A 71,827-nucleotide genomic window follows, 5' to 3' on the forward strand; every position below is an offset into this window, starting at 1 on the left:
ACTTGTCCTTGTTGAACTTCGTAAGGTTCTTGTTAGCCCACTCTTCCACCCTATCCAGGTCTTCCTGCAGGGTGGCTCTTCCTTCCGAAGTGTCCACTTCCCCACTCAGTTTGGTATCATCAGCAAACTTATCAGGGTACACTTGATCCCATCATCTGGATCACTTATGAAGATATTAAACAGCTTTGGGCGCAATATCGATCCCTGAGGGACCCCACTTGTGACAGGTTGCCAGTTTGAACAGGAGCTATCTACCACCACCCTCAGGGTGCAGGCTGCCAGCCAGTTGCCCACCCACCACACAAACCACTTGTCTAGACCGTAACGCAGCAGTTTCTCTAGGAGGAGGCTGTGGGAAACGGCATCAAAAGCCTTGGAGAAATCCAGGTAGACAACGTCCACTGCTTACCCCACATCAACCGAGCAGGTTATTTTGTCATAGAAGGTGATCAGGTTTGTCAAGCACGATTTGTCCTCGGCGAATCCATCTTGGCTTTTCTCAGTCACGTGCTTCATTTGACTTGTGACAACGCCCAGGAGGATTTGTTCCATAACTTTCCCAGGGACTGAAGTAAGACTGATGGGCCTATAACCTCCTGGATCCTCCTTTAAGCCCTTCTTGTAGATTGTGGTGACATTAGCCTTCCTCCAGTCTTCTGGGATGTCCCCTGATTGCCACGACTTCTCAAAGGTTATGGAGAGCGGTGTCGCAACACCATCAGCCAGCTCTCTTAACACCCTCAGGTGGTTACTGTCAGGGCCCCTTGATTTGTAGGGGTCAAGCTCCTGTAATAGTTCACACACCAACTCTTCCTTCACTGATGGTGGGTCTGTGTTTGCTTCAACCTGGAGTTTTGTTCCCAAGGCCTGGGGCCCGGCAGCGCTGGTAAAGACAGAGGTGAAGAAAGGGTTGAGAACCTCTGCCTTTTCAGCGTTGTTGGTGATTAATTCACCTCTCCTATTTAACAGTAGGCCAATATTTTCCTTCTGTTTCTGCTTGTTGTTTACATACCTGAAGAACCCTTTCTTGCAGTTTTTAACATCTCCGGGCAATTTCAATTTGAGCTGAGCTTTTGCTTTTCTAACTGCATCTCTGCATGCCCTGGCAATGCCCTTGTAGTTCTCAATGGTTATTTGTCCGCTTTTCCACCTCTGGTATGCTTCTCCTTTGGTTTTGAGCAGACTCAGAAGCTCGCGGTTAAGCCAAGGGGGTCTCTTGCTCTGCCTGCTTCCCTTACCTTTAAAGGAGATTAACTGCTTCCAGGAGAGCATTCTTGGAAAACTCCCGGCACTCACTAGCTCCTTTATTCTCCATGGAAGCTTCCCGCAGAATCCCTCCCAACTGAGCTCTGAGCAAGCTGAAGTTTGCTCCTCTAAAATCTAAACCCTTTGTCTTAGTACTAACCTTCAGCGTGCTCAGCAGGATCCCAAACTCCACAATGTTGTGATGACTGCAGCCAAGGCTATCTCTAACTGAGACACTACAAATCAGGTTTTCTTGATTTGTGAGTAGCAAGTCCAGCAGTGCCTCATTCCTGGCTGGCACATCTACCATTTGTATGAAGAAGCAGTCCTCTCTGCTTTCCAGGGTCTTGATGGATGACATGTGAGTGGCTGTATTGTTCTTGACCAATGAATGAATGAAACATAGCATGAAAGAAACACTCAAGGTTCACACATTTTTCACCATGCTATGTGTTGCATACAATGCTGCAAAGAACTGTAAGAATATCGCAGAAAAAACCTGAAAAAATCTAAAATAATCCTGAAGCCCACAGGCTCCACCCAAGCTGCCTTCAAAATAAGCATGAGACATTTCCACGTGGCCTGTAATATTGAGAGAAATACCCACTTACACTTTGCTTTATTTTTTGGAAGCAAGCCTCCAAATTCTTTGATATGAGATTTGATTAGACTGGTAGTGCCAGAAAAATACTTCAGGTACCATGGGTGGACTTTGCTGGAGCACAAATGGAGAGATGGGATGGCTTTGCTAAAATGTTAATCAAAGAAGAGCCTGTGGAAGCTGCGAGCAACAGATGAGCCATTTGCACAAAACCATGTCGACAAGGGTAAAAGGACAGTAAATGACAAAATCTTGCAAAGTAAGTGGCAGGAGAAAATGGAACAAGGAAGATGTTTATTGCACGCTGGTGATCCAGCATCTGTGGTAGGAATGGAATATGGAAACGGAGTTCAGGACGTACATGCCATCTTATACAGCACTGTTTTGACTGAGGTATAAAAGCAGAATCAGAAAGCATGTAAGGCTTTGTATTGGTGAAACGACGCCTTTGAGATGTGCCAATACCCTTTCACAGGTACGCCTGCTTCGTCTGCCAGGTCACAAGTGCACGAAGGCTGTGCTTTACCGAGGCTCAAGTTGGCAAAGCCTTTGCCAGTGAAGCCAGCCCAAGGACATTTTCTAGGACACCAGTATCATCACCCTGGGGCCTCTGGACAGAAAAGCCACCACCCTGAGGGACCCACCACCACAAAAGGCAAAAGCCATCACTACCTAGTGAAAGTGTGGATCGTGTGGTTGCAAGGGGGGAACTCAGATGGCTGATCTTTCTATTGCAACCTGTCAAAGACCCGACACACAAATAATGCTGCAGATTTACAAGCAATAGTGAAGCACCGTGCTTCCCAGCACAGGGAATGCCCCTTGCCTTCTCTACTAGGCTGGTTCAGCTCTTACCTACTTCTCTGCAGCGCTCAGGTGCCTCTGAATCCCCCAAATGTTCAGTGCAAGATTATTCAGCCAGAAGAAACACCCGATACAAAATATGAGCACATCCCCACAAAGAGATTACAAAGTGCTGTGGCCAAAGCACAGCCGTGCCATCAAAACACACGTCCCACACTGTGTGGGCTGTTACTCCAACAAGCCAGGCTTCTGAAGGCTGCCTGCAGGATGAGTCAGTCTTCAAGAACTACCCAACAAAGGCTGAATTGTTTACTCTGGGGTAAAATGTAAGCACTTGCGCCACGATATGATCCATTAATAGATGATAAGCCATGGTACTACCTTCATGTTTCTTCCCCTCCCTCCCTAATTGACTTATCAGGAATTGGTCTGTTTTTTCATCTATGTTTCAGTATATTACTTACATAGTTTATGTACTGGGAAAATTGTACTAGTTCTCTTAAAAAAAAGTCTCCAAGTAACAGCACACAGCATGGATTAACTCACTATTCATCTATGGAGACTATGGAGTTGAACTGAATTTTCAGTTGTGATGGTTTTGGCTGGGATAGAGTTAATTTTCTCCACAGTAGTTCCTATGGGGCTGTGTTTTGGATTTGTGCTGGAAACAGTGTTGATAACACAGGGATGGTTTCCTTACCACTGAGCAGTGCTCACACAGAGCCAAGGGCTTTTCTGCTCTTCAGCCCACCCCACCAGCGAGGAGGCTGGGGGGCACAAGGAGTTGGGGGGGGACACAACTGGGACAGCTGACCCCAACTGACCCAAGGGATAGTCCAGACCATATGGCATCATGCTCAGCATAAAAAGCTGGGGGAAGAAGCAGGAAGGGGGGACATTCAGAGTGACAGCGTTTGTCTGCCTAAGTCCCCGTTAGGTGTGATGGAGCCCTGCTTTCCTGGAGATGGCTGAACACCTGCCTGCCCATGGGAAGTGGGGAATGAATTCCTTGGTTTGCTTTGCTTGTGTGCGTGGCTTTTGCTTTACCTATTAAACTGTCTTTATCTCAGCCCACGGGTTTTCTCACTCTTACTCTTCTGAGTCTCTCCCCCATCCCACCAGTGGGAGTGAGCGAGTGGCTGGGTGGGGTTGAGTTGCTGGCTGGGGTTAAACCATGACATCAGTTTAAGACAAAAATGAGGAAGCAAGAATAAGAACATAATAACATATTGCATAGTTTTAGTTATGTTATAGTCTGTAAAAAAACCCATGTTTTAGCAGATGTTTATAGCAAATGCTTAGACTATCACACCCCATACCCAAGTAAGAGCAAGTTTTGAAAGGGGAAGATGTAAAATAGCGAATGAAAAGTCCTGATGGAGGAAGCTTAAAACAAAAAAAAATAAACCTGACATTTAGGTTAGGTTTTCTTTTCGTTTTGTTTTGGTTTTTTTTTTAAATAATAAAGTTGAAAACAAACAAAACCCCAAAATCTCTCCCACCAAACCAAATCTAACAAAATTAATAAATGCAAAAAACCTCAAAACCAAGTGCTTGGTTTGGCACAGAATTGCCGAGTTTGGATGCTACAGTATCCATTGGCTTTGTCTGATGCTGTTCAAGGAAGCTGCTGCTCACACCATGCAAACTTTTTTGTTGCAGGTTTTCTTAAACATTATGACCAAAGTTTTCAGGAGGGAAAAAAAAAAAAAAAGTGTAATGGCTTTGGAGACCTAGTTAAGCAGCCTGTTTGCCAAGAGTGCTGATGACCCAGGAGCTCCTATTCACTTCAAAGCATAGGATTTGGGGATGTTTGTTGCTGTAAGATTTATGGTCTCCCTACATCCTAACTGAGAGCTTCAAGAAATTACAACTAGTAGCTCATCTCCATTAAAATTAGAAAGAAGTGCCAGACTGATATGTGGCATCTACTCCAGAGGCCAACACATTCATGTCTTCACAGACCCTGCCGGTGGAATAACTACTGCGAAGAAATGAGGCTACCCCAGGGACAGCTTTACTAACGGGCAACAGGGCACCTCATCGCAAAATCCACAAGCTGACAGAAGCAGCGGCACGTGAGAGAGAGCAGAGGACGAGAGCTGTTTCTGCCTGCAGGCTAGTACCAAACAAACAAAATATTATTCAGCTCTGACTATATTCCTGTCAACGAGCCAGCTTAACAAGATTTTGTAAAAACGGCATCACAAGCTGGGCAATAACAGTCCAAGACAGCATGTGGAAATTCATAGCTAAACAAAATAATACCATCAGGAGCAAAAATCTTGATGCATACGGAGGGGAGAATTCTTGCCATGTAAAACAAAGCTGTTGCACAGCCAAGCTGACTGACCAAACCTACAAAACCTATACAACCCCCCCTAACATTTAGATATTGATGTCCACTGAGATTTAGGGGACTGGCAAACCCCCCAAATAAATGTGTTATTTCACTCAAGGCAGGGTTGTTCCCCAGTGCTTCCTGAAAATATGGCATGCTTCACCCTTGAAAATTTTGAGGGTTTTCTCCTCTTCTGAGGAAAAAAACCTAGCAACTGCAAAGGAGTAAGAGTCCATAAAAGGATGCCAGCGTTAGCAACCTAAGTGACAGACAGGAAGGAGATTTCCACAATTGGCATTTGGTGAATTGCAAGCTATAAAAACTGTTTGGAGATTGCTGGGTTGTCTGCGGTTTCTAGGTCCAGCAGTTTAATTCTGTCTGTTCCTAAAAGATCTTAGTTTATTTAAAAGATTTATTTCAGAATTTCTTCATATGCAGAATTAAAGCGTGAAAAGGGAACAAATCACACTTCTTGCTCTTAGTAGGTTACATTTTCAGTGACTGCGTAACTAGAAAAGTGGTTTTAATATCTTGCATATCTTTGCATCTATCACTGGAAAAAATAGTTACTTACTATTGTAGTTACTGTTACAAACTGCCTGCCTTCCATTTTGCCTGATTTATTTTGCTTTTATTGTGCCTAGTGTTGTACAGAGTCATTTCTTCTGCTATTAAATCTGCTTAGTCTTTATTATTATGCATAAATTGCTGAAACACGTATGCATCTATGCTGAAGTCACACTTTAATAATCCAGACCCTTTGTGCCGATTTGTCCATTTTAGCTGAACTGGAGATAGAAAATCCTTTCCTGCACCACAAAAGCTTTCAGAGGAAAACATAAGTAAAGTCTTTCTGAAAACAAATTTCTTCTTGTACTTCAAAGAATTTCATACATCCATTGCAGTGGAGGTAAGGAAGACGTTTGCCCTTTCTCTTCATTCAGCACAAAGTCATATTGTAAAACAGATGGAAGCCTTGAGACATACAAATGAATTTTTAAGGCTTAACATGTAGGCATTAGAAGACAGGGTAAAAAAAAAAAAAATCTGCTTTCATTTTTGTTCTTCGGGAGCTATTAAGTGATACAGCTCCACCACCACCCTGCGAGGCAATCCTTCCGCAAGGTATGAGGACTGTCCTAAGTCCAAGCATCATGCTCCCTTCTGTCAAAGGAAGCACCCTGTTTGACCACACCAGCTCTGCCTAACTAATAATGACTCTACCAAGGCAGGTTTTTGACATCTGCTTTCAAACTGTCTCTCTTAATGGGATTTCTCAGTTGTCTTGGTTGTTTTGTTTCTTGTAACAAACTGGCTTTCCAACAGAGTTCCCTAACTGGAAAAAAATGTATTAATTTCCAGTAATAGAAAACATGTGGATCCTCCCATGAACACATCAGTCTTATTAAAAGTAATAAATATTGGCTACACCCTTCCTGCTCTGTTACGCCCTCTGCCCAACGTCCTCATGTCCCTCAACTTCACACCTTTTTGCTGTTCAAGCTTTTGCTTGACCCTAAACAAAAAGAAGACATTGGGATCTGAATTTGCTGCTTTTGAACTTCTCTACTCAGCAAGTCTCACTAGCATGCGTTTCTCTGCCTATAGAGATCCTTATAGATTTTAGGGGAGAGGGGGGAGAAAGTCTCTCATTAAGTAATTTATGCTTGGCAGATATTTTGTTAAATATGTGGCATTTTCATCTTTTATCAACACATATATATCCTGGATAGATGTAAGATAAAAGGAAAAGCTGAAGGAGCTTGAGTTGTTTAGCAAGTTGAAACCGTTTAAATTATAAAAGCCCTTTGCAAAGTCATTTCACATACTTGTTTTATTGTGTCTTTAAAAGGGAAGAGACAGACTGATCTTTGACATATACCCAAAAAATTTATCTGCATTATATTGTCAAAAGAAACTAGTTAATGCAACAAAGAAAATGAGGTATAACTTGCCTTTCCTCATAGTGTTATGGGGCTCCTAGGAGCAGATACCTGCTAACACTTCTATTTGATATCACTACTGGTTGGCTAAATTGGAAATTGAGAAATCCTGGGCACAGAGCAAGTGAATACAAGCAAAACCGTCTCATACAGAATACTTTACAAAGAGGCATATAGAAAAGTTTTAGAGCAGTGGAAACTGCTTGAAGGTGATATCCATAGTGGTGGGGTTTGTTCCTGGGGACGGGGAAAGGGAAAGGCACCAGCATATTTAGTCCATGAACTCATCTGCATCTCCAATTTCTGGAATCCTCTTCTCTCTAAACTTGACTAGAAAGAACCTGGGCAGGAGGCTTTTCTATTTTAGATGGTGATATACACTGCTAGCTTGTACACACTGTTATCTGCACACTTTCAAACTCCAGACTATAAATACCAGTAAGTAGTATTTTCCAGCTGCACACACCTGGCAAATCCTGCAATTCCCCACTAGATGGCAACATTGATCTGACTGTCATTTCGTAGCACCTGGTGCTCACCCACCCACCCACCCACGAAGAATTTACCCACAACAGAACTTCCCTCCTCTGAGCTTGATACCTGCACGCCTTGGAGCCCACTTGCACTCCATACATGTGTCTTTTGAGTAACGTTTATAGCTTGTTTCTATATGCTGCCCAGGTCTCTGTGAGTTTGGATTATTAACTGCCTTAATGTATGTGTTCCTGTTTGTCATGTATCCCCAAGGAAGATGTACAGAGAAATTATTTCACCTACCTAGTATGCTAAAGAGCAATGCATACAGTAAAAGAAGGGAAAGAAAAGCCATAGGACTTAGCTTTCTGAAAGAAAAGTCCTTTCAAAACTTTCAACAGAATAAAAGGTGTCTTTTTAACTGTGTACAATTACAATCTCTGGCACTACAAAAAGTACAGCTGTCATACTACTGCATGCCACTGTCGTGTAAATGACATGATGACACTTGCAATAAAGGCAAATCTCTCTCGGTTACCAGCAATGCTGGAGTTGCGACACAGGAGCTGACTTCCCCCTGCACTCTGTGGGAGGAAATGCTAGAGGTGAGCATTAACCGTAAGAAGATATTGAGAGTGTCCCACAGCACTGAGTACAAAAGGGTTTAAAAAAGTCTTCTGATATTACGACACGTTTGCATATGCCATTATGCAAATAAATACTGATGAATACTGACCCTCTAATGACTAAGTTAATCAAGGTCAGCTATCATTTGATGCGTAGGTGAATTCTCTGTACTGAAAACAGCCAAGTAACTCCCTACCAGTTGCCTTCTACAGACTCACATCTGCTAGCTGTTGAAAATGAGTGCTACAGTAACAGCAAGATACCACACCTAAAAATCTCACCTTATTTCCCGTAGTCTTACTCTGTAGGTACAACAGGAGATTTTTTGAAGACTGCCTTCAGCATTAGGCTATATAGTCCAATTTTTCTCTTGCCCACACAGAGATAAATAAAGAATAAATATAAACAAATTAAAGATACAGGTAGAATAACCACAACTGATATCAGAATCTGTTCTCTTACCACCTAAACGAAGGAATTACCTTGGTGCTCCACCAATACAGAAACTCTCTTGGCACCTAGGTACCAAACAGGGAGTTCCAGCCCCTGGGCAACTGAGCCATTGCACTGCTTCTTGATCAGAAATCCTTAAATCCAGTAGTGTCAGTTATCAGACAACCTGCTATAATGGTGTTACCTGGTCCATCAGGGCTTGTTTCATCCTACCTTCCTCATCTTCCTCACTAAATGTTGATTTGCTGTTTCTCCTCTTTGCCACCTTTGATAGTCTCCTTCTGCTTGTGGTTATTGCGTACAAAGACAAATCGGCATCAAAAAAAGAGGGGCTGTGCAATCGTGGTAACAGATACCTGCTGGGATGCTTGTCTTTGCCAATATGTAATTCAGACCCTGATAAAACACATGTAATTCATGCATCTATTTGAGTATGTAACTTTTAATTCATAAATACTTTTCATTTTGCTACTATCAAGCAATAACACAGGCTAATGAAGAGTTTCAAAGGATAAAGAACTAGTGCAAGCACAGTGTTTCTAAGGGTTTTAGTAACTGACTCAACATGCGTGTCTGGTTGCTGCCCCTAGATAGGAAGCTCAGGGATAACTTCAGTAGATAACCAGAATGAAACTGGAATATGGCTGGCCTTAACACACTTTTCCGAGCTACACACACTTCAAAAAACAAGAGCCTGCTTCTGGTTCTCAGACATCTCCAGTAAACTGGAGTTGAAGTTGTACGTACTTATTGACGAGTTAACATACTCGGCAGACGCACTTTGCTGCTGTCCAGAACAGAATTGGACAGCCCAGATCCCGCAGGCTGCACCAGCAAACCACAAAGCTGTCCTCCTCCACAACCGATAAATCCTGCTGAAATGCAAGGCTTCTTGTGCCATGTGTGATGCAATTAGCGTCTCATGTGTACCACCGTAGCAGGCAGGCAGGTGTGACGCAGGACCTGCAGGGCACAGGCGACAGCCGGAGGTCTGGCAGGAGAGCGGGTGGCCCCCAAGATGGCCGCCGCCCCATGGGAAAGCCCACGCTGGAGCAGTCTGTGCCTGAAGGACTGCAGCCCACAGAAGGGACCCACACCGGGGCAGTTTGTGAAGAACTGCAGCCCATGGAAAGGACCCACGTTGGAGAAGTTCATGGTGGACTGTCTCCCGTGGGAGGGACCCCACGCTGGAGCAGGGGACGGGTGAGGAGTCCTCCCCCTGAGGAGGAAGGAGCGGCAGAGACAAGGTGTGAGGAACCGACCCCAACCCCCATTCCCCATCCCCCTGCGCTGCTGGGGGGAGGAGGGGGAGAAATCGCGAGTGGAGTGGAGCCAGGAAGGAGGGAGGGGTGGGGGAAAGGTATCTGAGTTTTGGTTTTACTTCTCATTGTCCTTGTTTTGATTTGATTGGTAACAAGTTAAATTGATTTTGTTTCTTCCCCAAGTTGAGCCTGTCTTTTGCCCATGACCGTAAGTGGTGAGTGATCCCTCCCTGTCCTTGTCTCAGCCCACGAGCGTTTCTTTATATTTTCTCCTCCCCATCACACCGGGGGGGAGGAGTGAGCGAGCAGCCGCCTGGTCCTTTGTTGCTGGCTGGGCCTGAACCATGACAGAATGTTTCATCAATGTCTCACTAGAACTAGACTACCCTGGAAGATCTGCGCTACCTGACTGAGCAAGGTGTCTGCCAGACCTTCTCTACACTTTAGAAAATGGCACGCATTCCAGGTAAGCACAACACGCAGGTTCAGGATAAGCCCCTGATGTGCTCTCATTTTTGAGGTCTGGGTTGGAATGGGTTGTTCAGTGGCAGGAGCACAAAACAGGTCAGCTCTTTGTCCTCCACTAACCTGTGATCTCAGCTCTGGCTTGAGGAACTAAAGTAGTCACGTACCAGGTACAGGAAAATCTGATGTTATTTAGTGAATTCTATCTGTGACAGGTTGTTTTTTCTTGGTTTAGTCTAACCTGTCAACTGCTCATCATCCAACTCTGGCTAAGCCTGATACTTTCCAGGGCTCACCAAATTTCTAAGTGTCATTCCAAGAAACAGACCCTTCAGAAAGCATCCTCTTATCCCAAACCATACAAGCCATAGCTTTTGTGGCAATGCTGCTGAGGTGGTACAAGCTCCCACACCAGTGGTCAAGAGGCAACACAAACCACTTAAGAATATGTACATTCACTTGTCCCTAGCAAGTGCTATTTGAGATGAAGTCTAACCACTTTCTTGTTTGCAGGAGATGATCGACATCAGCAAAGACAGTTACCATCTCACAGAAATACCCGTCATTACTAAAAATATTCCTGCTCAGTTTTGCTTCTCTCCCTCAGCAGTACAATTTGCTGCTATGAAATCTCAAGAATGCCAGTGATGATTGATTTTAAAAGTCAGTGAATATCTAATGTGTATCTAATAAGCAGCAAATGAGGCAGATGTGACAACAATAAAAAGACAGTAAAATAAAAATGACTGACATAGAAAAAGAAACTTTTTTTTGTTAAAAAAACCACAAGCCAAAAGCACCACTACTTCCTCCTCCCGCTTATTTGCAAAATCCGTCTCACTGGCTAAACACCAAAGCACTGCTCAATAGGCACACTGCTCACAGTGGGAAGAATCCCACTTGCATTGTAAGTAATCCTTTGCTACCAAGGACACGAGCAAACATGCATAATCCTGGTGGTTCCCACCCTGCAGAAAGGCCTGCGGGCACCCACTGTGTTGGGAAGAGTGGAAGGCAGCCTTGGCACCCACCTTGCAGCCCTCACTCTCCAAGTATGAGGCAGCAACAGTGCCCGGAGAAAAGAAAACACACCAAGAATAGCTTTTGGCACTGACAGTATTTTGTAAGGCAGAGGAGAGGGCTAAAGAGAGAAACTTAAAATCAGTAGCGATAATTCCACCCATGCCTGTTCTCATCTCATTTTTAAATCCAACACTTGAAGGATCCTGAGCAGTGAAGCGAAGCAAACCTTTGCAGTGCTGTCAAAAGCAGCGAAGGGACTAAGCACCGATTACTCTATAGATTTAGATGAACGTACACCCACGCTGAGTTAATGCTGAATGACACGGGGATCTCTTGCCTCAAAGAGGACGAGGCTGACAGATGGTGCGGGTGCTCATGTTCTCCAGAGGCAAGATGATGCTACTGAGACCCATGTGGACATGACAGTATTTATGAAGGATAAATGGAACAGTGCCATGGACCGAGGTATTTTGTTGTTGTACCATGTCCCTAAGCTCCTGCCTACTCTTCTTCATGTCAACCCTGCTTTTCTGTTTATTTTCCCCAGCTCCATCTTGCAGCTCCCTGGTGACATCCCATTTGCCTCTTCGCACACAGAGGTTCCCAGCAGCACCGTTCTGAGACAATTCAGTGAGCTTCCTGGAGCTGAGTTCACATCTTTAGTGCACAGTGGACGCTAACATACAGAACAGACATACAGATTAGCTTAGACGAAAAGAGACTGTTGTGAGTCAGTGGCTATTCACCTACTCCCTACCAACACGATTCTGAAGTTTATTCCTGATCCAACATCAAATGGGCTTGAAGGTAGTGCAGCAAAAGTGCAGAAAGCTAAACGAAGAAGCAATCAAACCACCATGAGAAAACTTTCTGGAACAAGACAGCCTACAACTCCTTTTAAGCTCGTGCAACTCAACTCTCCACCTGCAATGGTTAAGATTTTATATGCACTGTATTTTTTACTGTAAGTTTCCATACCTCCTGCAGCACCAGCCAAGAGCAATTCAGCCTCGAGACGGGTGAGCAACAAATCGGTGGGTGGTTGTTGGAAGAAAAAGAAGTAACATAAGCAATACAATGCTGGCATCACACAAAGGTGAGTTGCATTGTGCAGCATCTTGGCACGTACACCAAGGAAAACAGAAAAAACATTCAGCAGATGAATAATGAAAAACATATGTTAGCGTACCTGTCCCTCCTTTACATGATCCAAATTTGGCCCCAAGTAAACACAACTGCTGAGAAGTCACCACAAATATACTGTTAAATCCAAGTACGAATCTGCCCGTGTATGTGCTAACGTTCTTATCTGGTTACTCATGTGTCAGATTATTTGCTGGCTGTACACAAGATACTGTGTTGAACCCACACAATCCAACACTGCCTTGTGTCAACATTGCTTCATTCTTCTGTTACGTGATGCACTGTCTACTTTTTCTAAAGAATTTAAACAAAGCCCCATAGAAAGTACACATTATAGTCCTAACCCCAGTACATCATTTTCCAACACATGAAAAGATTTTTGTTGTGCAAAACCACATAAATAAAGACAAGGGCTCGAATCCACAGGAGTCAAAAGAGGCATATACTTACCGTGAGGCAACACTTGGCATTGCCCCATCTAGTTTTTAGGCATTCAGCTCAGGGACTGGTATTCAAGTCCAAGTCAGGCACCAAAACCCCCATCTATAGCGCCTGACAGCACCTGGGGCTTAAGTGCTGAAGATTTGCCCTCTCACAGGTGCATTGACATTTTTCATTCCCTGGCTGCAGAGGGGGAAAAAAAAAATTAAAAAATCCTAAAGTAACAAAGAAGCACCCAAGAAGAAAGTTTCTCAAATCTACACTAGAATGTTTCACTAAAAGTTATTGTAGTTAATTGACTATTGATTTAGCCATCTATAGGAGCCTGGGTTCCCTCATAAGCAGAAGCATTTCACTGTCATCTCTCTGATGGTGAAAACTGTCCTATGGAATAGCAAACTTTGAGTAACGGGCTAGTAGTAGTCACTGCACTCACTTTCTCTGCACAAAGGAGTTCAAAGCTACATCCCACTATGTTCCAGGAGAGCAATGTAACAACCAGGCTGTTGACCACCTTCAGGATTTTTTACTTCTCTTCTGAGCCTACTAGATGAGGAAAAGAGGACGGCCGTGAGGCTGTACCTCTCCCCAGAGGGCACGAACCAGGTAGAGGGGAATCCTGCCCTTCATTTCCTTCTAAGACTATGTGCTTTCTGTTTTAATGACAGCAATCTTACAAGAAACAGTAATCCACAAATTTTCCCTCTTCCAAAGCCCAGTCTCCTACCTCCACATGAAGATGCAGTTTCCCCCACACATAAAGATGCCCATGAAAACCTAAGAGCTGTTTTTGAAACTGGAGCTCCACAAGTCAGAGCAGCCAGAGTTTCACAGAAAAAAAAAAGTATTTACTACTCACAGACAAGCAATAAAAATACCCTTCAGGCAACTGTTCAAACCGTGAAAAGATCTTTATTTGTTCCCTTCCCACACACAGACTCGCCAGCAGATGAAACACAAGAAAGTCCCCATTAGTATGCTCAGGAGGCAAAAGCTCGGGTTTGCCAGCCTTTTACCAGGCAGCACGGCCAACACCAACCAGAACATGTCAACGTGCTGCCCGAGAGGCTGCATAATTAGGCGGGTTCTGGCATTTTCCAGTTGCCGGTGCAGGGAGCTGTTGTAAAACCCATCACAGCTAGGTATAACGAACTCTGAAGAACGCAACAGGGCTGCATGAGAAAGAGCAAATCCTAAGCTGTCAGCGATGCCAAGATCCCTTAGAAAAAGCCTATATGAGCACATAAATAAGGGAGGATGTATGAATTACTTCATAATTAACTTTTGCGTGCGTGACCCCACAACCGTGGTGTGCATGTGTGTGTGACTTCTTCAGGCACTCTTTTCAAAGAGGAAAAAGTGAGTGCCGACCTTCCTCCTCCTTTCTCGACAAAATGGCACCATGTGCATTGCCTCGCCTGCCCCACCAGCGTGGGACTCTCCTCTGGGTGCCAGCACGGAGCTGAGCGAAGGAAGCATCTCCGTCTGTCACCCGCTACCCGAGTCAACCACGGGAAGAGCCGGGACAGACCGGTTACTTTGGGGTTTCACAGGGGTTTGCCGGCACTCTCAACTCCATCTCCGGCTATCACTCCTCCCAGCTGAGTCTTTCCATCCCTTCAGCCTGGCTCTGACCTGAATCTGTATCATTTTCCCAGGCATCTGCAGACAGATCGCTTTCCCCAGATCTGTCACCTCCAGCTCTTGTCCTTGTTGTGTTTTAACCCCAACCAGAGGCATGAGAGGCTGGCAGAAAGCACTTGGTGGTGTAGGAAAAGCTGTTCCTGCAGCCACTTCCCACCTCCCCGTCCCACGAGGCAGCTGTGGCTGCTAGCAAAGTTCTGCTCCGTGCTTCAAGCCCTCATTTTAAACACACTTCAGGCTGAAAAAGCCTTCAGGGGAAAAAAAACAACCAAACAAACCACAACAACTTTCAAATTGATAAGGTCTTTAAGTGTGCAGAGTAACAGATTTCCTTTTAAGCCATCATTTGATCAAATACAGAAAACTTTTTTTTTTTGAAAAGCCATTATTGGACACAAAAATGCCACAAGTTAAATGTCAAATTCTTTCTGCAAAGCACAGAGAATTTAAATCACACTAGTAAGTTATGCTAGTAACTGAAGCACTGAAATGGGTGCACTTTTTTAGACTTCTCAAATTTTACTCTTGAGAGTAACTGAACTATTTCTTTTCTCACTGAAATTTCAAAGATACTTATTTTTACCGTATGCACCCACCCGGAACAGAATTTCATCCCCTCTGGAGGTGGTTTAATGGTTAAAAAAATAGCACCAGGATCTAGGAGACATCATGCAGTCCCAAATACACCAAATATTTTACCCTCTTATACCTTAATCCGGATTAGAGCAGAGCCAGTCAAGGCTGCAGTACAATTATTTGGCAATAGCCACAGCCAACTGCCATGCCAGAAATGTATTAGGCAGAAGAAAAGAGCGAGCTGCTCATCTCATGTAAATTTAATGTCAGAATATATTATCTGTGACTGCACTTCACAACTCAGCATGGCTTTGTGTGGAAGATAAAACGCTCTGATTTACAACATTATAAATGTTTGCTAAATGCCTTAATTGCCCTCTCTCTTTCAAAGTGGCACTTTATTATCAGCTTACAGTGTGCTGTGTAATGCAGATCATTTTTTCCAAGTTCCTTACTGACACCTTAAAAAAATATATCTGTATTTTACTAATATTCCTTTGAATAAGAAGAGTGTCTGCTCTACCTCGGCATCCAGTGATGAACAGCCGCATTCAGCTCCTCGTTACTATGGCAATATTACGTAGGAGGTACAGAAACAGACTGATGCTTTTATCTTCTCCCTTTGTACTTAGAATATACTCTCTTCCCCCCCCTTTTATTTTTGAACAAAACAGCCACAAAGGGAGATGGTGACTCATTCAGAGAATCAAAACAAAGGTTATTATTGTTGTTATATTAACTCAGGATAAATTGCAGGGCTATGAATGAGATAAAAACACCAAAGACATTAAATATGATCTCACAAACGAAGCATTTTCTTTCTTTTCATTAAAAAAAAAAATAATGAAGTGTTAGTGACCCACTCTGCTTGCTTCCCAAGCAAAACTGAACCCCTTTGCTGTTTAGCAGGACCCAGGCAACGGTGAAAGCAAAGATCACTCACACAACTTGCCGTTTCCCCTGGGAACAACCAGAACCGTCAACGTAGGCACATTTGTGAGTGTCACGTGGGATGAAATCCCACTTTTTATGTGACCCCATCGAAGGGGCAATAGAAATAGGCTGCTGCATGACTACTAACACCACCTCCTCTGTATTCATTTGCTTCTAACTAGCAGTGGTTTAAGCACACACCCCTCCCCCCCAAAAAAAGTGGGACGCAGAGTAAACTCTTCAGCTGGTCAATGCAACACAAAGAAAGTGTTCAGTCCTGCTGGGTGCAGTCAAGATTTACAGCAAAACATCGCGTTTGCCTCTATTGACTCGGCCGCTTGCAGAAGCTCTCCCTGGTTGTATCACTCAAAGCAAACCAGATGAGCAAAGGTCTCCAGCCCAGGCCAGCCAAGCTCGCTGGATGCGACGGCGCAGGGAGCCAGCCCATTAAGCAGCTCAGCCAGCTGAGGCGAGGAGGGAGCTTTGCCACAGCTGGGGACGAGCCAGTGGTGGCACAGCTGTCTGCAGCCAGGTTTGCTGTGCTCCTCCTGTTCTGCTTACTGTCTGTATTCATCCACCAGAGGTTAGCGACACAGCTATTGCCTGCACACTTCTTTCAGATTCATCATTCTGAAGTTAGGAAAAAGGAGAGAATGGGATTTTTTTTCCTCCAAAAAATCAACTCTTCAAACTTAAGAAAGGTATGTTTTAGGATTTCTAACTTGATATACTACATTTCTTCATTTGCTCATTCAGACAAGAGCACCATTTGGCAGATGACTTCTTGTAGAATATGGTTTTATTTACACTTCAGTACTGCCCTAGACAATCCATTTTTCTTTCTTCTTTGCCCCAGGTAGCCTGTCGTTTTGACAGCTACACATTCTTAATGTATGCTCCTGTGGCTTTCAGCATTTTTTAAATAACTTGCCAGTGGAGGTAGAGATTCCCGATTACCAGATTTAAGCCTCTGGGCCATTGGTTTACTCTTTCAGAAATGTCATTAAACCCTGAGAAGTAACCTGCAGATTCCAAGTAATCCACAAATTGCAGGATTTTTAACTCTTGCTGGTATACAAACCAGAGTTTATTTTGCCATATTGCTGTAAATAAATGCAGAAAAAAAACCAAAACCAAAAAAACCCCCACCAAAACAGAAACTGATTAATCTTAACTTTGAAGCAAGGCATTTCTCACGGGCAGCAGAGAGCAGCACTATAGAGACACATATTTCATAAGAACTCCAGAAAAAGAAAATAAAAAAGATACTCCCCAACAGTAAACTGTCAGTATGACCCATAACAAGATTAGCAATAGGGATGTGAATGCCATACCTTGCACAATAAGCTTTCCCAAACATGCCAGGAACCAAAAACCAGTCCAAAAGTCATTGTAAGCATCAACATGAATTCAGTAGTTGCTATTTCACAGTAATTCCCCCCCGCGGTATTGCCAGTTTTAAATTCAAGATACCATGGCGATCACTAACAGTATCTGGGTCAGGCTGCTTCCCGTTATTGTAATCTCAGTGGGAAAAATTAAGAAACCATGAGATTGAAAGCGGTGGATTAATATTTTCCTTCTATTTGTAATTTAAAGGAATCACTTGCTAATGCCATCTTGTGCATTATCCTCCAGATACATCTGCCAAGCCAAATTATTTCTACCCTAAGATGGCCCGCACAAAATCTACACACAACATTTTCCTTAAAGTTAAAAGCAGCTCAGTTACTACCTATGACTTGAAAAAAATTCATTCTCCATAGAACAAATGGTTGAATACCATGGCCAATATACAAAATACCTTCATAACAAGTACTTAATACCAGGGGATCACAGTATTCCTTTTTAATGATGTTTGTGCAGAGTGTGCCCGTCCCGAGCAGAGATTTCAGTCATCGCAAACTGATGTGGAGGTGTGTTAATGTGCAAGACAGCCCGCCTGGTTAGGGTTGTGAAATTCACCCTCAAGATGCCTTCAGCACTTCTCACGGTGGTAAAAAAAGAAATCCTAATGACACATAGCCCTGCACAACAGCCTCCCAGAAACATTTATTTGACTGTTTGCTCTTTTTCTCTTTGCTTTGAAACTTTGTACTGCAGGGGTGCCCGGTGCTGGGCACCCCACTCTCTGCGGTAACAACTCTTTTCCTGTTAATTGCCATCAGGTGCCTTTTCTTGAGAATTTTGCCTTTATTTGTTCCTACTTCTGTTCTAGTCTTAAAAAGTTTCTGTTAGTTTTTAATTTAAAGCATTGAGAGTTTTGTCGCTTAGTGTTCTTTCCACCCGGGTTTCGCTCTTCAGAAAATGCCCTGGCAAAGAAAACGCTGCAAATCCTTTCCCATCCCACACTATGTGACTTACCTGACAGGCTCTTGGCGCTACACCGATGGGTGGAACTCAGGCAGCCAAGTGAATGTTAAGAAAATGTTGGAATACCACAAATTACTACAATTTGATTTCTTTTGTGCTAATCGCTGAGAAGCTAATAGCTTCCATGCTAATTTATTTTTATGCTTAATTAGGAACTTCTTTTCCTCTTCATTCAAAGCTCAGCTTCTACCTGCACTCAGAAGTGTGATGATGACAGGAAAGATGATGAAACTATTACGTTCCTTCAGCAAGAGTGCTGAAAGCTGAACGTCAGTTGACCCTCACTCAACAGTTCATTTAATCATAATGTAAAACTGATTTGGGGAGCGGAAATCATTCTTAAGGATTTTATTACACCTAACACTTCCATCCAAGATACGAGCCCTCACGGTAAGAATGACCTAAGGTCGTTATCTCAAGACACCTTAGTGCGAAACACAGACCGGATGGTTTTGGTATCTTCAATTTTATAAAAACAAAACAACCAAGAAAACGTTAAGCCATCCCAGAGCTCTCAAGCCTTCATCACACATTGCAAGAAAGGGAAAAAAAATCGACTTAACGCCCTTTCAAAAAACCTTCAACAAGTCTTTCAGTAACATTAAGTGGGGTTAAAAGTCATTATTTCATTCTCTATGCACCCATCTTCCTGTTGTCACTGGGAACCAGCTTCTTCCTCTGGAAGAAGCCCCTCACCCTCACCACGTCCGTTAGCTGGCCTGCTCCCGAAATTGGGTGATGACCCAGACTGGAGCCCAGCAGCCCCGCTCCAGGCACCCCACGGGTTCGCGTCACAACGTTCTCCCCGTGTTGTCAGAAGCAGCAAGGCCATCTACGAATAACAAACTACCGGCACGATTTTGAGAGACTAGCGCTTCAGGTTTTCCTCCCTGGGAAGGGAAAAGAAGCGTTCTGTCTTTTTCGGAGGCCAGGCGCTGCGGGGCAGTCGCTCTGGGGCTGCCCGAGCGGAGCAGGACGGGGAGGTGACCAGCATCACCGCCGGCGCACCAGTGCCAGCTGGGAGCTCGCACGCTGCTGTAACCGGTCGCTGCAAAACGGGGATTTCTCTTTCAGGAAGTATCAAAGCCAAACCTTCTCAAAAGCTCTTCCTCTCTTTACAAAACCACCACTTAGGGGAGGCGTTTCTCAAGAGACAGAACAGAATGTGCCTTCAAGTACCTCACATAAACAACGCACGAAACCAAAGAAACACCCAAAACTGGAAGGAGAGCTGCTGCTCAAGACAGACACTACCCCGCTGCTCCTCTCGGAAGAGCAGCCACCAACGGCCAGGGTGTGTGCGCGTGTTCCCCGGCTGTGCGGGGACCCCCGGGGCAGGGCTGGGAAGGGCAGGCTGGGCTGTTTGGGAGCTCCTAGGGAATACCCCTTGGCTGGGCTTTGCTTCCTTTTGCTTTTCCTTCTGGTGAGGAAGAGCATGAAAGACCGTGGGAGCTGGGCAACAACATGCTCTCCCCTCAACCTTGAGAAGAAAGTTGGTGCTAATTGTGCCAGTGGGGTGGGGAAGTGGAGATTTGGGCTGGAACCCCAGAGCAAACTCAGTGATGCACAGGGCTGGGGCTGGTTGGTTAGAGAAACGTGGGCTTCACCTGTGTCTGGCTTCTCTGGGCTTGCTAAAAAAAAAACAAAACCAAAAAAAACCCATGCAAAAACAAAAGAGGGAGACACCCAGAACATGTTGGGGTTTGTTTGTTTGTTTCTTTTTCCACCGTAAATCATACTGATATGTTGGGAGGAAGAAGGGAAGCTATCCACCCTGAAGCAAGTATTGATCATTTTAAGCATCCATGGCACCAGCTGCTCATAACTCTTTTTCAGCAGCTGAAAGGGTTATTTATGAGTGGGAGGCTTAGGCTGAGGCACTTTGAAGATGACGAATACACTGTAAAAAGCAAGTATAGCGATTTCCAAGCTGCTTATTGATTCTTACGGCAAAAGCAGATCTACCCCACCTGCAAAGTATTCCTGAACGCACCTAATCTCTTCACCAGTACAGAAGAACGGCTCTTACTTACCTCAATGCTGGCACTGGGGCATACAGGCAGCTCGGCAGGCTGAGAATGTGGGGAGCCAACAGCAGCCCCCCCCCCGCACCTTCACTGAGCCCGGGTGCAAGCAGAGGGACGGGAGAGATGCTCTTTCACAGCATCCCGCTTGCATCTTCCCGTCGTGCTAACGGCACCCTGTCCTGAAGCCACGGCTCGGGTGGGGGAGGCCTCAGGCGGACCAGGGACCACTGGGACGGGGGTGCTGCGGTGGGAAGTTTCGGTTCTCGGTGCTTCAGAGGGCTCTCGCTCTTTCAGCGAGAAAAGGAACCGTGATTAGTTCCTGGTACCATGCCTATTGGCATATAATTACATAATGGATCTTAAACAGCAGGAGCCATGCTGCACAAAGACAAATGCAATGACTTATTTGAGGGTTTTCACTGCTGTCTGAATCTCCACAGGCATTTTTGTCCTTTGAAGCCTACCACTAGGCTCAAATGTCTATTATACCACATATTAATGAGGTAAATAAACAGTTTTATTATGTTTAATTTATCTACAATTTTTGGATGCTAGAATCCATCAGTTTTCTTTTTAACTGAAAAAATACCGAGAGGCAAGCTACATGCAGAATTAACAGAAGTTACTCTTAGTGTGTAGTAACTTCCTCTATTCTAATATCACCTGCAAGATTTATGAGCATTTCAGATGAAAGTATTCAGAGCACTAGGGGCATCATTTATGGTTAAAAGAGAGCAGAAAGGTAGCAAATACTGAAAACAATAAATCTCGACATTAACATTTAGTGAAGGAAGTACTGTTCCAAGCAGACATTAGCTATATCACTCCAGAGAGCCCAGTGGCTCTTAACATCCAGCCCAAAATCAGGACTGCATATCCTCATCTCAAGATGAGGCCACCTCAGGCCCACTTTCAATTACCACATACAATGACCCGCCTAACGCAAAAGATCTTAGCTGCGTGATCTCTGGGTAGCTTTGTTAAAATTAATTCTTTTGGAAAAAAAAAAAAAAATAAAAAGAAATCTATCCAGGCAGTTCCTGAGTTTTCAAATTCTTCTTCCTAGTGTACTCTGAGCAGGTTCCTCCTTTGTCAGACTTGGCAGTCCGCCTTCAACCCCCCCCCCCCCCCCAAGTCACGCTGTATTTGCTGCTGTTGTGCATTCAAATTTATTGAATTTCCTGCCGCACTTCAGCCTCTGAACAAAGCAGCTTTCAGCCTCACAAGTAAGCTTTATCATACTTCAGCCCCTAATGAACGAATCACTTTTCGTTGCAACTGGAGATACTGATTATAGTCAATAGGAAAGCACGGAGCGGTTTTAAGGAACAACATTTGTAAGGGTCTGGGATGCTCCTTTATAAATTCGCATTCCCAAAAGAGACAGAAGGGGAAAACTCAGCTACAGCTCAACTACTGCTGTTTCCCTCATTGTTAGAAGAGAGAAAAACCAAACCAAAAGTGGGTCTGACATCAATCCAGCATAAACTAAATTTGGCAGGAAACTGGCAATTGTTAAGACAGACTTGCTTGAAAACATTACTGAAAATTGATGAATATGGTAAAAGTACAGGCAAACTCAGTTAAAACAGTAGGAAGATGCATGTGTTTCATAGCTAGTGCTACAAATAACTCTACATTTGCTTAAATGAAATAGAATTACTCTCCATACCTTCTCATGCCCCACGCTTTTCTTGCTGGCCTTCGAGCATAGCTATTTCACACCTGTGTTATATTGGTTCATTATTTTTTCCACAGCTGTATCAATGCATTTAATAAATATTTCCTCAAAGCATCTCTCCCCTGTCATTCCTGAAGTTTCAGGGGAAAAAAGTGTTTGAACAAACCTGGAGCAAGAGGGAATACTGTACAAAAACGTAGCACATCACTACGTTGTGCAACCGATCTATAGAAAGGTTTATGTCCTGTGATTTAATGGAACAGTTAACACAGACATCGGTTGGTGTAAACGACAATTCCCAACGCGTGGTACTAAACTGTCTTTTACTCTGCTCAGTAAATTCAACTTAACACGTTCCTACACGCTCCAACGTTCACCTGCGAAGTGTTTACCACACCGCAGCAAACATTTCGGTCTGCCTCGTGTTCGGAGAAGCTGGCTAACACCGAGACGAGAGCCACCAGCCATTTTTATACCCTTGGCCCCTCCCGCCCCCTCCACGCCTCTCCCGGCCGGGGGTCGCGGACAAAGGCTGCAGCCGCTGCCCACCCACCCCCCCGGGCTGGGACGGGGCTGAGACCGCGTTGCCCCCGCACAGCCCCGGCCTCGCCTCTCCGCGGTCCCGGGAGCCACCACGGCACCGTGGCCGTGCCCCCCCCCCCCCCCCCCGTTCCCTTGCCCGCCGCCGCGCCGGTTCACCGAGGAACCCACCGGTTCAGCGCGTTGTTGGGAGCCGAGCGGGTGTGTGTGTGTGGGGGTGCCGGTACCCGCAGCCGCCCGAACCGGGCTAATACTTGCCCCGTCCGGGTGCTCGGCACGGCGAGCAGCCCGGCAGCCTTCCCCCGAGGACGCCTGGACGCGGAGCTCACCGAGGACGCTAAGGCTAGAGCAACGCAACGGCCGTTTATTGGAATAAATAAAAAGGAGCTTTTATGTACAAATATACAAAATCATCACGCGCATCTTACAAAGTAGTCGAGAGCCTTAAAAAAAGAACGGGGAGGGGAGGCAGGACGCCCACAGCCGGCCCCTCTCCCTCCCGCCGCCGCTCCTTTGTCCCTCGCCCCGGCGCCTTCCCGGGGACCGGCTCCGGGCCGAGGCCGAGCCCCCCCGCCGCCCCCCCGGGTCTCGGGGCAGAAGAGCCGCGGGGAGCGGCCGGTGCCGCCTCCTCCTCCCCGGGCGCCGCTCTGCCGGCTCAGAGGGTGCCCAGGTGCGGCAGCGTCTCCAGCCTGTCGGGGCGATCGCGGTCGCGGCCGGCCGCGCTCTCCACGCCGCGCAGCCACTCGGTGCACTTTCGCACCAGCCCTTCGTCCAGCGCGGCCCCCGCCGCCGCCTCCTCCTCCTCCTCCTCGTACTCCTCGTCGTCGTAGCGGTGCCTGTCGTTGAGCAGCGAGATCTTCAGCAGGGCGCGCAAATCGCCGCCGCCCGCCCGGCCTCCGCGCCGCGCCGGCCCCGGCCCCGCTCTGCCGCCGGGGGAAGGGGCGGGCTGCCCCCGCTGCCGCTCCAGGCTGCGGCGCTGCAGCACCCGCACGGCCTCCGGCGGCAGGCTCAGCGAGAACCGCGGCGCCGTCTCCCCCGCCGCCCCCCCCAGGCTCTCGCAGGAACGGCTGCCCGGCCCCGGCGCCCGCGGGCGGCCCCGCGGCTGCGGCGGGGCGGGCTGGGGCCGCGTCCCCCGCTCGGCCGGCGGCCTCCGAGGCGGCTGCCGCTGCAGGGAAGCGCAGGGCCAGGAGCTGGAGAGGGGACCCGGCCGCTCCGGGGGAGCCGCCCGCGCCTTCCTGGCCGCCTTCTCCTCCGCCGGCCGAGGCGCAGCCTTCTTGGGGGCCGCCGCCGGCGCCTTCTTGGGCTGCGCCCGGGCGGCCCCGGGGGAAGCGGCGGGCGCCGGCAGGATGGGTGGCAGGGAAGCGGCGCGGCCGGGAGCCCCCTCCGGCTCTTCGCTGCGGGCCCAGGCGGCCGCGCTACGCGGGGGAGCCCCGGGCAGGGCGGCGCATCTCCCCGCGGGCGGACACGGCCCCGCTGCGCGCCGGGGCTGCAGCCCCATGGCTAGAGGCGGCCGACGGCGGCGGCAGGGCGGGCTCCGCCTGCGCCGGCAGCCGCCGCTTTTGCCCCCCCCCAACCTCGATAACCCGCCCTCCTTCCCGCCCTTCGCCCGCCCCGGGAACAGCCTTCCGCGGGGCGGGGGTCCTCCCGGCGCTCCTCCGCCTTGCCGGGCCAGCCGTCCCGGTGGGGTCGGGTCCGCCGCCGTCCCCGGCCCGGAGCAGAGTCGAAGGGGGGGCACGGCGGGGCTCCTGCCCCCCCCCCCCCAGGGCTGGCAGGGTCTGAACTCCTCCCAAAGCCCTCAAGCGTCCACGGGCGAAGGGCTGGCCCTCACACCGTCTTCGAAACACAAACGGTAGTTCGAGCTCCTCGACTCCTGGACGTACCGGGAGTAAGGGCAGGCAGAGCCGACACGAGTGCCGTCAGCCACGCCGAGACCTAGAGCAGACTCGCACCTGCGTGAAATTCCAAAATGCACCAGCCACGCCGAGGACGAGAGCAGCCTGGCTTGGTAACGAAGGGCCTAGGCCAGAGAGCCTTCTTCCTAGCCTCAACACCTTCTGAGCAATGTGCTTTGCCTCAATCACAACGCTCCTGGTTGTTTGGTTTGGGGTTTTTTGAGGAGGAGGAAAGCAGTAATTTCCTAAAGTACCCTGAACACTAACAGAGGTTTAGAGAGGTTTCATGGGGTAGTCATAAGTAAGTATGTATTTCCTACAAGTCCAAGATTACTACCACTCCAAAATTTTGTCTTAAAAGTCATGGCATGTAACTGCTATAAATTTTCCTTCCAAGTACTCCTTTAATTAGGGTACCAGAATTTTATCAAAAGATGGGTAGGATATAAGCAAGCCACAGGCATAGAGATCGCCACATTTATGGTTTCACACTGTCATAAAAGGATATCGTACAATGAGATTGCATCAACTGTGAACTTTTGGAATATTCATACACAGCAAACAAAGATAGGATGCGAAGGAGCAAAAGATACCAACAAAAGAAGGCAGTGTGTGTGCTCTGTATGCAGAGAAAGAAAGTGAATCCTTAAATGTTCAGGAAAGAAAAACAAACAAGACAGCACATGATGTAACAGACCTAAGTGTATATAAAAGCATACCAGTACATGGAACTTTAGGACCTCAGTTCTCGAACCTGTTCTGTTGATCTAATACTAAGTGTTAACTCATGAGTGTTAACTTTGTTATTTACCATAGCACATAAAAAAAAAAACAAACAGCGGAATAACTAATACCATTCTAATTAAAGATGACAGTGATGGTGATTGTGTACTGGAACTAGTGGCTGATGGGCAAAGCCAATTCTGGAGCAAACAACTGCCCGGTCCTGAAGCACCGACTGGCGGGATGGGATCTCCCCGGTGCCAGTTACGGTCAGTGCCCCAACAGGAAAGAGCCACCAGGGAAGGGGCAGTGACAGTCATTTCCAGGATGACATCCATCACTACCTACACACATACTAGTTCATCCTCAATGCAAACTAAAAACTAAAAGAAACTAGAAATTCACACAGGGGTCCACCAGCACACCAGGTCTGATGGGCAGAGCTGGAGAGGCTGTCACGACACCAAGCAGTACTAACGAGCCCAAGAGCCTGCTGCTGCAGGGTCAGGACTACGTGGTCCCCCGTCACCTGCAGGAAGGATGTCTAGCTGGCAATTTATTGTTACTAATCAGTTAACAGGGGTGGCTTGGTTGGCAGTTTAGCTGCAAAACCACGCAGTCATCCTTTATCCAGCTTCCCCCAAAGGTGTTGCTCTTTTGTGCAACGCACACTGAGATTTAACAGGAATGTGCTGCAATTTGTCTCTTCAGCCTGAACCCCAAATACTACAAGACAGAGGCTTTTCCCCTTCCTGACACTGCAGCTCACATCTTTTCAAATCCATTCCCTCTTCTTCTATTTGTGGATCAGTGGGGGGAAAAAAAAAATATCCAAAACAACTGGGGTTTAGAACACAGATAATCAAGCACATGCATGCTAAAAGAACCTCCTGTAACATAGTATCACCCATCAAACGTTAAGGATTTAACTTTGCTCCTGAATAACTGAGTAACTCTTAGTTGCAAAAAACTAGAAATGGGAACATCTTATTGAAGCTAGGCAAAGTATTAGACTTCAATTTGTTATCGGTTTAAGTCAGAATGACCAGTTTGTCTGAATACTAACACAAAGAAGCTTTAAAGTCACTTCTGCAAATCTAATAACCAAATTTGGATATAGTCATATACATATCCCATTTTTTAATATATTTTCATATTTATTCAAGTGTAATGATGAAATTTTCAGCCCTGTATAGCAGATTCCTAAATAAAAAGTAGTTTAGACACCTTTAAAACTAATTTATTTCACAAATCTCATTTATACATTAGCCATAAGTTCTTTTAGTAAAAAGTATTTAAGTAGGAAAGAAAAAAAAATCATTTAAAATATAGCTTTTTAATAAAATCCAACAAGCTATAAAAAGACCTTTCACAGATTCTCATTAAGCTTTTTCCATAAGGCACATGTATAGGCATTTCAAAGGAGCAGTTAATTATAACTTACCAAATCTTTACAACGTTTATAAAACTCTGTCTTTGGAAATGCATACAGTAAATAATATACAAACATAAATGGCACATTGCGCATTTTAGACAGAACTGTAAATGAAATCTTTATGCATACTACCCAGACCTTAGTGGCCTGCCTCCACTGGGGAATAAACTGTGCTACTGGATGCAATGTAGTTTTAAGACTACTCTGCACAAAGTATTTAAATGTACTTTTTTGTTAAAAAAAGCCTAAAGGTTCCAGGATAAACACAAAGAGTTCACCCAATTTATTTTAAAAACTGTTTCTAGTACAGATTATTTAATCCCCCAAATGCAAGAGGCAAGGAAAATACTAAATTGTTACTGGGTATTTCATGAGTGGAAAAGTATAGTTTTCCGAACAAAATTCACAGAGGAATAAAAGTTGGCTTTTAAAGCATACAGTGGTTCCTGGTTTTAATTTACCCTAGACAGGACGAGAAGCATTTAATCACAGCGTCCCTTTAAAAAGAAAAGAAAAGAGTCAATTAAGATATTTGTTATTTTCTTTACATACACACCAACCATTATGTATTTAAAATTAAGAATACTACATAAAGACAAAAATCAATAGTTTATCAAACGGCATCTTAACAGCCATCGTTATGTTGAGTACATCTACAGCACCAGCTAAAGCAAAGGCTCAAGCCCATTCTGAAGCTCAGGTCTGCCCATATTGTCCAAGTCTTCCACACTGTTTACACTCAAGCACATGCTAAAATGCAGACATAGTGTTAAAAATTGTTCTGCAGCACACTTGGTGGCTTAGCAAAGGTCAAAGCCTTATTTCGCAAAGGCTGGCCAGCAAGGGCAGGGCTGAGGAGCATGCCAAATCCAGACAATCAGCAAAGAGTCCAAGACACATTGGAGTTAGACCATCATGTCGCCCGAAAAAACCACCCAGGCTGAAGGGTTTAAAGTGCATGTACTAACAGTGCAGGATGAAGGGTTCGCTCAGCCTTAACGTTTGAAAGATCTGAAGGGGTCCGTTTCTTTAACTGACAATAAATAAACTGGTTTCTGACTATTCTGCTTACATCGCTCACTTCAGTCGTCTTTATTTTTCATTTTCTCAAAAATGTAACAACTTAAAGGAGTGGAATTTGTATGCTGTTGTTAGTCAATTGGAAAAAATGAAGAAGAATACTATCATGACTCTTTAAGGTCATTGTATGTATGGGGTTTTTTGTTGTTTGGGGTTTTTTTGTTGTTATTGTTGCATAGGTTTGGGGTGGGGTTTTTGCCATGCCAGCAGGAGAGCCACCATTATTTAAAAAACACCCAACCCCACAAACAAGTAAATTGTTGTTAAGAGTAAACAAGAGAGTGAAATCAAGTAATGAAAATATTGTTGAAATCAAGACAAATGTATACTTTAAACAAGTTACATAATCCTGTTCTCTGGCACTTAACATGGTTTAGATTACTATTTCCCTAAGAAAGGCAGCCTGTACAAGAAAATTATGATAGCATTCCACATAAACAAATAATAATCCCTAAAGTAATCACTGTATTACTAAAAGCAGCCTGTGTAAAATTCAGTTCTTTGGCTCATACGACCTAATAAACAAATGAAAAGAAAGAAATTAAGTGATGCATATAACCTAATGTTTTTCTGACCAAAACTTGGAAGTACTGTTGGTAGGGAAGAAAAGACCAGTGACTAGCAGGTCAACTTGTTTTCTGTGCATAGCAGAACATTTAAAAAAAAAAAAAAAAAGAGAGGAGGGGAAAAAAAAAAAAAAAAAAAAAGGAATGACCCTACTGAGATTGCCACATGGCCACAGGAACTATAAGAATTCAGAATACTACTTTTGACTGCGTTAGCTTGAGATGTCAAAAATAGTAAGATGACAATTTGAAGCCTGAGTTCAGTTAAAGTGTTTAATCCATTGTAATTATCAACTACTATCTTTAAAAAATATATACATACATGGCTTAATCCTCCCTACATCAAATCCGAAGCTTTAAAAAAAAATAAAAATCCATAGTACAGATCTTTCAGCAAAGTTACAGAAACACTACAGAAGATATCAGATGAAAGCGATAGACAATACTTTGTATTCATTCCCCCCCCCCCCACTTTCACTGCAGAAAACCTCATTAAGTAGACATGGAAGCACTTCATTTTTTTAAAAACACACTGCTGAAAGACCAATCTGGATTTTATGTGAAACATTACAGAAAAAATAGATTTTTCTGTTTGTTTACTTGCATGTGGTTTTCACTATGCGTTTGGCTAGCTTTCGTTCCCCTTTTGTACACACAAGAGCGCAAAGAAAGAGAGAAGCTTGCCAAAACGAAAATTAACATGAAGCACTGCCTTTGCCTCTCCTAAAAATGATGGAGGAATTCAGAAGTAGACTTAGCAGCTGAAACTATGCTTGTTTCTTTGCTTTTAACTAAAGCCTCAGATCCATAAGTTATTTTTAATGTAAGTACTAGAAAAGTCACTATTGCATCAATGCATTTTTAAATCACTAGAGAATTTAAACAAAAATTCAATTTATTTTCAGAAATGAAAACCAGAATGAAATTTAACAAAGTGAACTACTATGCACTTTACTTGTATTTAAAGCTTATCTTAAGCATTACTGTGAGTTCAGCTATGTCATTTTCTAAAAATTAAAAGGAAGAAGGACATGTTTTTTCACATACTGAATTTAAGGACTCTTTTCCCCCCTCCCTAGCATAAAGATAACTGACTTTTGTTAAGATGGAAGTAATTATGCAGACTCACCTTGCAAAAGGAATATATGAGAGACTATACCTGAAAAAGAGAGGAAAAGAGTATATTCAACAGAATGTTCACGTCTCTTCTAGAACCCAATTATTTCACTTCAGTCCAGCATTAATAAAAGCAACCTGTTGTAACAAAACTTTTAAGATTACCTGCTCAATTCAATGCTTACCTGAGAAAAGACGACATGCTTGGACAAGAACTAAACATACTGCCAAGGATTTCCTGGTTTGTTTTTTCATTTTTTCTTTTTTTTTTAAATATCATTTGTAACTTCTATTGTACATAAACTTAAAAAAGCAGATTTACTATCACCAGTTTCAAAAGGAATGGAGATTTCTGGGAAAACTGTATTCTTCCAAGATGATATAGACAACTTTTTCCAGTTTAAAAGACAATATACATTACTATGCAAATACAGATCTAATATTATTTATGTAACTCTAAATACAGATATATGCTGTAGTAGGAATAATATGCCATAATTGTGACACTCAAACAGCTGATAATTCTATTATCCTCTGAAACTTGCTTCTCACAAGCCTCCAGGCTATGTTTTGTTCTCATGCCCAGCCTGATCAAGCTCTAGGACACTTAACAAATGTGAAGCTGTCTGCTGTAAACATGTAGAACACAGGCTGAGTTAGCAATGTTCCCTCTGTCTAGTACCAAGCATTTATCTGGACCCAGCACAATGCCCAACAGTCCCTGTCCTGAACAAATGGTTATTTGCCCTCAGATCCAAGTTCAGTATAGACTGTGTGTATTCAGGGCAAGTTCAAACAAGAATTGTGGTCACCTTGGATGAGCTAGGAGTTAGTACCTGGGACAAGGAAACTAAGTATGTTCAGTTGTATCTCCATGGAGAAAGCAGTAACTTCCAAAACTTCTGCCAGGCTGCAAGTAACTCATCTAACTGTGCTCCCACATTCCCAAACATAGCCCTTGAGCACATCTGGATGGTCATCATAGTACCCGCTGCACTGAATTTACCCTCTCACATCCATCCACTCTTTACCCAGTGCTGCTGAATATTCTTGTGGCAGGACACACCCTATGAAAATGTTATTTAGTTTCTTCAACTTCAAAAATGAAAATTTAGTTAGAACTCAAAAGCAGGGCATATGAATATACAGTTACTTTCACAACAGAGAAAAGGCATGACAATTTTTTTGCATATAGATTCCTTTCATAATGCCTCAAATAAGTTCACATATTGCAGAATATACTTAAAATTACCATTTTTGCAAGACGACTGCATATAGATTTTGCTGAAGTTATACAACCTAGCTTACAGAAACAGATTGAGGCTAGCATTTGGGCACGCTTATGTTATGTGAAGCATATATATATAGGTTTATAATCATGTGGGTGTAGGAGTAAGGAGAAATTAAAATGAATTTTAAGAACCTTACCAGGTCATTGCCAAGAACTGCAATATGCAGAATAACAACGCCAAACCTTTTTTGTTCCACTAAGTAAAACCAAAGAAAATATTGCAAGTTAGTTCACTTTGCACCAGTCTACACTGCAAACAATTGCAACAGCCTGCTCAGCCAAAAATTTAGTTAACTGACAATGCCTAAATTTCCTTGTCTTAACTTAATTTGCTACTCCTTTCCACTCTAACAACTTTCCATTTACTTTATCTGTCGCTCCATTAGCATCCTGCTAAGGAAACCTTCTCTAGCTTTGAAAACACTTAACAGCATCAATGCTAACACTTTCACTTTCGTTCACAATACTGTACTTCTGCAAATATAGAAGTTCACTTCAGCTACATATTTACTTCTATGGAACACAACTACAGCCAGTTTTTCAATTGAGATGCCTGAAGGTACTTGCTCTGTCTCTCTTCCTTTGTCTTAATCAGTTTAGTATTCTGTACCTGTGGTTTCTAAACATCACTACATATTCTCTGACATAAGTACACATCATTAAGATGAAAGTTTATTTTAACTCGCTTTTCTTAGTTCTTAGTCCAGAGGCCTGCAGACTGAACCTGATGCTCTAGATTTTGTATTCTCATCTACATCACACACAGGTGGAAGAATGCATTTGCTTTGTAGCCAGCAGGCTCATCACTCCACCTAAGCTCAACTGCAGTTGAAAACACAAATACCACACACACAAGCTCATCTTTCCTCTACAATTGAACTGTATGTTAAAGCTGTAATACAATTAATAAACTAACCAAGCTCGATTGCTCTTTAGAGGAACAAAGTATTCTCACTTACCCAGAATACAGCACACAGAGTCAATACTAGGAAAAGCTGGGGAGAGATGAAAGGGAAGACAAAAATAGAAAAGAATGAATACTCAAATACACAACAAAGCAAAAACAGCATCTCTTTCCATGTTTTCAATGTGTAATCAGCATTTTCAGAATTGACTTAGGAAACAAGCAGGGCCAAAGGCTGTCACATAGTGACTATATGCTGAACTCCAGGTAAAGTGGTGTTTTCCAAAGTACAGTGCGATGTGCTCCATGGCCGGAAGGGCTGAGACAAGCCGTAGAAGAAAGAGGAGGCAGGAACTAACTTCAGGAACCATGATGAGTATAACCAGGTCTGTGTAGTCTTACATGTCACATCTATTAAGAGATGGGCTTAGCTGATAAAGCTTGCTTGAAAGTAACCAAGTAGTCTGGGAACTGCTGTTCTATTATTTCAGTACATAGTATAATTTTGGATCTAGTATTCATAACATCAACATCTGACAAGAAAGGTACATGCATCACCATGAAAATCCAATTATTAAAAACACCCATTCACAATTACGGTATTTGGCAAACACAGGCTCTGCTTCTTCTGCCAATGTTTTTTCATCTTCCCACAGTAATGAAGAGCCCACTAGGGAGCAGTTGCTTCATACACAGTGAAAAAGCTCACATGAAGATTTATTCAAGCTACTTAGACAGCTTTGATGGAACATTACAATGATCAGGTTTCCTATGCCAAATTAATCACACCATTTGTGCAAGCAACACTTTGAACTTTTCCACTAAATCTCACCTGGCTCCCTCCATTTGTCATTACACATCGTAGAAAATGGAATTAAACTAAAATAGTTTTCACTGAAAAAAAAAAATTGTTGGTGTTTTATTGAAAGAAATAAAAATAACAGACTTTCTTGAAATTCTCCAAACATATTTGTGACTCCTGGGTTGCCTACACTTCTAGCTTGTGTTAGGATGGGGAAGAAAACAGTCAAATACATAAAAAGTTTTCTAAACTTCAGAATTTTACCATTTCTTCTCTGTATTACTGAAATTTTCCATCTGAACAGTCTTAGCTCTCATCCAATGTTCCTATTTCCTATTAGATGACATCTTTCATTCTGTTTTTTCCTAACCTTGTTGGTAGCTTCTCTGCACAGGTAGGTAGGTAGGTCGGTCTGTGATGTTTTTTCTACTCTCTATTCTCCTTCCTTTTCTGACATGTCTTGTTTCCACAGCCGTGAAAGTAAGTTGGGTGGGGTTTTTTTTGTCACCATGTCTGAGCACAGTGGATGATAGGATAACAGAGCGAATAATTTTTGGGCCGGCTGTTTTAGTGTCTGGCTTAGGCCCTCAGTTTGACCAAAAAAAGCCCACAGCTGTAAAGTGTTGGAGAACTCATGCTCAGCAAACAGACACTAGAGAATTGGAGATAATCTTGGACATTTTTACTGAAAACCTATGAAACATAACTTCCCTAGGACTTGTAACCTGGTACGATTTGAAAGAGGTGGCAAAAAGTCACGTCTTTAACAAAGCTCAGAGTCCAAGAAAGGATCAAGTCACTTCTCCAAAAGATGTGGGCAAATGTGAGATACTCAAATGAGATTACAACTTCCAGACTGGGGAGAGAAACTAATTTTCTCCATTGCTTTGAAAGTGATGAACCACTAAGCTATACAAACAGAACTGCAGCCAACAAACAACTGCCAGACTTGGTGACCATTGACTTTTTACAGTAGCTGAAGTGTCTCTTTTTAGCCTGGTTCTTGAAGAAATTGTTTTAGAAAACAAATTAAAAACAATCAACCTAATATTAGCATTTAGTAAGAAATATTTAGTAGAGAACATTTTAATCCAAATGATTAATTAAAAAAAATCATAAAAGCAACAAAAACACAAGCTCATAGAAAGGAGTTAGATTAGCTCTGTGTATCATAAAGATTATCAGCTTGACTACTATTACTCAGTACAAAGAAGAGTTGGACTAAGAAATAACCTCCCTTAGTAAAGCCTCAGATTTAGCTTTGAGGCTAAAGGAAAACTTTTTAGCAAAAGGAAGTAAAGACAGTGTATTTACCAGCATCACAACTGTAGCTATTAATCTTTTTGGCTCAAACATTGCTTTCAGTTGCTTCAGTGGCCCCATCAGGAAACATGTACTAATAAGAGAGAAAAAACAAAACAAATGTTAAATCACTTTCAAGTAAATCTTTGCAAAAGACAACAGGTAATTAGTTTTCCAACAGTTAGATGAGTACAAAGGCTTTAAAAAAGGCATTTCAGTGTTTAGCAACAGAGACCCACCAGAATGAAAGGTGAATGCTCCATGAATTTAGACCCAGAAACAGCTTACGTATTGTGTCACCCGTGGTCATGAAATTCTTTCCAAAACATTACCACTTATAGCAGAGGGTTGTCAAGTTGAAGTCTAGTGAATTTCATGTTGAGGCTGTTCTAAGAACTGACTTGCAAAAAGAATTCAAAGAATACAAAGACCAAAATTCTGTACAAAATTTGTTTAAGAATAAACTTCTTACCCAGGCAGCGTGCAAGTTGCTACAATCAGTATTACAGGGAAGCTCTAACTCTGCCCAAACTCAGAAAGCAAAAAAAGAAGGAAAAATTTCAGTAGTTTGTACTAAATCCTCCTGCTTTCTTCTACTCTTAGTCTTGAAGGGAGAATGAAAACCATCAGCAATGCTGTGCTGTACCTGTTCTTGTAAAGAAATGAGATGTGAACCAAGAATTCACAACTGTAGGAGTAATTATCTGGCTTCAAATATTCTGAGACAAGTCTCTTCCTTCCCTGTCATTGAAGCCATTCTGCTTTGTAGAAAATATTTAGTGAGAGAGTGAGAATGCCTGTAACCTTGTGGTGGTCTGAATGCTTTACTACAGAGTAGGAAACCTAGTTTAACTCCTATTCTAGTTAATATTTATTTATATGAAATGAAATAATCAAGAGCAGGGAAGAGTTTGGTAGAGCTCCCCCTTGAAACCAGTCATAAGCCTGGTGAAGCACACATCTTCTAAGACAGAAGAAATATGGGAATCCATGCCCCAAGCAGTAAACTAAATCCATGATCTCCCACACCCAGATGTTCCCCTACCAGCAACTTTGTGTACATAGCTCCTTCTTTTCACTTGGTTTTTCTTCTTCAAGTTGTGTAGACAGACCTCAAAAGTCCATATTAAATGGAAAAAAAAGTTTTCTCAATTCAAAAGACAAAAATGTTTTAAATTCACTGCAATCCAAACTAACTTTTTCTTAGTATTTTTTAATCTTGGCTGCTGGGCCATAAAATTAAATTAAGAAAAGAAGAGACCTGAAGAACTAGAATAAAAAATTAGTTAGCTAGTCGAAGGACAGGGATGATGAAAATATGGTGGTAAAAATGAGGGAGGTTCAGGCCACATAAAACAGGCAGAAAAAACACAGAAAGCAAAAATGCATTGATGCTAGCCTGATTAGCATTGAAGGACAGACAATAGAAGAGCTTCTCCAGAGATGTGAGGGAATCCATAGGGAGCAGAAAGGCTGGAAAAAATCTAGAGGTCCTCCACTGACACAGGATAGTTCTTATATACAACACATTCTGTAGAAGATATACCCATCATCCCAGAGAAAAATCAAGTAAGTATCATTGTTTTCATGTTTGTGGCTAGAAAATCATAGTAAAAAAACAGGCTAGACAGGACTATTTAGTAAGAGTGGTAACTGCAGTTGATTTAAATACAGACTTGCAAACAAGCCTGAAAAAGTTTAAATCTCTTTGTCAAGTTGGGACTTTATTGTCATTTCCTACTGGTCTTAGAACACAGTTGCCTATTGTTTCTGTCTAAAAGGACTACTGAAGGGGAAGGGGGCCTCTTCTCATTTTAGTTGGAGTCCAGACTAAAGTTTTTCAGAATTCTCCTAAAAGAAATACCAGTCTGTAAAAGCTTTCCTCTTAGTTCACTGACAATTAGACTTGATTAGAACCAAGTTTCTAAAATGCTAATTTAATTTGAAGCAGTGAAAACACACCCAATATACTAGGTAAAAGAACGAACCAACCAACCAAAAACCCAAAAAACCAACAACAAAGAATAAGGAATAAGGGAGAGAAAGGGAAATATTCAGTTTTGCCTTCCTCCAATACTAACTTGTTGTCTTGTTTTAGTACAAGATGGAATAGTTATACAAATGAGACTCAATTCCAGTATAAACACTTTTGTCCCCTAACAAATTTGTTGAGGAAAAGCAGCACACCATCCCATTTCTCAAATGTTAATGTCACATTGCCTGAGTTTTAACTCTTGAGTCAAGGCATTGTTAATCTGTTAAGTGACTTGACTAAAGTCAGAGTCCATGGAAGTCAAGACCAGACTCCACGAGTATTGAGTCTCATGACCACACTTTAACTATGCTAAGATAGTAAGAGAAGGAGGACAAACAGAAACTGAAAATACTTTATGGACATGAAGCTGTTTCTTACATGTCTTTCAAACAGTGAAAAAAGAGCTTTAGATCCTAGGAGGTCCCTTCTGCAAATCTTTAAGACTATGGGGAATACTGCGAAGAACCAAGCACAGAGTTTAAAAATACACTGTGAACAGTTTTTAGATTCTGCCTGGCCTTACAGTCAAAATGAGGATTTCCTGAACCTCTCCTTTTTCAGACAGTTTTCCTAGAAATAGGATGATCTCTCTGTTAAAAGCAAGAAGCTCCTTCCAGTAGCAACGCATCCACACAGTGGGCAGACTACCAGTTTGCCCCTGAAGCTGAGGTACCTCTGTACCAGGCAGAAGGACTTAGCTGTAAAAAGTACAAAACATTCAGCCAGTAATTTGTTATTTATACTTCAGATAGCAGTTGTGATGTGTCTACAAAACAATCACGTAAGGCATCACAAAGACGGAATAACAAGTCAATAACAGATATTCACTAATTATTAATCTTAAAACGGTACGACAAACAAGATTTTATGTTATTAACATTTCAACACAAAAACAATGTTGTTTATACACAACATAAATAGACAGCATTTTAGAGTAAAAGCAAATGTAAATGTAGATGAAAAGGAGGGTACTTTTCTAATAACAATAATTAAGAAATCGTACCTGGCTAATGCAGCAATATTCCCCAGGGTGTAAAACAGTGCAAAAAGTTTGATGCCCTTTGGAAGCCACAGCAATGCCGTTCCCTATAAAATAGGTTATTTGTATGTTTTTAATTAACTAATTCAATTTATTTAGATTTTATAGTCTATAAATCTATTTTCAGTCTATGAAGAGTATCATAGCAGAGTATACAGTTCTCAGATTTGTAGTAGTCAATGTTCAGCATACTTCTGTTGCCACCTACTGGCAAAATAATGTACTGATTGACTATATTTTGCAATATTTTTACAACTAGGCAATGTTTATTTATATTGTTTATTTGTACTGTTTATATTCTATTTATGACACTTTCAGTTTTGTGACAATACCCCACTACACACTGTACACCTCTGCACACAAAGGAAAAAGTGCCATAAAGCCACACTAATATCTACCATCTCCTTTTTCCTCCAATGAACCATCTGGTCTTGCAATCTCGATACGCACTGAGACTGAATAGAAATATTTTAGAACTCTTACTTCCAGACATCTCTTATTTCCACTAAACACAAGAAAATCCAAAGCCTTCTGCTGATCACAGTTCCTATGATGATCAGGAAAAAATGGAGCGTAAACTAGAAGCAAAATATGTTTTTTAGTTTGGTTTTTTAACTTTTTTTTTCTTTTTTTTTTTTTAAGGTGCGATGCGGACACTATGTCCTGCCAGAAAAAAAAAAAAAAAAAAAGCAACTATATTCCATGCAATTGCAATTTCAGTGGGGATCTGTGCTGTCAGTTTGCAGAGACCATAGCACAAGCAACCATTGAAAGCTGCAAGAGAAGAGTGTAAAGGAAAGCCTATGGACACTTCGCAAAGACTGGATTAAAGAAAAAACACCACCTGCAATTTTGGCTAGCCAAGAACACAATAACTCTACCAAAAGGTCCATAACCTGAAGCAGAAGGTGGTGGAGTTGCCAGCTCTCAGCATCATGTGGCAAAGCTTAGCTAGGGAGCTGCCTCCAAACTCTCCAACATACAAGGTCCACAAAAATACTAGCAGACTTTTGACTCTCATCTATCAAGCTCAAGATAACTCAAGGAAACTTTAGGAAACTAAGATCCTAAAGCCTTTTATCTGTTGTTTCATAGTTTCACATCATGTGATAAAGAAGAGGCACAAAGATTAAACACCAAAAAAATACAAGCAAAATGAGTGATTTTAACCTGTCCAGAAATAGGTGTTAAAGCACAAACGCAGTATGTACTAAAATCTGTGATTATGCTGGTTAAATATTACTTGCAAAAAAAAGGGGGGGGCCGTCAAGCAGATAATGCTTAAGCAACCCTAAAAAAGGGATATTCCAACCCAATTCTGAGCTCCCTCCGTAGAACTTGCCCCTTCTCCAACACACGCATCTGGCCAGAGTTTGTGTCACTGTACTTGGCATAAATATCAATATGAAGAATACTACTCTCCAGTTCCTTTATTGAGCTGATTACCACTTAAATAAGACCTCTCATAGGTAAGACCAGCAATTGTTCTGGTTTACCTCTGGGTCTCTTAACAAACTGCAAGTTTTGATAAAGAATCAGAAACTTCCATGTGCAGGAGAATCCAGCAAGGAGCCATCGCTAAGCAAATGCCTCAAACAATCAAGAGGTTGTTCCTCATTACATTAATGACAGGAATTATTACCGAACCCAGAAACTAATGCACACAGGACAAGTTTCTCCATCCTACTACCAGAATGCATTATGAGTCAAGACAATCTGCCTGATAGTCTCCACAAAAACTGCAAATGTCATCTACACACATTAGCCAAAGGCTGCTGACTAGCTCGCATCAGAAGTCATGCTCTGTGAAGAACCAACATCGTACTTCATCATGGAAAAACAAACAAACAAAAAACCCCAGACAGACAGACAAAACCAGCAGTCTGGATACTTCCCCACTGTTATTTCGGCTGCTTCTGGGACTTTGCATACAGATGAAGAACTGCTTTGTACTGCAAGTTACCTGTGTCAGATTTTGATAGGCCAAATCCATTAACAGATCTCAACTTTCAACTGCAGGCTTGAGCCTCCTGCCAACACCTCAAGTTCAAGAATGAACAAATGATTTGCTGGCTGTAAGATCAGTAGGAGTGCAGCAGGTTTTTAAAGTTGTCAACATGCTACCACAGTCATCACCTATTGATTTGTGAGTGTGACAGGTTACACTTGTGGTTTCTTCAGCCTTTAAAAACCTTTCAAGCTTCCCCCTCCTTTCCCCCTCTTATTGGAGAGAATAAAAATAAGATGGGTACACAGTGAACAACAGCAAAATTTCTTTCCTAGTACACCAGTCACAAATCTAAATAAAAAATATAGCATATTTTGTCAGTGTTCAAACCTTTCAGAAAGAAATTTTATTAGGCTACAATAAAAATGCTCTTTGCTGTGAATGGAAGAAAGATGGTCAAAAATCGTAATTTACAGAACAGCCCCTACATGCTAATTATATATTTAATGTCCAGTTAGATTTATGGATACCAAATTTAGGATACAGGTTAAAGCAAACACAGAATTACATATAAAGTATGAATATGAACAAGGTTTGGCTTATTTTGCTGTGCATTTGTGCATGCGGGTTATATTCAGCATTGTTGCCTGTTTAAAAAAAAAAAAAAAAGGCAGAGCTAGCTAAATAAGCCAAAAACCAACCAAACTTTACTTACAAGAATAGAACACACAACGCCAGCAACAAAACATATGGCAAACCATCTGACACGAGTACCAAAGCTGAGTGTTGATGCATCAAGGACCTTAATAGGAGGAGAGGGAAAAAAAAAAAGATAGATATTACAAACCCAGTTTTGAACAATCTAAAGGACATTTTTTTCTTTACTATTGCAGTCTTTAATTTTAGACAAAATAATTTTTTAGCCAGGAACAATTATTTCACCTTGCTTAACAGCTGCTTGCATATTAATTGCTTCAGTTTAAGGAATTATATTAGAAATCTGGTAACGTATTTCCAGAACAAACAAACAAGACAAAACTTCTGAAGGTATATCCTGGCACTCAAGCAATCCTGCTCCACTTTCAAACAGACTTTCTTTTCACCATACAATTACAATTGAAAATTCTCACAGTTGCACCAAAGCAGAAGACTGAATGGACCTTCTAGCAATTTGCAGATCAACATACCTATTTGTGCAGCACTGCACGTTCCTATAGACGTTACTACCTTTTCCTGTTACTAGACAGAATCCATTGTACATATTAGTACAAGTATCCACTGCAGGCATTACGATTCCACTTCAGTTACAACTCCTTACAGGGTGAAGGTGCAGGCAGATTACCAGAGCTTGTCTCATCCAACAGCTAACTTGCTGAAAGGCATCATTTTACTTCCTGCGTCTCCTGTGTGACTCCAGAACCTGCAAGACCCCCTCAATGAGCTGAGCTAGCTGACAGAGCTCACCAAGCGGGAACAGAACCAGTGTTCCTCTTGCTCTGATGACTTAGTCCTGTGCTGGACTAATGAGCCAAATCAGCTCAGCAAGATGTCAGCAAAGTGGCAGGGCTGATCTAAGGAAAGAGGCCCGGCCACATAGCTGGCAGAAGAACAGCCCCTTTCAGCAGAAGTGACTTGTTAGATACACTCACCTCACCTTCTCCACCCATGCTGTAAGAACAATGTATTTCAGCTTACTCCAGGCCACTAAAATTAAAGATACTTCTATTCTAAACCGGTCTATTAAGTGAAGTGTTGCTTCAGCTTATGTCAGATGACTACAAAAAGCTAACTTTCCTATTTATTTAGATGACACAAGTAAACTTGTCCTCTTGTTACCTAGTCTACAGATATTTTCAATCAAGTATTATTAACCAAATACACAAGTTAGGGCTTCCTCAACCAATGAGTTTGATGTTTCTCCTACTCTCTTGAGAAATTTCTCTTTCAGGTAGTGGTAAGTGAATGAATGAAATCTGGTTACTGCTTAGAATGATTTCACATCTGTACAAATGAAGAATCCATCTCTAGTTTAATAAAAAAAGGGCCACATAGAAGAACACATTTATGCACTGTGATGAATCAGCATCTGAATATCTGTTAACAAGGAATAGCTTGGACTACTTATAAAAAAATTACCTTATTTATTCAAAGTATTTAATTTGATTATTTACTTAAGAAGGGGCAGTGGAATACTAAAAATTATCTTTTACACTTGCATACTGTCTTAGCAGACACAAAGTTGGAATACAGTATTGTTCTGAATTTTCTTTCCCCTTCTCTCTGTTCAGCAGTTAAGACAGAACTTCCCAAAGGTTAGAAGACAGCTTACCTTGTTAGGTCGAACTCCTTATCCTTATGTTTGCATTGAAGAAATAGACAAAAACAGTAACTGAAAGATGGTTTAGTATTTGAAAGCATATTTGATAATCATATACCTGAATGTGTATACATGTAAGAAGTGCAGGAAGAGCTGGTAGGACATAACTGAAGATGCCCATTTGAATCATGCTTTTAGTTACACCTATTCATGCAACTAATCGCATGTACACACACAAGCACACAAAAAAAAAAAAAAAGAGAGAGAAAAAAAAAGAAGAGAGTAAAAACCCTTTCCACCCCTGCTCAGAAATGAAGTGCGGATGGGCCAATACTATCAGTACACCCAAGATGCACATTTCAGACTGCCTAGAAAACAGGGAAATGATGAAGGTAAATCATTTCTTCAGGTGTATCAGGCACATTGCTGCCACTTAACTGCTATTCTACCTCTAGTCTTAATATCTGGTGGTGTTCCTGAAACAACAGGAAATTTCATTTTTCACAGAAATTTGAAAATAGCTTTATCTTCATTTAAACCCCGGACAGTTATTAGGTGGAAAAAATACTAACACCATAAATAAGTGAACCAGACAGAGGCTCGGAACAAAAAACGCCACAAGATTTAAAATACGATTTTAAAACTAGTTTAATACATCTTATGGATTTAATTTTTAAAAACTTAGATTGACAATATGTGCACATGAACTGCAGGAAGATAAGCTGTAGCATGAGGGCTGCCAGAGCACCACAACATAGCATTCTCTGTAATAATAAAACTAAATGAATTAATTGGCATTAAAATGAAGGCTGATCCTCCAACCATTCCTGATGCCATCACCATCTGTATTATCAAGCTGAACCTAGTTAATGCAATGTTTAAAATCCTGAAACTGGGGATATATCTGGTAATGCATTTTCTTAGTCCCTGATACCTAATACTTTTTAAGTTTCATGGAAGCATTGGAACTGGTTACCTTTCAGAGATGTCTGTTTCACCCCTGTAGTGAAGCACCTTGCTGCAAAAGTTGAGTAACAGGTACATAGTTCAACTACTTAAACCACAGACTTCAGCTTGTGCTAAAATGCCAGGTTGCAATCTATAAAAGTTGAGGACCTGACACAGTGCCTGCATATTCTGCTGTATGTGCTGCAGGAGCAGTAATTTCTAAAAGAGGGGCTGTGAGACACCCTGAAGTAACAGCTTAGTTTCTTACACCTACACTCAGAGGCTATGAACCAGAACCCTAAGAAGAAGTTATTAAATCTAAGCTGCCTAAGCAACAAAAGCAGGAAACAACGTAAGGGTGATTAGGACTTTTTTTTATTGTCTGACATCAGCCAAACAGCTAATCCTAGATTTCAGATAAAAAGAGCTGCTGGCATTACACTCTATGACATTTGCATTAGCGAAAGCTTTTACTTAGAAGACTGAAAAAATTGCCATGCAAATTCCACATCTGGGGAAAGATTCATATGGAGAACTGTGCAGCGGTGGCGGCAAGGGAGTTCCTGTAAAACATACCCTTCTTGCTATACTGCCTACCAGCTTGTTTCTAAGCAATAGAAAGAAAACAGAAACAGAAACCAACAAATAGCTATAGAAAACTAAGGGTTTCTAAGCTTTAATGCCAAATTCCTGGGCAAAAAAGATTTTTATTCGCAGGATATTCCAAGAAAATATTACATCAAAGAAATGACGAAAACATCCAGAAATCAAGAGGAAACCCTAAGTGGAAACTGGAATCCGGAAGGCAGACTTCCTGAAACATAAGGAACAGTCTTTCAATGGTCTAATACACAAGTTGCAAGGAACTAGCAACTGATAACGCTGTCTACTGAATAGCTTGCTATGGACACCCAGTAAGTCATATGAATGATAATCTGCAAGGCTGCCTTTGATCAAAAATATTTCTTGTGGTTTAGAAGATCTAGCTAGGCTCCTCTCATACATTAATTACCTTATAATAGTTTTCCATGTGGGCAAACAACAACAACAAAAAAATAGAAGCACTTTCTTTTACAGATCTTAAGAAAGATTCTAGAAGTTAACCATTGCATCTTTTCTTGACAGTACATTTAAGAATATGCAAGTAATGGAGAAAACTCAATTTTAAAGAAATGTTGAGTATATTTACAGAATTGAGCTCCTAAGCAATATATCAAACACCATGTCAATCGACAACTATCACGAAATGACAGCCAGATAATAAGCCGATGTGTCAGACTGATTATATACTAGTTTTGATGTTGATAAAACTAAACAGCATAATGCTGCCCTGACAACATCGTTACACTGGTATACTTAAAATTTATTATTGATTTTTTTTGGTAACAAATTCCTTTAATGCTTTTTTTTTAATTTATATTTAGAATTGTTGAACTAATTACAGCAAAAAGTAATGGTCATATGAAGAGTTTAGAAAGTACAGAAAGACTTCATTGAATCATCACACAATTGTCTTACTATATACTTTTCTACTTTACTTAACAGGAATTACTGCTGACTTCATGGTAATGTTTCTGCAAAAATCAAGGAGCAGAATACAGAGACCTCTATGAACACGAACCGTATGATGGCTATTACACAACTATCAGCTATTTCAAAGAGAGGGCAATTGTTTTTAACCAAGCACATGACTCAGTTCCAGAAAGGTCATTTAAAACAGTTGAAGATTTTACACACAAAATGCACAACCTTATATTTTCTTTCACAACCTTACCTCTTAAAAAATGTTCTTCTCTGCATGGGTACACATACTTTTTTGCTCTATTGCACACACTTTAAAAATAGTCAACACCATCCAGCTGCAAAGCTATAGCTTTAGTGAATCTCACGTATGAATTTCCTGACTAAAAAGAGGCTCGATTTCCAGTGTTCTAGAAGTACACTGCTACTTTGAGAGAAGCCTACAGCAGAGATATTGCCTGACCTATACACTTGAGTTTTTCTTCACTGGGTATTTATTTACTTTAAAGAAGATCTTTCTGGTTCATATTCTCAGCATGAAGCTCCTTTGCACTATGCCAAAGACATATTTATATGTTTTCTTCTACCATGTACAGGATAGGCTTTAAATATGGGCAGACTTTTCCTATTTAAAGTCTTCTCCGGCTATAACAACATCTTTACATGCAACAGTCAATCATATATAGCTTAGTTACTGACGTTTAACAAATAACACATTTGTAGCTCAGTTCTCTCCTTCTCAGGATATACACCTCAAACATAAAAGCATGAAATACTTAAGCATTTATCTATTGATTGCTGCCTTAAAACAATCATCACAGCGTCAAGTAAAGGACAACTCTGTGTCACTGTCACGTGTCTCATGTGAAACGTGCCTGGGGATGGCAGATTAATTAATTCCCTTGGAACTGAACTAAGATTAAGAGAAATGTAAGTATTTCTTTGATAATCTTGAAATAAGATCAGAAGGCGAAGCATCCCTCCCAAATGCTGGCAGCCAGTTCTGGTGTGAAAGGGCTGCACTGCTTCCAGAATCAGTCCGGTGTGGATACAATTTAGCTGCTTTACTGTGGCAGAGGCCAAGTTCATAAACCTTGAAGACCAGCAGCAGCTCCGTGGAAAGACAAGTAAAGCGTATCAGCAGTAAGCTGCTGGAACTAACATTATGCCACAGACACCAACTATACTCAGGCTGTGCTGGTTCCCCAAGGTTTATTAGTTGCAGCTCAGATCTGGGCTGCTCTATGTTCCAGACTCCCCCACCACACTCCAGCATCCTGTAGCACACAGTATCAAGATATTCCATGATGTGGGGCACTTTGACCTGCAGTCACACCAATTAAAAGGAAACTGATGGTATAAATGGTTCTTTAGAAGTACGCCCAGGTTTGCTGCAACCTAGAAGTTAAGTCTTATTAATGTATGGCATTCAAATGCAGTAGCAAAACCCAAAACTGACGATGAGAAAGACAGTGAGGAGGAAACAGAAAAATTAAATTGTACTTGAGGAGTATGGGGCAAAAAAGGAACTTCAGCACAATACACACTAAACGATCTCTGTCTAGAGAAAGTCCTTCTTTGCTTTTGCAAATTCAAGGGCATAAGGAAACGGAGGAGCAAGTTAGATGTTGTTTAACTGATCACCAAGTACCAGGGCCACGCAGGAGGAAGAGTCCGCGCAGGACCAGGAGACCCTGCTAACCCGAAGCGGGACGCGGAAAACAAAACCAAAGGACCCCAAACCACCGACACACCGAAGAGCTGCTCCGCGCACCGACAATTCGCCAAAACTCTCACTCCCGGGCAGGGCCTGCTGCCCACAAACCTCCTCCTCCTCCGGCGCAGGCAGCAAACTCTCCTCTCTTCTCCGCCTCCCCGTCCCTCCCGCTTACCGGCCGGGGCGGGGGGACACGGCGGGGAGGGAGCGGGGGGAACACGGCGGGGAGGGAGCGGGGGGAACACGGCGGGGAGGGAGCGGGGGGAACACGGCGGCGCCTGAGGCCGCGGACACCGGTGCGGGCCTGTGGCGAGGAGCCTTCGGCCCCCAGCAAGCCGCCGGTGCGGGGAGGGGGAAGGAAGAAGGGGTCCCGGCCGGGCGGTACCTGAGCCGTCAGTCCCTGCTCCTCGTCGTCCTGCCCGGTCAGCACCCGCCGCAGCTTCTCCATGCCCTGGCTGGGGCTGGGCCGGACCAGACCGGGCCGGGCCGGGCCGCACCGGACGAGAAGGGAACGGTCCCACCGGAAGTGACGCGCCCGGCGGGGCGGTCCCGCGCCTGCGCACTGGGGCGGGGCGGGGCGGCCCCCTGCGGCGGGCGAGCGGGGCTCTCTCGGTAGGCCCCGGCCCCGGCGGCCGCTGCGGGAATCGGCTTATCTCGGTCAGGACGGAGGCGATTTGCGCGAGCTCGGCAGCGGTGAATTCGCAGTTAAATAAAGCCTTTCGCGGAGGTACGGGCTGGCAGCGCCGCGATGGCCCGCGGCCCTTGCCGGAGACCGCCGTTCGGGCGCGATGGCGCCGCAGAGGGAAGGGGCCTGGGGCAGCGGGCAGGCTCGCCGTCGCCGGGAGAGGCCTGCCCTACCCCCCGAGCACGAGTGTGTGGGAGCAGCGGGGCCCGCGCCTGCTTTTCCTGGGGCCGTACCACGGGAAGGGCCGAGCGGTTGGTCAGCCGGCTGCCGGACAGCGGGAGCGCTCCTTGAGTTAGGGCTGCTCCCTGTGCCAGGCAGGTGCCTCTCCGGCTACGAGCGGGTGGGGCAGAGAGAGAGGTGGGATTCGCTGTCAAGGCCCTCTTCCACGGGCAAATGTAACGCGCGTATCGGTGCCGAGATTTCCAGTACGGTTCTGTGCTGTCCGTTAGCCTCTGCCCCTGGGAGAAGGGGTATGGCGGACGACATCGCACTGCCCTGTGTCTTGGCCGCTTCGCTGGCTCGTTCCCAGCAGCACTCCAACTGCCATCCCCTCCGGACAAGTGTGGTCGCTCCACACGAGTCTTCCCTGGCCTGCTCTGTTCAGACACTGACCCTGTCTTCCCTGGCCTGCTCTGTACAGACACCGACCCTGTATGATGGGGTGTGCCCTGCCTGCTGCTTAGCTGCAAAGTGACAGTGGGCAGCAGGATGGGGTGGGGTAGGATAGGAAGAGGAGTGATAAAGGCTGTGTAACCTGCTGCTGTGTGAGTGAAACTTGATAAGGGCCAGGGCGGCAGAGCCCCAGATGAGGCCCTTCAGGACAGAAACTTTCCCCTCCCTCTCTCCTCTCCAGGAGAGGAGAGCTCCCACCCTGTTCCCCTCCCCACGCACACTTTGGAAAGAGTTTCCCACATGCCCTGTACATTGGCTTTTAGGTGAAACACTTGGACACAAACAGTGCCTTTCCAGCCTGATGAAAGGCCGTCAGCATCTCAGGAAGCATTAGGTCCAAGCCAAAATTCAGAATTGGAGAAACACCTGCAGGCATGCTTGTGTGAAAGTAGTCAAACAACAGCAAAATGTCACCTGCTAAGCCAGCCAGCATGGCCCCTACCTTGCAAGGACCTGAGCAAGGAGGAGAGTGTGTAAGGGAGCAATGTGACCATGACCCTCCAAAGAGGGGTGGAGAAATGAGAAAAGGGATGGGGGTGGAGGGCGTGTGTATGTGCAAAAATAATCTTGGTACCTGGCATGCCCAGTGGCCCCATCCCCACAGCTGCCAGGAGAAAGGGAGAGGCCCAGCTGCTCATGGCATCCCGTCTGGAGCATGCTGTCACCTGCTTGGCTTGGGTGCTTTGCAGTTGACAGGGGCAGGAGGTGGTGAGTGGAGCTCCTTGGTGACCTCCTCCTCCTCCTCTGCAGCTGGCCCAAAGGTGTCAATGTGGCAGTGTCATTTGGTGGAGGCTCTGAAGGGAACTGGTTGCTGGCAGGAGCTGCTGTTCCCATCTCCCTCCTGCTACTCCAGACCATGGGCTGCTTCCTGGAGGATCCTGCCAGTGACTACATTGATGGGGTCTCTCCTCTCTCCTCCTGCCTCCCCAGGGCCTCCCTCCTTCATCAGAGGACCCCATGGAAGAGAGGGAAGCATGCCTGCCTATCCCAGAGGGAGAAGCCAAGGCAGTCTATGGCTTACAGCTGCCCTCCCACAGCCCCCAGCTTCCCGAGGACACAGTTTTCTGCAGGGTGATGGGAGGACTAGGACAGACCCATCCCTGCCCCCAATTCTGCCTGTGAGGACCAGGTGAAGTGAAGCTTTGAAGAATTCAGCCCACCAGAGCCTGGCAGGCTACAGCCATACAGCTCGGACCCCAGGAACCCCGCTCTCCTAAGGCCTGTTTACTTCTGCAGTAGCAGACTAGCTGGAAGCACAAGGCATTTGGATATGGGGGGCAGGGAGCAGAGCTGGCATTAGCTGGTGGGAGCAGAATGTAGCTTCATTGGTTTTGCACTGAATGGAGGAGGAGGGAGAACCTCCTGATGCTTCAGGCGCCTCTGGAGGTGGTCAGTGAGACCTTGTAAGTACAGCATCCCACGGACTTTGCATCATACATCATGGCTGCACGATGCTGAGTTTTGTTTGCTTCACTGCTATTTTCTTGGGCAGAGTGATGACAAAAATTACCCACAGTTTACTTTTGCTAGTTCCTCTCTTCCACAGACATGTTGTGGGCTCATGCTTCCACTGGAAATGGTGGCATGACAACATGTCAGAGCACAGCAGTCTTTTCCCTACCTCCTCCCAAGTGACACACAACCTGCAGCTGCCATCTTTGGGCTCCCCACTAAAACCAAAACTGTAAGCAACACATTTTAGGGCTCGAATGTCCCATATCCCTCATCACCTTTGTATCCTTCACCTTTGGAAATGGGATGTTGGAATGAATATTGGTGAAAGCTGGGGATTACAAGGAAAACCAAGTAAAGGATCTCTTACAGAGATCCCCTGGGAGAATGGTAGAAAACAGGGACTTGCCCATTCTACTTGATAAGACCCCACCTCAATCCTGGTTCTTGGTGCAAACATCCCACATCAAACGAAGCAGAAACTTCTGAAGCCCACTAAAAGGAAGGGAGCTTACCAGTGGGGACGAATGCCCCTCGTGTCTTTTGAAAAGACCCTGTGCTCCTGAAAATGCAATTACAAACCTCCCCCAGCAAGCCTGCATCGCTGACAGTGACAGGTAGTGGTGATCCAAAAACAAGGAGCAAGGAAGCAAAAGCTGGAAAATGTATCCTCTTTCTTATGCCTCGGTTCAGGAAACCCATCGCTTCTAATTTGTCTGTCACTTCCCGCCCATCACCCACAGTCACAGGCCCATCCAGCAGAGCACACACTTGGTGGCTTCATACAGCTTCATGGTAATTGTGTCCTCTGTGACTCAAACCTTTCCAGATCCAGTCATTGCTTCTTTAGTGACAGAAGCTGATCTCACTCGTGGCTCTCTGATGTAGGGAGCTGAGGCATACAAAAAACAACTACAGAAATGAGAGCTGTTTCCCAGAGTGCTTGGCAGGCACTTAGTAGCTAGCTGTGTTTGTGGTTCACAGTAACACCATGAGCCACTGCTAAGCTTTGGAGGGAAAGATAATAGCCTTTATTGGCTCATTGTGGCTAACTCAACACATGCAAGGAAGTAACAAACAGCCTGGTGAGCTCTTCTCTCCCTGTGGCATCGTACACGCAGATCAGGTATCACAGAGGCTCGGTAAACTGATACACTGTTGGGTACCTTGCCAAATCTTTGAACCCATTCCTGTTCCTAATAATCCGGCTGAGAGCTGATGCTGATGTTTACCAGTTTACAGTATAAGAAACACAAATTATTAGAGAGGTTACCAATCGCACTGCTGGCTTTGTGCTTTGCTTCCAGGTGACCCGTAACATCAAGTGCGTACAAAAATACCTGGTACTTGTTGCTTCGCATGGCTTCCCCGTGGACAAATACAGTAATTGTTTTAGGATTTTATGTGATCCCAGGGGCAAGGAGACATGGTCTATCCCAATGTATAAGAGAGGAATGTTTGAGACAATCTTGCTATTCCCTTGGCATTGCTACAAGTTGCAATCTGGAGATCTTTCTGTGTTTAAGCTGTGATCTCAGATCCAGGCAGACTGCAGAGTGACAGATTAGAGGAGATTAATATCTTGTCCTGCCAGGAGACAGCTTTAAGATTTCACAACACCACATGTCCTCTTCAAAGAATGAGAGAGGCTACTAGTATCAGTTAAATGACTCAATACCACTCCGAGAAGGCATCCCTTCAGTTAACGCATAGCCTCGGACAACTAGCATGACATGAGACTATTCCAACCAACCTATAAATCAACGCCAATTAAAGCAAGCTACAGCATGGTTCTCCCGTGGACCAGTTATGGGTTAAATGCTTTCATAATTATTAAATACTTTCAAAATTGTAAGTGGCTTTGTACCTTTACATTTTTCTACATAGTGGACCAAATACAGCCATCACGTAAGTACTTGCAAGTGCTGCTGGAATTGGCGCTGCCTTCTCTTGCACCAAGGGCTGAGTTTGGGCCAGTTATCCCCATACAATAGTTTCACTTAATGAGAAAGACATGACCTAGATTTCAGATGAATGAGCTGAAAATTCCCAGGCTTGTTGCCATAGTTACTTGAAATCTACTGTTAAAAAAGGTGGGAAGAGAGGGAGAAGGAGAAAAAGTAGGAAGAGAGCAATATCATGGTCAGGTTTAGGCCATGTGATAAAGAGAGAGGCAATGATCTTGAAGGAGCAGGACCCTGGTGATGACACTCGGAGCAGGTTATCCAGGAAGCCGATATTTCTGCCTTCTGGTTGCTATTGGATTGATTCTATGGACATTTGTTATTTGTAAGTGGTTACCACAGTGACTAAACGTAATGCACCGGCAGCTATTAGATCAGCAAAAGCAGAAAGGGATTGGGTGAGGAGAGACAGACTTCTCCACAATTTATTTGATAAAGAAATTGCCTCATTTTAGAACACCAGACTGCTTACTTTTCCACAAAGACAGTGAAACTTGCAGCAATGTCTGTCAGAATAAACTTTTTAGCCTCTGTACAAGATGACAGCAGAAATGCTCCAACTCTACAGAAGCAGAACTGCAGACGTACTACATTAGGCACTTAGCACTGTTCTTCCCCAAATTCAGACAGGATTAAAGTATCCTGTGAGACACAGGCTGAAAACCTAAGAGAGCTGGTACACGTGCTTGTGAATCTTTCCCATACTACCATTTTATATTGTTGACAGTCTCTCACATTAGCATGAAGAAACAGGCCGTATTCCTAAAGAGCTTTGTGCTAAGCCCACCAATGAGTATATCACACTAGTAGGTTTTTAATTATTCTTTATCTCATCTTTTTATTCCTCCTCTCCTTGACTCCCTTTACTTTCTTGTAACTGGCATGTAAAGCAGTAACATGTCTGCACCTGTGGCAGTGTAATACAGGTTCATGTACACTGGAAACACACACAGCTGAAGTAAATACATTTGATAATTTGATGCCCTACATATTAGGCATTAGTTGGACAGTAATACAGTTTGTATCAGCATTCATGTGAGAGCTCAGGGAAGGCACTGGATAGTGGGAAAACTGCTCTGTCCTAATCTGGGATTGTATTTTCTAAACACTTTACTTCTTGTCAAAATCCATCTTGGTTCCAAGGAGCAAACTCTCCCTTTCTTGCTGCCTTCTCTCAGACTGTAAATTTACTGAGACTTTTTTTTTTGTCCCTTTCCCCCCCCCCCCAGTTCTCTACATTGCTGTCCTTGCTCACATGGCACCATTGTGCTTTGTACGGAGAACAAAAGATAACCCACAATGCTATGGAGAACTACGTTTTACTGTGTTTTCTCTGAGAGCTTGTAGGCTACTGTGTACACAGTACTGCGGCTAAGAGAGGTTTCTGCTAGTTTTAAAGTAGGGAAAGCTCACTTATTCATACAGAAGTCATAGAAGCAAAATGGAAAAAAAAAAGAACACACCATACATAGCAGTATTAGCTGAAATGATTATATAGCATGAGACAGTTGTGGGAGGTTGAACAAAATTCACTACAGGTAGCTGTTATTGCCTTCATGAAAGAAGCCTTCTAAGTAATTTCTTCTCTTCTGACCCCACAATTATGGTTATTTATTTCTGTCCATTTATTACTCTGCTACCAAATGACCTCCACATTTGAATCATAAACCAGCAAGCTTCCAGATCAAGGACACTTAATCTTGCAACAGCAGAAGAAATTGTGAGCTATTTTAACGCCACAGTAAGTCACAGTCTGAGTCTTCCCTTGAAGAAGTGGGTCAAGAGATCTCAAGCTCAAACTGGGGAGAAAAGGGGAACAACAGACTGAGAATTTAGCTGGTACTGTCCCCCACTTAAATTCCTAAGAGTGTTACATTCCTTAGCAGCAGTCTAGCAGCACTTGCTCAGAAAGGTGAGAAATTCTTTTCTGTCTGAAAAGATGAAAGACAACAGCAGCTGACACTGCAGCAGCAGCCACTGCAGCAAGACAGGAAAGGCCATGTCCTTCCCAGTCTTACTGTGGTGGAACAAGAGCAGTACACACAGGGCAGCACAGGTTTCTAGTGGCAGGACATAGCCTACAGTTGCAAAATTACTAGGATTAAAGCAAACTCTGAAATTAAAACCAAATAGGTATTCCAGAATAACAGCATGTAGAGAGAAGCCCTATAATCTTATAAATCAAATGCAAATACTGAGCTCTAACTTTGGATTATTATTCATCAGTGAAGCTGGCATAGCCACATTCATCTATCCAATGCTACAGGGAGGGGTGGAGAAAAAAAAAAGCAAAAAAAAAAAAGGCAAGCCATTAGCTCCATTAAGGTATTACAACTCAAGAATATAAAAGTCTCCACAGTCTCTTTAAAACATTCTCTTTTTGGATTATCCCAGACAGCACCATCCCAAAATGGCCATATGCCAATGTGTCTCAGCATTTTGCACCAGAGGAAGAGGGTGCAGATTAACCATACAATTATTTATTGCAATAATTCCTCATTTCTCCTCCTTAAGGTATCCCCCCCCACCACCATCACTTAAACAAAAAAATTTAAACAAAAAAATGGTACGTGAATGGTTTGATAAATAATGCTCTGGAGGACACAGGTCACAAGCCACTTGGTGGCACTCTGCCCATATAAACTTTTTTGTCATTAGGCAGACTGACAGGCTGTGGATCATCTACCCCAGGCCAGAGTTCCCCATCCCAAACTGGGTCCTGTCCCTTCAAGTCCCATGAAGGATGCTTTGCTCCACCTCTTCCCCTTTTTGTAGAAGCCTGTACAGACTGCAGGAAGGATCACTGGTTTCAAACCTAATCAAAGCAACTTGGAGCCCATTTTCCACCTGCAATTCACACTTGCACTACTCCAGTATGAAGAACTTGAGCCTTGTCACAGTGCATGGATAAGGGGAAGAAAGGTAGAAGGAAATACATGAGAAGATATGGTGCAGGCAGCTACAAGGAAAATGAGAGAAGATAAACTCTTGTGAATGGTATTCCCTAGGTAAGGAAGTTAAGACAATCAGCAGGTAATGAACAGTGATCAAAGCAGCAGGTGACGCCAGAGTATTCCATCTACTGCAAGCTTTACCCAAGAGCAACCCAAAACACTACATTTCATACCTATGAAGTTCAAGCTCACCTGTAAGTTGTTTTCTCTCCAGAAATAAGATAACAAACTATAAGGTGCTAAGATAATCAGTTATGGTCATCTGCTTATACCTCACTACTCATTTATACAAAAGTCTAATGCTTCTTCTATTCCAGGAGGTAGGGAGGGAGAGAAGATGACTACTTCTGTGACAGGACAGCAGTACTGAAGGGGCAGCTTTATGCACTAACTTTTCTAAAGCAACAAGCAGCAGTCAGTACTACTTTTTACCCATCCAGCAAAGCATGCCCTATAAGCCTCTTTTCTTGTACGCCTGTTAAAAAATTTAGCCATCATGCAGTTGGAAACACAGTGTCAGCCTAGGATTAAGGCAAGTCTTTTAACTGACCATCGTGTAATTGCTAGAAGACAATATGTAATATTTACTCAGCTGCATAGTGAAAGTCCTGAACTCTACTCTGCCTATCATGGCAGGAATACTCATTCTCAGCCAAGTACCCACACCCCCTTTTCCTTGGGGGAAAGAAGTGCTAGGTATTAGGATCCAGTGGATGCTTGCCTGAACTCAGTACAAAGGATAATACTTACGTTTCCAGCCTGTTTTTGCTTCATGCCGTTACAGGAATAAAATGACACTCCATACTAAAATTTCACTTCAGAACCTGGTATCACAATATGATAAAACTTTTCAAAATGTGGAAGGGATTTATTGCCATCTGGAACATGTTTATTGTTCAAAAACACTGCACTGAAATAAAATCCATCACATACATTCTTTGTCATCTATATCTTTAGATGAATGTAACTTTCAGGCAGGTCATGCAGGAAAACCACCCTCCCCATGAAGTCAAAAACTACCAAAAAGCACCTTGTGTCCTTCAGATATTAGAATCCAAACAAGTTAATTTTTTGCCTGTATAAGGATTACATACATCTAGAACAACTCAAACAGTAGGAAAAGAAATAAAATGCATTTAGAACTTCTTAAAAAACAGAATCAGACTTTTTTGCCTTCCTTCATTCAGTGTTACGGTTTTGCTTTTCTGAGTCTTCTTAAATAATGTGCGACTTAAAAACGTATGTTAACGAAGTCTCTTTAATGAGACAAGGCATGCAGTAAGGGAAGAAGGATAGCTGGTCACTTCCAGGCTGCCCATCTACACATTTGTTCCTGTAGATTAGCAAGCCCCTGCTTAAGTTTTTTTTTAAAAAAAAAAAAAAAAGAGACAGAATAGGAATGAATGCACCCAAGTTAAATGGCTTTTAAGAATATTAATACATAGAACAATGATACCACCTACAGTTCTGTTTACTGACCTCTGTTCATGTTGATTTTAAAACAGGTTTTGTCAAACCATCACTAGCCACTTTTGTAGACTGTTAGATAAAAAAAGTTGGTTTTCAAATATTGCTTGTAATTTGGATGACTAACTCTTTAATAAAAGGGTAGTTATTAAGGACCTGTAAGGCAGCAAGTCTTTAAATGCAATGGTTTACATTGCTGAATAGTACTTTTTAAAAGGCAAGATAAGAAAAATTAGTAGAAGGATTCTTGGTGGGGTCATTGTCATAATAGGTGTTTCTGGTTTATCCACATTGTAACTGTCAGAGCAACTGTAGATGGCAAGTCTTCCTTGGTTGTAATTCGGGATGAACACATTCCCTGGCTTATTTCAAGTTAGATATTTAGTTCTTTTTCTCCATCCTGCCAAGAGAAGAAACAGCTTTAAGAGTGACTATTGACCTGCAATTGCTATAAAAAATCTGGACATACAGTAGAACTTTAGGAATGAAGGACATTTGGCCAGTTATTTATGCAAAGGCAGGTCAACTTGCAGTTTTGCTCAGTCTCATTTTTTTAATTTATAGTTCAGGAGGCTTCATCCTCCCATTACTCTACATGGACTTCTAGGAGCAGAAGAGAGAAAAGCCAAAAGCCACAATCCTGACCCATCAGGATTGCTTGGGGCAGCGTCTGCGCTACTTGCTACACAATGAGGGCGTGAGACTGCTTGCGGTCTGTCTCCTGGTCACACTCAGTTGAATCTACCCCATATATAGAACAGTCAGCTTAGAGAGGTTTTGCTTGATCTCTTTCAGACATACAACCCCTTCACAGCCTCACGGATGTTTCCATCTCAGGAGTTAGTTACCAAGATGGAGACAAGTGGACTAATCAACGTAATGAAACAAACCCCAAAATAGCCAGCAGCTGCTGAAAGCCCTGTCTACATCCATGACCATAAGGGTTTTCAGCCTTTTCTGTGTACACCCCTCAGAAGCTTCAAAGGAGGTGCAAGGCAACAAGTCATAGTTCAGCCTACTGCCGACAGGCTTGTTATTAGGTTTGCAAAAGGTAGTGAAGTTAAACAAGTTCAGAAACCATGCAGGGGGGTTTCCACCACAGCTAAAAGCCACTAACAGAGTATTTCAAGAGCCATCAGTTTGACTTCGCCTTATTAAAGTGTGACTTGCCTGTATTTGATCAGTCGTCCTCCTTGAATAAGTTGTGCAACTTCATTAGTCAAGTGGCATGCAAAAAGAAGCCAGTTCCTTGGCTGCACTTTATAGGCAAATCTCATGAAAGTCAAGGAGTAACAACACAGTGCTGAAAAACATGATAGATATTGTTAGTAGATTATTTTTAATATCTGCATTTTGTTGAGGCTTAATTTTCACACTAGTGGAATGTAATGACAAGTACAACGCTTCTCACTGCTTTTGAGTTTTCCAGTAATCCTACAAATTTGGCCACCTTGATGATCCAGTGCAGGAAAACATGGAACAGTGCTAATTTTTGCTACACAAGAAAATCTACAGGGCTGCAGCTTTCCGCAAAAACTCATACGCTTTCCTGTGATGCAACTGAAGCCTTTTCAGTTTATTGCCTAAACTATCTCAGCCAGAGAATAAGAGTTAATCCCAATGAGACGTGGCCTGTCCTATACAGTTATTCTGACAACTTCTAGCACCACTTATTTCTAAAAATACTAATAACTTAAATACAGTTCTTACTGGGAACTTTCTAAAATGGACTTTAAGAGAAGGAGGCTTCCATCCCCAGGAAACCATGAACATTCAGAAGCATAAAGCTTTGTTACCTCCTTTCCAGGAAGACAAGAAACAATTTTAATCTACTCTCCTGCCATAAGTGCATGTAAACACTGGAAATTACAACCCAAGAAGTCAGTAGCTCTGTGAAGCTTATTTTTAGCTTTGACAGGCTTAAAGAAAAGAGTATCAGAAAACGAATTGTTCAAGAAACAGGCTTTTTTAAGGTACAGAAACTAGAAGATGGAGAAAAATATTTGTATGCACACCATCATATATATACTTAGAAAAATTTAAAAAGCATCCTAACTTTGCTGAGCTGGGTAGCTGCCACCAAAGCACTACTTGCAAAACAGTTTCACTATACTAGAGACTATTCAAACTGGTCTTCCATTTCTAGGAAGCTGATTAAGAGACTGAATTACTCTTAAGCAGAACCTAGTGAGCATGAAGCTGTTTCCTTAACCCAAAGGTATTTTGCTTCAGGGAGAAGAATTACTCAGAAGTTATTAACTGAGTTAAGGAAGAGACATAATGCCAAAATTAAGCTAATCAATTAAAGCTATCAGAATTATGATCCTACAGAAGTATTTGAACAATAAAATACAGAGACAGACATATAGGCAAAAGCTATACATGTTCCAAAAAAGGTGGAAAAAATACTGTTTATGCATTTAAAAAAAAATTCTCCCACTATTCCATTAGGAGTCATGCTAGCCTCTCACAGGCAACTGCTCTGCAAGGAGTTAACCTCCCTCAGCTGGTTTTTGCACCCAGCAGACCAAGCATTACTATTTTTTCACTTTGTCAGTGTTAATACTTAAGTCTCACACTAACCACAAGGCATCATTGTTCTCAATACAAAGAAAAAAGTTGTGTAAAGGGATGCATTCTGAACCTGTGCGTGCAGTAGTATAAGATACCTGAAGAATTATACTTTAGGAGTAAGTCTGGTGATCAAAACTGTCAAGACTCAAGACCTGCCTCCCTCCCCCCAAATTACTGGAAAGCCCTCTGAAAGAGAGCTCTGCAACTTTTCAGTACCTCAATTTTTAAGTGGCCTCTGAAGTTACATAACAAGATTTCTTCTGTCTATATCTGCTTGGATCACAAATTTGCAAGCAACTAATAATCTATCACTGCTTGAAGGACAGAATCTGTGCTCTGTAGTCAGTTTACCGACAGAAGTTTGCCTCTGGTCTTACCAAACGTCATTCGGCCACTAATGATTTCTGGAGATTTCTTCATATCATTAATAGCAGCAACAGGCAGTCCCCAGTTGGCAACTGGCCCCCAAAAGTGCTGTAAAGAGGGAAAAGGAAAATAAAGTTACACAGACACACAGACCTCCTGCACTATTCTTATAGTTTTCCTTAGCTACACAAAGCTTCAAAGGACAGGGTTATGGGTAAAATTCCAAGTTAAGACAGGGACTACTTTTGATGTAAGGGAGAAAAACTAAACCCTTCTTTTAGCAGGATCTAGTCTTCAGGAGGGAAGGAAGAGGAACTCACTCAACCTTCTTGCAGACTGGAGAGGAACCACTGTAAGGCCATTGAAATGTAGTTTTGTGTAATTATATCTCAGCCATTGTTAAGCAGTCTGATTGGTATAGTCATATAATAACCTCAGATTTACAGCTCACTTCTGTGCAGAGAATTAGCATTCATCTCTTTCAAATAAGGCTCCTCAAAAATGTATGAAAACACAAGGACTTGCTGAAGTGAAGAACTGAAATTGTTTTCATGTTATGCTGAGAATGAAAAAATGCTCAGCAAGCATATTCTTCCAAGTGCGTACACCATCTCTTTGAAAGAGCAGGGCCAAGCAAAGAAGCCAAATTGTTACCTAGAGCTTCATCTGCAATTGCTGAAACAATTTAGTGACTACCTAAAGCTCAGTGATTAGACAGCTGAGTAGAGCAGTTAGCTATAGGTGTGTACGCAGAAAAAACAGAGACAAGTGGGAAGAATCAAGTCAGAAAAACTGATGAGAGCTCAGTTTGATGCACATAGTCTAAAAGACTCCAAACTGAGAAAACAGTCTCTAAAGTCCAATTTCCGCTACTGTTACAAGTAACAAAGCTTCAGTAGAATGCTTTTCACAGAAGATGCATGCAGTACTTGCATTAGCTTCTCCTAACAGGAAACTAAGGATGCTCAATAGTAACTTGGCCAGATACAGCAAAAGAGATGCACCCTGCAAGAAAAAACTTTGCAGATACCAACCATATCCATTCTTTTGACACTTGCGCTAACTGTAACACTGCAGATATTACAACAATTTCAAATTCTCAGGGGATATTTAAGTTTCTTGCAATTTTAATTCCAAGATACTCTTGCCAGTCTGGATACTAGCTTGTAACACTACGTGTCCTGGTTTTGGCTGGGATAGAGTTAATTGTCTTCTAGTAGCTGGTATAGCATTATGGTTTGGGTTCAGTGTGAGAAGAATGTTGATAACACACTGATGTTTTCAGTTGTTGCTAAGTAACATTTAGAATAAGTCAGGGATTTTTCAGCTTCCTATGCCTAGCCAGCAAGAAGGCTGGAGGGGCACAAGAAGTTGGGAGGGGACACAGCCAGGGCAGCTGACCCAAACTGGCCAAAGGGGTATTCCATACCATGGGATGTCATGCCCAGTATATAAACTGAGGGGAGTTGGCCTGGGGGGATCACTGCTCAGGAACTAACTGGGCATCCATCAGCAAGTGGTGAGCAATTGCATTGTGCATCACTTGTTTTGTATATTCCAATCCTTTTAGTATTATTGTTATCATTATTATTCTCTTCCTTTCTGTCCTATTAAACTGTTCTTATCTCAACCCCCAAGTTTTACCTTTTTCCTTCCAATTCTCTCCCCCATCCCACTGGGTTGGGGGGGGGGTGCCTGAGCAGCTGCATGGTACTTAGCTGCTGGCTGGGGTTAAACCACAACACTACATTAAGATTAAAAGCCATACTTGCTTCCTGAAGATTTTGGTTGCAATACAAGAAACTTAACTAAAATAAGCATAGAAAAAATTGAGTTTAAGTTGTACACACTCTTTTGATAGTTTAACCTTAGTGCAACATGCAAAACAATGTAGTATTTCTGCAAGTGTCCACAGAATGTGCATTGGTCCAAACTCAGATTTATAAGAAGAGTATTTTGAGGAGTGCAATAAATGCATCTGTTTACTATATTCCTACTGATAGGAAAATTGTCATCTGTAATGGTTAAAGCCTCTCAAGCATATTTAGTTTTAAAGGGCAGTAAGAGGACCAGAATCAAACATCTAGTCACAAGCATGATTTTTTGCACAGTAAGAGAGCAAGACAACTTAGTTCACATCACCACACTAAAGCAGACTGCAAAAGGTAACTGGTGAGGCAGTACACGTACTTGGTGAGGTTTTTACAGTCATTTCAGGAGTCTCATTTAAATTGTAGCTTCAGAAAAAGAAGTCTTTAGGGCTCTAAGCTTGATTTTTTGAATCTATGAAACAATTACAGGTTGGAGACTCTTTGTGACAACTTCTGTTTTGAAAAGTAAAGCAAGTCAACTTCACATTTTTACTTAATTCAACTGCTATTAGAATATAAGCAAATAATACACTATAGAGTATGGATCACTTCAAACTCAGGCTGCACAAGCTGGAGAATCATCAGTTCACATCCCAGCAGCGCTGCAGCAGTAATCCTCTGCCAACCAGGGAATTAGATTTGGAACCTTCTCACTTGAGAGGATTATCCAGTTTTAAGTGCCTCCAGGCAGGCAGCCCTTTGAAGTTTACACACACAAGAATTAAACTACACCGATACACTTTGTCTTTGGTCTACACAGAACAGCAAGTCTTCCATAACATTATGATTCACAGTTATGATTAATAGGCATAAAATACCCACTCCCAGTTCCAGGAGCAAACTGAAAGGCTGAAGGAAAGAGGAATATGTAGTGAGACTTATATGGTACCATTTATTGTCTGACAAAGCTGGTTAAAAATAAGCCAGGTAGCTTGGTTATGGACCAGTATTGTTGCTATGCAGAAGAGTGGCTCCAGATTGATCTGATATCCTTAGCAAAGAATATGGAAAAAATGAAGCCCCTTTGATTTTGTAGCAATTACTTGAGGAGACATTCTGAAGAAGCTAACATTTGGTCACCTTAACCTCAGACTTGCAAATAAATAGTACTTGTGTATCGCTCCTGGAGGGCCTGCAGTATGCTTTTCAGATGCAGGCGAGGTCATAACAGTGCTGAGGCAAAAAGACTGCAAGTTCATGTTCTCCCTAACTTCAGTAAAACAGAAGTCCCCTCCCTTTTCTTACCGTACTATTTGAGTGGGCCATCATTGTTTTCCATTCAAAAAGCACATGGAAGAAAGAAGAAAAAGAGCGTTAGTTTCTTTCATAATCAACATAGAGAGAATTGTACCACAAACAGATGATAGGTAGAAGTCAGGAAACTGCGGTGACATTAACCTTGATTAATGCAACAGTATTAAAAATCCCATTTCCCTCAAGTGCTGTCATTGTGACAAGTGTTTGCTGCTCAAGTATCTTTTTCCTAGCAAGATAAAAACCCATTATGGTCTGTGGAAGACATTCATCCCCTGTAGACTTTAAAGCATCCAAGATCCCCAACTAGTTCAAAAGCATGCCAAAAGCCATCAAGGTTGTCTAATGATAAAGCTAAACAGCTACAATTCCTCTGTGGAAGCTTTCAGGAAGTCACTTGGAATTCTTTGTATACCCACATAAGTAGGTCAAACCAAATGTTGCCAGAGATCTTACTGTCACTAAGCTCAGGCCAACTGTGGCTGTACCAAACATGAGCTATAACATATTTTCAGTGATCTAACATAAAACTGCACTCCGGTCATGTATGGGGTTCATTTAAGTGACCATCTAGGTACCAATTTATGTAATAGCTTAATGATCTATGCATGAAAGCTAGACTACAGCATATAGTTAAGATTGTTTGCTACTATACCTTTTAAAAGGCTTCAGAACTTTTAAACATCCTCTTTCTAGCAAAGATACTGATAGGACTCTGTTCTGAATTATAACTTACAAGAAACCAGCTACTAATAGAAAACCTGCTGCTGACCGAGTGCTGTTCACCTACCGCTACCCCAAGCTACAGAACAGTTCGTAACAGTCACTTCCCTCACACTGATTTCCATCTTCCTAGAGCACTATTTTACAAATAGCTATGGTAAGGAAACAGTCAGATCTACTTAGGAAATCACACTGGACATGCATTTCAGCAAGTCTTTGTTACAAGCCATAGGCTAGTTCAAGATGATTTGTTAGGGTGCCCTTGAACGATCTAACCACTTGGTTTTTGTTTTCTTATTAACTGAACTGCAGCAATAGTTAATCTAAGTTCACAAGACAAGTTCACACTTCAATTTTTTCATAAAACCTTAACTAAACAAGTTCAGATGTGTCTCCTGGCACAGTGTTTTTGTGCCAACAGAAGTCAGCCTTCGTTTTTAAAATGGAAGTTGTTTTCAGGCAAGTGAAAGCCTAAAATAGAATCAAAGTGATGCTATTTTAACAGAGTAGGCAGCTCTGGCTAAGCTCTTGCAAGGTTGTCTTCACATTCACATGAGACTGGAACAGCTATTATACTCCTAGAAGAGGGCTTATCAAGGTCATATAGACTCTTCCATAAGCAGACATCCAGCCCCAAAGCTCCGCAGCCAATACAGCTGCAACAAATGCACCACATCCAAGGGTGAGGATACCGCAGCAAGCACATGCATCTATTCCTGAAGTGACTCCATTCCAAATTAGTAGTTTCCAAGAACTACATTCAATCCCTTGACAAAGGGAATACTTCGTACTAACATTTCCAGAACTGTGGACAACAGCTGTTGGATTTATGCACTCAGTTTCTATGCGTCTGTTTTCTGTGTGTCTAGACATCACAAGAGGAACCAACAGCTGGTCAATACCTTATATTGCTACTAGAATTCATTCCAAAAAGGCTATATTGGGGAAGATTGAGTTTTCCAAAATTTCTGCATGTATTTTCCTCATACTGGCAATGAGGATATTAATAGGCCAGAGACCATTCTGCAAATACAGATGAACTGTCACTACTCATTTCCCCCACACAGCCATCCCCTAAGTGGAAAGAATACTACCCTTCTGCAAGTGTGAGATTTTTCAGTTCTCATGTCATACAAGATGATGACAGCAGGCACCACATCCTTCAGTTTCTAGCACAGACCAGTAGAGGACTTATTTTTAAGTTCTTATGTCCTTGTGTTTAAAGATTTACTAATGAGGAGAACTGAAGATCAGCTAATTCTAGCTATATTACTGATGCTAACTCTCCTAAAATTAATTTCAGTTAGAAGAAAGGTCCTGGACAGCTTACATCAACGTAAGTGCTCAAGCTTGACAAGAAATGAACTATCTATTTCAAAGCCACCTACATTAACAGAGTCACTACATTTGCATTACTGCCGAGTCATCAGGAAGAAACATTTCAGAAGTGCCCCAAAAGATGGCAATCTCCATGCTTTATTTTTCTATTACCAGAAGATTTTGGGACTCCTTGGGATTGACTATGTGACTAAAGTAATTTAGGCTTCTACCACAAGAAGCTGACAGAGCTTGTCTAGAGCAGCCTATAGGTCTTCTCTCTCAAAAGAGGAGGACAGCTGTTTTATTGGATGCTTTTTCAGAAGACACTGCTTTAAGTCATTAGGATAAGAAAAAAGAGGACTCAGTTACCTACTATTAGTGGCTTAGATAATACAACTTTATAGATCCTAAAAATGTCAGCTGTCAGTAGAAAAAAATGCAACTTCAAGTTCACAATACATAGAGCTACCAAGCTTTCATACGCTAATCAGCTAGTTTTAAATTAACATTACTGCTGCATTTCACAAGAAGCAGGAAGAGTCTACCTACAGCTTACATTCTTACTATGCTTACTTTAAATCATTAAGACATGGTTAGGGTAAACTTATATTTACATGATTTACAGTCACTCAGATCCTTATTACTCACCACTTAAGAGAAGCCAGATGTGAAACTGGCAGAACAATTAATTATTAATGACAGTTTTAAAAGCAATTTATCTTGTTTCTCTGTGCAAGATCCAAAAGCTAATCCATGATGTAATGCAATTCTAATGCCAGATATATCCACCTGAGAAAAGCAGCATGCATTCATTACACTTGCTTTCATGTTTTCAAGTTACAAAGCTGAAACTGAAGCTACTTATTCTGACAGATGTCTGCAAGTTTTGATTGCCCCAAGGCACAACAATGGAACACTCAATTCCACCGCTTTGGGTAGCTTCAGTTATTCTGTTTAGGGTGAAACAATTTGAAGCCAAACATTGGTATCACAAACAGTATCCCAATTCATCATTTCCCACAAATGAGTTTCACATTTATAAAGCCTTCCTTCACTGCAGTGATTAGATGCTGATTTTTAGAACAGATACCAGTTTCAGAGCTTTAAGGAAACTCTTGCTCTATGAGCAAGACAAGAAGGAAATTTTCTTCAGGATAGAGTCCCATAGCCTGGGGAAGCAAGAGCCTTCAGGAAGGAGTGCAAAGAGATAACAGCTCTAAAGTATATACACTCAGTTTCTTCTACGCAGAAGACAGACTACAGTCTTTTCTTGACAGTTATCCAAATTTTAAACTCAACATAAAGCCAACCACTTAGACACTCCTCTCCTAGTAAGCAAGAAACAATGCTGAAAGGCCATTCCAAATGGAGCAACTGACTTCAGCCTTTCATGACACACCCAGTAACAGCAGTACAAATTAAGCAGGTATCTTTGTACATAACAAGGCAGAACCCTTCCCACAAAGGCAGAATCCTGTGGGATGCCCTTTTCTGCAATACAGTCTTATTTGTAGAGCTTATTTCAAGACCAGAACTCGGATGAATTACATCTGAAAAGGCTTATTTCAGCTACCTTTTCAGTCTTTGGTAAGGAAGGAGATACTTCCAGTAAGTAACTGTGGTAGTGTTAGAAAGCAGCCATTATCTCTTCTGGATTTTTGTTTGTTTTTCTAATTACAGAGCAGACTACTTTTTTACTGGCCATTTACATGCTTCACATGAATTCTGGTACAATTAACTGAATGTTAACATTAAAATACACCTATCAAGTTTACATAATATCCTGAAGACTCTCAAAAGGAATCCACATAGAAGTCTGCTCTGACCTTTCTTTGCTTTGCTTCAAGGACATTCTCTTCCATCTTGTATTTTACTTGTCTTTTTGCCCCACTGTTTCTGTGGAACTTGATTTTGCAAATGCCACACAAACCCTTCTGCTTACCGAGCCTTTATATTACAATCCCTCTTCCATGCGGGCTTACACCATCTCCTGCTACTTTAACCAAGACTAAGTTTCTCAGACACACAGATGTCCTCCTACATGTTTGCTCAACATCAAAGATGAGTTGCAATAGATGCAAGTAGAAGAGCAGGCACCAGCTATAGCGAAAGGTTGCTCAACCACTTTTATTAGAAGAGCCCATTTTTATTTGTTTAGTACTGTCAAACTGCTCGTCATCCAAAGAAACTTCAGCCTCCCTACTTGAGGCCGCTCCCGTACAGCGGTTCAACCAGACTGAAGCAAGTATGCCGCAATCGTATCTTGAAGATGTTCTTGCGAGTTCAGTTCAGGATGCCGTATCCCTTCCCACAGCACACAGACTGAACCTTGACACAAGTACGGAGCTGTCTGGGAGGCGACTTAAGCCTCCATGGAAGCGGGGCTCTAACAAGCCTCCAAAAAGAAGCACCAACTTACTCAGAGACTGCAATAAGCAGCCTTAAGCCTGCACCTGTTACCACGGCCGCTTCCACCCGCAGCCGGCCGAAGCTCTTCCCGCCCTGGGTGCGGGCAGCGCTCAGCTGCCCCCGGCCCCCGGCGGGCCGCCCCCCCCCGGCCGTCGCTGGAAGGCGCCGCTGGCTGCCGGGGCCGGGAGAAGGACGGTGCCGGAGCGGGCAGCTGCCGCGGCAGTTTCAAACCGCGTTGCCACGCTTCAAGGTCAAGCCCGGTCTCCTCAGGGTGGGGCGGGCGGGAGGCAGGCTGGCTGACTGACTGACAGCCTCCGCCAGCCGAGGGACGGACTGACTGACAGCCGAGGGGACGGCAGGCTGCGCCGCGGCAGGCCCCCCCCGCGACCACCTACCCCCTCGGTACCTCCGGGCCGGCTTCTCCCTCGCCCGACGGGCGCCCGCCCGGCGAGGGCGAGCCCGGCAAAGAGGCAAACGCCGCCGCCCGGCCGCCCCGAGGCTGCGGCGGACGGAAGGCGGGTCGTGTCAGGGAAAGGACGCCGGTCCCCGCCGCCCGGCCCGGGGCAGAGACGGGCGCGGCAGCCGACGACGACCCCCCCCCCCCCCGCCCCGCGCTCACCTCATCAGGTAGTCCCTGAACTCCTTGCTGCGCACGTAGTCCACGGCCTTGCGGCCCAGCGCCCCCGCCATGGCGGCCCTCGGCGGCAGGCAGCGCCCGGCCCGGCCCGCCCGCCTCGCGCGCTGCCACCGCCGGCGCCGGTGACAACTCCCCCGCGCCGCCGCCCGGCGTCCGCTTTACGGCAGCGCCCGCGCCACCGCCCCCCCCCCCCCCCTCCGTCACCGCGGCGCTCTCGGCGCCTATTGGCCGCGGCGGCCCCGCCCCCCTCCTCCCCGGCCCCGACACCGGGGCGCCGGTTATGGGGAGGGGGAAAGGCAGGGTGCCGTAAAGCGACGCGGCGGGAGGAGGAGGGGGGAGACTGTCGCAAAGCGCGACGAGCTGGGTCGCCGGCGGCAGAGCTGCCGGCATTCCTCCGCAGCCCGCAGGGGAAAGCCGTGCGGCGGCTTTCCGAGCCGCTATTGGCTGCAGGGCGGCGGCTGGTGGCTTCCCATTGGCCGCCGAGGGGCGCAGCCCGCCGCCCACGCGATGTCTGGCTCCGCCCCCCCACCCCCCCCGCCCTCAGCGGCGCGTCTGAGGGGCGCAGGTGGGGCTGGGCGGGAAGCGGCCACAGGCGGCGGCGGCGGCGGTGGGGGGGGGTCGGGGCGGCCGCAGCCCCCCCGACCCGCGGTGCCCGTGTGCGTCCGCTCAGACGCCGGTTCGGTTGCCCCTGGCTTGGGTCGGCCCGGCCCCGAGCAGCGCCGGCCCCGGCGGTTGCACCCGTGAGGGCAGGGCGAGGGGGATCGGGCGGAAGGGGAAGAGGCCTGGGCCGCTCCCCTCACGGCGGCGGCCGCCCTGCCGTGTCCGCAGCGGCCTTTGCCTTTTCTGCGGAGCCCTGAACGGGCGAGTCTCTGCTTCCTGCCCTCCCCGTCACCGCGGTGGCCGAGGTGACCGAAGACACAAAGCTAATCGTAGAACCAGCTCTGTGGTTTGGGCTGGAAGGGACCTTAAAGATCATCTACTTCCACCCCCCTGCCGTGGGCAGGGACATCTTCCACTAGACCAGGTTGCTCAAAGCCCCATCCAGCCTGGCCTCGAACACTGCCAGGGATGGGGCATCCACAGCCTCTCTGGGCAACCTGAGAGGCAATCCAGTGCCTCACCACCCGCACAGTGAAGAATCTCTGCCTTATACCTAATCCAATGTATCACAATGGTGCATAAAGCCAGATAGAAGAGGGCCCATAACTGCTTCAATGATTTTTTGAAAAGATAATCTTTCTTATGGAGTTTTTTAAGAGCCCAATTTATGGACTTTTAATCTTGTGAGCTGGGAGTGCAGGGTTATGACATAGCACTGCAACAGTTCAGGCTTTCTGTCTGTACCTGGAATGGTGTAAGATCCCATCTCTCACCAGCACTTTCTATTTCATACCTGAGCAGAGGTTACTTATTTAGAAGGGAAGATAAACTCTAACCCCACTAATACCATCTCCATAAAATTTGGGCCATACAAACAAATACCTATAGGTGAATTACTTCTTTTATCTTTGCTCAGCACACTGGAGATAGTGAAAATGGATGTTTATCTCCTCTGCTTGCCAAAGACTTGCAGCCTCCGTTTTCACAATCTAGAACTGGACTGAGAGTGCAGCCTGGGATGCACCTATGCTCTGGGAGAAGCCCTGGAGGCCGTGGCTGCTTCGTTTCCTTCTGCTTCCCTCCTCTTCCCTAAATGAGCTCAGGGAAAAAAAAAAAGAGAGTAAGAGCTCTGCACCCTTCTCCCCCGATTGCTTGCTCAGAGAGCAGCAGGTTTGAAGAAAAGCATTGTGTCTACACATCCTCTTCTTTTTCTATATCCACAGCATGTGATATGACACCCCACAACCACCCCGGCTTTGCTGTGTGGGAGGAAGAGTTTTAATCCCCTTGATGCACTGCATTACGAAAAGCCAAAATGTAGCCCAGCATATTTCAGTGGACTGTTTAGACTCCTCATTTAAAAGCAGCAATGTGAATCTGAACGACGTCTCACAGAATCATTTATTCTAGTTGATTCAACTTGCGCCAACAGAAGGAAGGTCTATGGCAATCAGTCCTGTATGTTCAAACAAAATCTCATGTAGTGGGATTCCACATATCCTATAAGGTCAGGCTCAGCCATTAATATTACAGCTACAGTTTTACCTAAAACCATAGCCTTATTCTCCTTTACTGAAAATTCATCAATTTTTTTCTTTATGTATGGAGAAAAAAAAGTCTGCTGTCTGCATCGGAAGGTGTTGTTCTTTAGTCTTTGTTCCTGGAGTAAACAAGTTCTTTCAGCCTTTTCTCACAGGCTGTGCCTTTTAAATCTTGTAACCTTTTGCTTACTCCATTTCTGTTTACAGCTTTCTTAAGGCATAGGCCCAGCAAGGGTCATCATGTCTCAGTCAAAGCCTTACCGGTAGTGCAGTGCCCTTCTCTAATTTTGAGAGTATCCCACTTTGTTTTCAAAGTAGTTAATGGAAGAATCATTAACTAGAAGTGTGCCCAGAAGAAACCAGTCCCACATGACAGACTCTACCAGTTACACAACAAAAGCAGCCAGCAAGGATTTGAAGTTTGCTTTTGCTGCAGTTCTGTATGTATTTATAGTGGTTTTATTTGCATACTATTTTTTAGCTTTCTTACAAGGATATCAAAAGCCGTACAAAAGACCCCCTTAATTTATCACATTCACAGCTTCCCTTTTATCCCCTCAGCCTGTTCAATAGAGAAATTAGATTGGATTTGACATGAGTTGCTCTTGACAAGTCCTTGTTAGGCATGCTTTTAAGCATGTTGTTCCCTGAGTGAACATTAACTGATTGTTTAATAAATTATTCCAGCAATTTTTTTGGATATCAGAATTAGGCCATTTGACTTACAATTTGCTGGGTTGTTGTTAACCCCTGCTCTTCAGACACATGCTCTTCTCCAGTGCTGGACTGCCCCGTCCTCTCCATGAGCTGGAGGATAATCACTGATTATCTCAAATTGCTTCTGCCAGGGTCTGGTGGACCTCAGAGCAAGTTTCATTAGGTCCTGCCACACATTTTTTCTAAAATATATTTCACCTGTTCTTTTCCTGCTCTGAACTGTGCTTCTATCCATTTTTCACACTGAATTTAGACCTATTTTGAGTTCTTATTACCATACTTCTGCCTTTACCTGTTACGGGCTCTTTCTGCATTATTTAATGACTCCAGTTTCCTTTGTCTTATTTTAATTTCTAATGCTTTTATCACACTTACTTATGTTTGTTATGTCAAACTTTTATGTCCCATGATAGTTGAAAATTATTTCATGCCTTAAACTTTCTGATTCTGTTTATCTGCAGGCTGACACTGTTCTTTATTTTCATCTAACCATATATCCTTTTGTCTATTTACTGTATGTTCTCTTTTGATTTTTACATCTCTAGGTGCTTGTGAATAAGCCAAGCCATATATGTCTGAGGATGGCTCCTACGTTTCTTCTAATCAGAATAGGTAATTATAGCTGGTTTGGTTTTCAAACAGGCAGATCCCCTGCAGTCTTTTATCCCTTAGATTATCTTCACAAAAACCCTACCTGTCATTTCCTGGAATTTCTTCCTAGAATTCCCATTGCTTTCATTTGTTTCTCGTTAGCCTTGTACTTCTGACCTCTGTGAGGAGATGCCTCTGAAGTTTATTAGGCTGCCCAGTTATTCTCTTTGTTTCCCTCAGTCTTTGGCCAGGTCACTACTTTTTTGAACTCACTTACTGATTTTTGTTACTGGCCATCTTTAAACTCTTCCTCACCAGATTAGCAAGCTGGTGCACCTGAATTCCCTTCCCTGTTTTTAGCAGGTAGACTCTAGAGTCTTTACATGGGACACTCTTTAGTAACAGAGGCTTTCTGTAGATACCATTTCTGCAGCTCATCATCCCTTGCTGCTAGCACACATCTGCACTCTCCTGAACTGCTGCCTGCAGCTGTGGGGATGGAGGAGAGCACCCCTGGCTCCTTCAGCCCTGGTTCCACAAACCTTCAGTGCTAGCACACCTAGCGCTGATGGTTTTGCCCACAGGGACACATACATAAGGTAGTCAGGGCTGGGTGAGCCTTAGTCATTTTTCACACTATCATGGATTTTGTCTCTGTGAAGATGTGAGCTGTTGGATGATGGGTCTGTTTAGCAAATGAATATTGTGTCTCCCCCAGAAGAGAGTCTCCATATCCCACATTCCGCATTTCTGTGTCCAGCTGCAGGAGACATATGGCCCTTCCTGTTCTCATCATCCCAGACCTGCGGCTCAGGAACCAGCACTTTTTGACATCAACAGATGCAGATCCAGCTAGTAAGTAAAGCAGCCTGCAATTTTTCTCCTTTTAGGGCATTTATTTCTTCCTCTCGACATGCCTTTGCAGGCATGTCCATGGTGGCATGTCCCTATCAGGGAGAGAGAGGAATGTACTACCTGTCTGGCAATAAAACCAGTGAAGCAAAATGTGTTATGGACATTGCAAAACAATCTACTAGTGCTATGTGGTAGTTATGCCAGAACCACAACTGTCATGAAGTCAGTCCTAAGGGATGAACCTGATATAACTGTTAACAAACATCTGTGGGGAAAAATGATGGTGCCTTTTCCCAACTGTGGAATGAATTGCAGGAAAACATTATTTGGAGTGTTGCATGACAGACAAGGGAACAAGAATTAAACAAGCTGTTCAAGAAACTGTGACTTCAGGACTGAAGTAGTTATTATTTTCCTGCTGTGGTAGCTCCAATGCTGCAGAAAAATATGAAGAAAAGGTGTATCACTATGACAGTCTTAGACCTTGTAATGAAATACCTCTTCATTCAAGCTGATGTGGTTTAACCCAGCAGGCAGCTAAACACCACACAGCTGCTTGCTCACTCCCCGCCCCCAGTGGGATGGGGGAGAGAATTAGGAAAAAAAAGTAAAATTCGGCGGTTGAAATAAAGACAGAAAAGGAAGGGATGATGATAATAATAATAATAATAATAATTAATAATAGAATTAGAATATACAAAACAAGTGATGCACAATGCAATTGCTTACCACCTGCTGACCAATGCCCAGCCAGTTCCCAAGCAGTGGCCCCAGCCAGCTTTCCCCCTAGTTTATATGCTAAGCATGACATCATATGGCCTGGAATAGCCTTTTGTCAGTTGGGGTTAGCTGTCCCAGCTGTGTCCCCTCCCAAATCCTTGTGCCCCCCCAGCCTCCTTGCTGGTGGGGTGGGCTGAGGAGCAGAAAACCCCTTGGCTCTGTGTGAGCACTCCTCAGCAACAACTAAAACATCAGTGTATTATCAACATTATTCCCATCCTAAATCCAAAATACAGCAGTATACCAGCTACTAGAAAGAAAATTAACTGTATCTCAGCTGAAACCAGGACAAAAGTGGACACAAATCATCTGGTAGGTAGATGGGAAGATTGACTGGAGCCATTGATTACGACATTTAATCAGCCTGCGATATCAAATTGCTGAGCAAGAGCACAGCTTGATGTAACACTTGTGTTTATCTTTGCATCTTTTATTACAGACACATTATCCCTACATGCTGGCATGATAATTGAGGAGTTTTATTCCCTATGGAGCATACAGCAGTAACTAAGTAGATGGAACACTTCAGAATGCTAACTCAGGAGGCTGCCTTATTTCAGTAATGCATAATCTCTGTAAAATGCATGGTCAGCCCTGACGTGTTTGCAGACACATCCTAGTAGAAATATGACTTTAGTATTAGTCTAAAAAAACCTGAAATAAATGCATAACAACTAAATCACTCTAGAAAGAGCCATACCTCATTTTAGAAAACATTTTCCAAAATGCAGAAATACTTTTCTCAGTGCTAAGAAATATAGCAGGTAACAGTTCTCACACTGACTGTGGAGCTGGCACACTATCGCACAAGATTGGCATATATCATTTGCAAGATTAATAGTTTCTATGTAAAACCTGATCAATTACATTATGGAGCTAGAGGCATTTCATCATCTGCAGCTCTCAGTAGGATCAGGCATCAAAATAAAAGCATATATCTCCAGCTGAGGACCTGCAAATAAGGCAACGATGTAATATTTATAAAACCACATGAAAAAGATAGACCCTCCATTATAAATGGCCAAAGGAACATCAAGATACAGGAATTATAATGGACAAAGTCAAGAAGTGAAAAGTAAAGTACTCACAAAACGGATCTGGAAAAGAATTTGGATTGCTGAGACATAAATATTGGCAAATTAGCAACTACTGTGATTAACAAT

General features: G+C 43.4%; 3 protein-coding genes across 3 annotated transcripts; all 3 read right to left on the reverse strand.

Moving 5' to 3' along the window:
- Positions 1 to 22,950: 22,950 nt before the first annotated feature.
- Positions 22,951 to 24,161, reverse strand: PRR18 (proline rich 18). Its single transcript, XM_075036829.1, has one exon. It carries the CDS (start codon positions 24,092 to 24,094, stop codon positions 23,252 to 23,254), a length of 843 nt encoding a protein of 280 aa, XP_074892930.1. The 5' UTR covers positions 24,095 to 24,161; the 3' UTR covers positions 22,951 to 23,251.
- A 2,274-nt stretch (positions 24,162 to 26,435) lies between these two features.
- On the reverse strand, positions 26,436 to 45,768 carry SFT2D1 (SFT2 domain containing 1). The gene is made up of 8 exons (XM_075036111.1): positions 45,618 to 45,768; positions 39,445 to 39,531; positions 36,746 to 36,828; positions 33,720 to 33,801; positions 31,659 to 31,694; positions 30,837 to 30,895; positions 29,422 to 29,451; positions 26,436 to 27,143 (listed from the first exon to the last, which is right to left on the reverse strand). Exons 1-8 carry the CDS (start codon positions 45,678 to 45,680, stop codon positions 27,104 to 27,106), a joined length of 480 nt encoding a protein of 159 aa, XP_074892212.1. The 5' UTR covers positions 45,681 to 45,768; the 3' UTR covers positions 26,436 to 27,103.
- Positions 45,769 to 54,331: 8,563 nt separating this feature from the next.
- MPC1 (mitochondrial pyruvate carrier 1) lies at positions 54,332 to 65,752 on the reverse strand. The gene is made up of 5 exons (XM_075036112.1): positions 65,563 to 65,752; positions 60,483 to 60,486; positions 57,378 to 57,474; positions 55,597 to 55,729; positions 54,332 to 54,826 (listed from the first exon to the last, which is right to left on the reverse strand). Exons 1-5 carry the CDS (start codon positions 65,631 to 65,633, stop codon positions 54,808 to 54,810), a joined length of 324 nt encoding a protein of 107 aa, XP_074892213.1. The 5' UTR covers positions 65,634 to 65,752; the 3' UTR covers positions 54,332 to 54,807.
- Positions 65,753 to 71,827: the final 6,075 nt, after the last annotated feature.

Source organism: Buteo buteo, chromosome 9 (assembly GCF_964188355.1).
Source record: "Buteo buteo chromosome 9, bButBut1.hap1.1, whole genome shotgun sequence".
Lineage (NCBI taxonomy): Eukaryota > Metazoa > Chordata > Aves > Accipitriformes > Accipitridae > Buteo > Buteo buteo.

Coding starts and splice junctions, on each gene's coding strand:
- PRR18 (XM_075036829.1), bottom strand. CDS start 24,094: ATGGGGCTGCAGCCCCGGCGCGCAGCGGGGCCGTGTCCGCCCGCGGGG.
- SFT2D1 (XM_075036111.1), bottom strand. CDS start 45,680: ATGGAGAAGCTGCGGCGGGTGCTGACCGGGCAGGACGACGAGGAGCAG. Junction 33,802..36,745: donor AATATTGCTGCATTAGCCAG/GTACGATTTCTT, acceptor CTCTCTTATTAG/TACATGTTTCCTGATGGGGC. Junction 27,144..29,421: donor TCATATATTCCTTTTGCAAG/GTGAGTCTGCAT, acceptor TTCTTTTTAAAG/GGACGCTGTGATTAAATGCT.
- MPC1 (XM_075036112.1), bottom strand. CDS start 65,633: ATGGCGGGGGCGCTGGGCCGCAAGGCCGTGGACTACGTGCGCAGCAAG. Junction 55,730..57,377: donor TAGTGGCCGAATGACGTTTG/GTAAGACCAGAG, acceptor CATGTTTTTCAG/CACTGTGTTGTTACTCCTTG.